General features: G+C 39.5%; 2 protein-coding genes across 2 annotated transcripts; one reads left to right on the top strand and one right to left on the bottom strand.

The window, feature by feature from the left end:
* Positions 1–5,979: 5,979 nt before the first annotated feature.
* nisch (nischarin) lies at positions 5,980–34,378 on the bottom strand. Its single transcript, XM_074669543.1, has 27 exons — positions 34,098–34,378; positions 32,527–32,610; positions 32,232–32,414; positions 29,474–29,522; positions 29,053–29,216; positions 28,851–28,946; positions 27,295–27,390; positions 27,047–27,199; positions 26,658–26,726; positions 24,621–24,806; positions 24,396–24,524; positions 22,397–22,510; positions 21,561–21,741; positions 18,015–18,133; positions 17,752–17,843; positions 17,351–17,647; positions 14,344–14,648; positions 13,599–14,259; positions 13,335–13,519; positions 13,175–13,232; positions 12,936–13,074; positions 10,354–10,504; positions 10,141–10,260; positions 9,898–10,059; positions 9,537–9,709; positions 9,281–9,453; positions 5,980–6,487 (listed from the first exon to the last, which is right to left on the bottom strand). Exons 1-27 carry the CDS (start codon positions 34,176–34,178, stop codon positions 6,160–6,162), a joined length of 4,548 nt encoding a protein of 1,515 aa, XP_074525644.1. The 5' UTR covers positions 34,179–34,378; the 3' UTR covers positions 5,980–6,159.
* A 3,891-nt stretch (positions 34,379–38,269) lies between these two features.
* Positions 38,270–39,597, top strand: LOC141792747 (uncharacterized). The gene has a single exon (XM_074673234.1). It carries the CDS (start codon positions 38,735–38,737, stop codon positions 39,383–39,385), a length of 651 nt encoding a protein of 216 aa, XP_074529335.1. The 5' UTR covers positions 38,270–38,734; the 3' UTR covers positions 39,386–39,597.
* The last annotated feature ends 14,475 nt before the right edge of the window (positions 39,598–54,072 follow it).

Raw genomic sequence — 54,072 nt, 5'->3', positions numbered from 1 at the left:
TTAGCCTTAAAAAAAACGTCCTGACTGCTAAATGCTTTAGTTAAGTTATCTGAAAGACGACTTTATCACAGTTATTAAACCAAAAAACGTCTTCGTCACATTAAGAGGACAATTAGTTTAACTGTCAGACACATTTGGGGCTAACCTGTAAGCTAATGGGTTAAACTACTAAACTGAGTGAACAGTGTTAGCCTTAAAGAAACGTCCTGATTGCTACATTGGTTAGTGAAATAACTGAAACACAGAGTTACTGTAACAGTATGAAAACAGAGTTATTCTACGGTATTTAAATAAAAAACTGAACTTTCAGGTATAAATTTGATGTGTTAGTCAACCTACCTCAAGCTTCCCTGCTTTCAGTGGACTTTTAAACTGCAAAGGAGTGAATTAAAGTCACATTTTGTAATTTTTTTTTTTCAAGCTAGGTTTAACTTTCAAGTGTTAGTGACTTTAAATTGAGGCCATACAAGTCAACACACCTGGAGGGTTTTATACAAGAGTGCATTTGCATAAGGGCATGACTCTTTCAGGAAAGCAGGTGGAGCCAGGTGAGATTAACCCAAAAGATGTATAAAACAAAACTCTGACAGTCCAAACTTTAAAAAAAATCCCAAACTGTAAGAACTCAAAAATATAGACGCTGGTATACATGACAGATAACACAGAGAAGACTAGACAAACTGATAAAAATGTGAAAAAACACAGGGGCTAAAGAGACTGAGGGTGAGTCAACACAGGTGTGTGATGAGACAGGTGAGGACCATGAGGGGCAATCACAACAGGAGGGGAACGCAAGACATTTCATATATTAAACTAATGTTATGATGTTTAAATTCATTTTTATTATACGTGGCTGACATTCTTCAGTCTTACAGACTTCTGGGAGCAAAATAAGAAGACAAAATCAACCCATGGTCCACTGACGATGAGATTTTTTTTTACATAAACCCTTGAAAAGTGCTCTGTCATATCATGTCAGCAAAGTCCGTCTAAATCCTGTTGGATCCAGCTTCTCCTCCTGATGAACCATCAAACAGCTCTACAGGTTTTTTAAGGAGAGCATGAGACCTCATTTCTGTCCCTCTGGTTCGTTGACCTCTTGGATCCCAGAGAGCCACCTGGAGGTCAGTCTTCCAGTACTGCTGACGAGACACTTCCTCGTACAGTATCTCCACGCTCAGTTTGTCAAAGTGTCCCTAAAAAGGAAATCAGCTAAATTTCACCAGGAGGTTCTCCAGCAGACAGGAAATAGAGGAAGTTGAACGAGTTAAAAGGTTGCGGCGTGTTTCGTGCTGCAGAACTGCAAAGTCATCAAAACCGCAGAGCGATGAAAGCATGAAGTGCTGACGGGGACGTTTGGTGAATTCTTTCATGTTTTTACGATGTTATCCAGGAAAAGGGAGACGAGGAGTTTTCAGAAAGAAGCAAAAATCCACCTATCTCAAAGATGTGTCATGATTTTACTTCTTTCCATCACTTTTCACTTTTATTCCTGAAAATTTAAACTTTTGAGCCAACAGCTGTAGCTACATTCTGAATCCTTTTTTCCAACAGCAAAACTGCACAGGTGTTTCTTTAGAAGAAGAAAGGGCCCAAAAAATTAAATATCAAAGCATTTGGGTCTTCTTGAGCAGTTTAAAGGTATTTTAAAGCTCAAGCTCAGAGTTTAAACTTTCTTCAAAGACACAAATTGATGTTAAATTTTCCTCCTCTATGTTTTTTTTGTCTTGCCACAAGTTTAAATGCATACTGACAAAGCAGCTTGTGTTTTTCTTTTCTTTTTTTCCCATAAAGTTCATTTAAGTGCAATATTCTGTTTAATACCTTCACTTAGAGCAATATCTGTTCAGAATAGTTCATCTTGCCCAGGGGTGGCCAACCAGTCAGAGACCAAGAGCCACAAATATGATCGTGGTACAACAGAGAGCCACATCACGCACAGGGTCTTACAAAAACACTTCCTCTCACACATTAACAAAATGACATAAAATTAAAATCAATACATTTCCAATTCTCAAAGCGAGGTTTATTGTGTTTTTAAGTGTAGTTAAACTTGTACTGGAGAAGAGAAACTGAAACTTAAGTATCAATCCCAACTGATCCCAATGTTGGCATTCATATATATATATATATATATATAGTTTAGATTGATCAGCACACCACTACTCCTAACTATATATATATTTTTTATGAATGGATCGAAGAGCCACACACCGAAAGGCTAAGAGCCACATGCGACTCGCGAGCCACAGGTTGGCCACCCCTGATCTTGCCTGTCTACCTCCTTGTGTAAATAGTTCTTATCTGGTTTAGTACTTATTTCTTGGTACTTACTGATACTTAATTGCTTATTTTATTGTATACCTACTTCTTATTTATTGTATGTCCCTCATCTTATTTCCAACTGTTGTACTATGTAAAGAGCAATGGTAATACCAAATATCCCCCTTGGATTAATAAAGTATTCCTGATTCCTGGTTTCTAAAACTAAAATTTATGATAAGTGATGAATCTGATTATCAGAAGATAACTAACAGAACTTTTCATTTCAAAATACTGCTTACAGACTTACAGGCAGAGGCAGATACACTACCCATGAAAACACTGAAATCTTATCAAGTGTTTTTGTCTTATTATCAAAAAAGATTGTCTTATTAGACTTGATATGAGCCACATTCAACTGGTCAGTCCAGAACATTTCTTGTTTTAGGTTATTTAAAGACAAAAATGAGGTCTGAATTGCTTGTAGTACATAAATTAAATCTGCCAATGCAAGAAGAAAAAATTGCTTAAAACTAGAATAATGTCTGAATACAAGTAACTTTTCTCTTGTTCCTTTGGCAGATTTTTTTTCTTGTTACAAACAATTTAGACCACATTTTGTCTTTAAATAACTTGAAACAAGATATTTTTCTGGACTGGTCAGGTGAGTGTGGCTCATATTTAGCTTAAAAAGACATTCTCTACTGAAAATAAGACAAAAACACTTGATAAGATTTCAGTTTTTGTCTTGTGCGTCCTTCACAGCTTTTTTTCAAAGTGAGGGTACAAGTACTGTGTGAGTTTGTCCGTCACATCCTCATTTTTTAAAGTCGCCTGAGCAGATAATGTTAAGGTAGTTAGGAATCAGCAGCATCTCTAACAATAAGGAGGCTTCATAGGAAAGGATGGATGTTGAGTGGCTAAATAAAAACAACTTCATTTATCCATTTTTAGTTAAATTTCCAGCACGTGAAGAAAAATCTAATAATAGAAAAAAAATGTAAATGTGCACTTGAAACTTAATATCCTTAACATTTTGTTCCCCTACACTTCCTTAATGCTGACTATGACGCTGTGTTCAGAGGCAAAGTCTTCAAAACCAACACAAACCTTAAGTTTTTCACTGTAGCTTTAAGAACATCGAAGATTTACTGAATCTTTAACTGTCTTTTTGTACTTTCACATCTTTTCTTTTCATAAATAAAATATTTTACTCATCATATTTGAAGCAGAGATCTTGGACCACAGGAAAATCACTAAACAAAGACTCAACTTTGAGACTCTCTGAAGCTACTCTGGAAAAACTGGAATCTTATCAAGTGTTTTTGTCTTATTTTCAGTAAAAAATGTCTTTTTAGACTTAATAAAAGCAAACAAGTAAATTTTTTTCATGTACCATTGGCACATTTTTTTTTTACTTGTTACAAGTAATTCAGACCTCATTTTTGTCTTTAAATAACTTGAAACAAGACATTTTTCTGGACTGACCAGTTGAATGTGGCTCATATCAAGTCTAATAAGACACTTTTTACTTAAAATAAGAGAAAAATAACTGATAGGATTTCAGTTTTATGCAGTGTACGGTTGATTTCAGTTGTCTTTTTATTTCTAAACGTGGAGGTGTTGCAATAAATGACCAGAGGTACATCATCATTTCACCATCACTGTCTGAATAACTCAGTTATTTCTGTAGAGTTTCCCCTTCGCTTGTATTGAAGATAAATTCGAGTTGGTTTGAAATGTATCCAGCACTCTTTTAAAATCCTAAAACCCACTTCTAAGTCATTTTTTATTCCCATGCTCAGATATTTCAAAAAAAGACATCAGTAACAACCTGACGTAACAGTTTTAATCCATTTTTAGTTTGTTTTCCTCAGCTAGGATGATGTTTTGGTTGTTAACTGTCTGTCGTACAGTTCTGAGCTACACTTTTGAAATTTAAAAGACTGAATCTTGACTCTGAGAGTTTTGTTTTGCCGTGTACAGGTGGTAAAAGGACTCACAGAGCCGCCTCGAAACACGAATAAAACAAAACAATCACTCAGACTGTGCAGCTGCTTAAAGACTAACAGTGCTACGTGACTGTGTCCATCATTAAGAGTCTGATCTGACCCTTCCTCAGAAAGATGAAGTGGTTTTCAGTTTGCTGCATCAGCTGAAAAGCGCAGACTGAGGTTAACCTGCTGAGGAATAAACCGCCATCGCCGTCGCTGAACGGGAAACACTGCTTCACGCTCATCTTTCATTTTCACTTTAATTAAGTGGCATTCCCCTTTAACAAGACAACATGTAAATGTAAACAACACATGAAGAACGGGAGGCTCCGACATCAGCCGGAGTCCCGTTTGTCCGTATTACTGTACAAAAAACACAACGTATCATAAAATAAAACAAAGAAAATATAAAAAATAATACTCATGATAATACTAAATATGTTGTTTAAGAGCTCATCGTGGAAATATTAACAGGATCTTCATGTTTAGTACAAAGTCTGCGTCATGATAGAAAACATCCGTCGTTCCCCAGGCAACCATTTATATTAATATCATATTTATACAATAAACACTTCAGTAATACTGCCCCGTCCGTCCGTTAGCGTGTGCAAGGGGTAAAATGTTCAGAGAGCAGATTGTGCCGAGCAGCAGTGTGTATGTGTGTTCTGTGTGTGTGTGTGTGTGTGCTCTTTAAAACAACACTCCACCTCCCGGCGTCCTCCTCCCGTCGCCTCACTCAGAGTCAGAACATAAAAAATGAAAACGTATAAAAAAGTGACTTTTTTTGGTTTGACGAGCGACTTCACATAAATAACAACGTGAGCTTTGGAGTTCATGAGTGTGTGTGTGTGTGTGTCTTTACAAAGCTAGGCTAGCAGTTTCCCCTGGTTTACAGTCTTTGTGCTAAGCTAGGCTAACGTAACTGAAGAGAAGAGAGTTTGTTGATATTCTTTAAGGTAGCATGAAGTGAAATCTAATAAAACTCCTGTGGACTGTCTGCAGCGCCCCTGCTGTGCAACATCAGTCAGTCTGTCTGAACAAGGAAAAAAGGAAGGTTTCTGTCAAGGTTTCTGCTCCATGTCCCCAGCTCCTCCGTCTGTTTTTCTGAAATAGATATTAATTTGTCCGTAGGTAGTGTCACATCCCTTCAAATTTCCACTAAAGTACGAATAAAGACCTCAGTGTGCTTCAAAATAAGAACTTCTTGATCCAAAAGTTTTCTTCTGACTATTTTTGTTGATTTTTTATCTCTAGAGTTGGGAAATTTAGCCAAAGCAGAAGTGTGAAACTGCAGTTCCTCATGTGTCCACTAGAGGCTGGCTGTAAAACCCCCAGATGGCACATACACACACATTCAAAAACCCGATTTTACAGTAAGTTTGCAGCCTGGTTTAAAAGCTGGTTTAAGCCTGAAAGCTAATTTTTCCACTTCTTTAAGATGTTAACGTTTTGGGTTTTGCAAAGTTAGCGGCACAGCTGACTGGACGGGCAGGTGAGCACACTGGATTTTAATCTTTGACCAGGTCATCTTAATCAGTTACTCTGCATCTGAAGACTCAGACTTTAACGATCAAACCTCAAACCAACGAGAAGTTTAACCTTACTTCGCTTACAGCGACCCCTGAAGGCGAAGGATGAAATCACTGAAATATGGTGCTCTGATGTGGTGTCAAGTAAACTAAGCTCTGTTCCTTCTCAAGCATAACTTCTTGTACCTTTATGAAAAGTCTAAAATGTGCTCTGTTTTCCCCGTTTCATCTATTCATCACACTTTGTTTTTCTAACCTTCCACCACACGTCTTGGTTTGAAGCACACTGAGGTCTCTGAAGCGCTAACTCCACCCCTGAATCTGTGTGTTATAAATTATCCCTGCTGTACTCCAACTCCGACTCCAACCACTGATCACCCAGTGAGCTCCACAGGAAGCTCTCGACTGCACAGCGCCTCCCACTGGCGAGCCAGGAGCGAGATCAGCCTCTCCCTGCTGTCCGCTCCGGGTACGAAGACGCACCACTGGACCTCGCCCTCTGCGCCTCCGCTGGCTCCTCCCCCTCTGGACAAGGTATCCTCTGCTCCGGCTGCGAAGTGGTCCATGGTGAGGTGGCAGAGCAGGTCTGGGCCCGGCAGGTCGTCGAACACCAGGGTGAGAGCCTGAGGGTAGGTCTGGTAGCCCAGCAGGACCCGGTCCAGGTCGCGGATCCTTCGGGCTTCACGCAGCTGGTAGCGCTCCCTGCAGGAGGAAACGAGGAGGAGGAAGAGGATGAAGGTTTGGAGCAGGATTAGATTTTTTAAAGGGGGTTTACTCTCAGAGAAAAGCAGCTCTGGTGGATCAGAGTCCAGTTTTGAACCTGTTTCTAACAGCGTGTTGTGACTGTGCCGCAGAGAGCCCAGAGGAGCCATTGAACAGACTCTAAAATGTGCTGCAGGAAGAACAGATTGAGCTTTTTCACCGAGCTGCAGCTCAGAGACAGAGAACATCTGCAAAGACGAAATGTTTTTAACTCTGTGTACCTGTGAAGTCATTAAATTTGGCTAAACTTCCTTTATAATCTGTTGAACACAGCTCAGGCTTCTCCTTCCTCTCTCCGTCTGCTGCACACCTGAGAGCTGTCAGCGAACAGGTGTGCTCCCAGCACTCAGGAGTGTTTGTTTTTCTCCTCACATCTTCTTTTCAAGCCTCAAGCACCTCTGTTTTGTTTCCCTATCCTGTTTCAGTTTTTTGTTTTGTTGCTTTTGTTTGGTCAACGCTTCAAGGTGTTGTATTTATTTGTTGTTTAAAAGGTGAAAACGATAAAATTTGTAAACTCAGTTTGTAGTTTTGTGTCTTGAAGGTGAGCAGACTGTTCAGTGTTCCTCACAGCCCGGTGCTCTAAGACATGTCTGTAATGTGTGACGTTAGTGAATCCTGGTTATGTCCTACCAGTCATCTACCAATCAGAGCTGACGTAACCTCACTCTTCATTTTATTGATAGACTCTCAAGTTTGAACAGACCACTGCAGAATAACTGCTGACTGTGGGTTGGAATAAACAAGAGCACAAACAGATTAGCCTGTGGTTTAGCCTTTAGCATGTAGCTTATGATTTAGCTTTTTACACATGTTTTAGTTTTTTAATCATGTGTAAGCCCTAAGCTCATGTTTTACTCTTCAGCTTGTGTCTTAGCTTTTTACTGATGTGTAAGCTCTAAAATTGTTTTTTAGCCGTTAAGCTTATGATTTATCATGTTTCCTGTGTTTTAGCCTTCTAGCTTATAATTTAGCTTTAAACCATTATTTTAGCCTTTAGCCTGTGTTTTAGCTTTCCAGCTTATGATTTAGTTTTTTACATGTGTTTTAGCCTTGAGCTCACGTTTAAGCCTTTAACTTGTGATTTAGCCTTAAGCTTGTGTTTTAGCCTTTTAGCTTGTGTAGTCTTTGAGCTTATGATTTAGCTTGCTACTTGTGTTTTAGCCTTTTAGCTTATAATTTAGCCTTTGAGGTTGTGTTTTATTCTTCTAGTTTATGATTAAGCCTTTAGGTTGTGTTTTAGCCTTTAGCTTGTGTTTTAGTCTTCTATCTTATGATTAAGCCTTTTAGGTTGTGTTTTAGCTTTTTACCTGTTTGTTTAGGCCTTAAACTTGTGTTTTAGCCTCAGGCTAGTGTTTTGTCTTTTAAATTATTATTCAGCCTTTTACCTGTGTTTTAGCCTCTGAGCTTATGAATTAGCCTGTTACTTGTATTTTAGCCTTTAGCTTGTTTAAGTCTGTAATTTCTTTTTTAGCCTTTTACTTGTGTTGTAGCCTTAACTCATGTTTTGGCTTTTTACCCATGTGTTAGCCCTAAGCTTGTGTTTTAGCCTTTTAGCTTGTGTTTTAGCCTTTTAGCTTGTGTTTCAGCCTGCAACTTGTGTTTTAGCTTTTAGCCCTTGTGTTTAGCCTTTAACTCATGCTCTATCTCTCTCCTGTTTCTCTTTCTTCTGCTCTTCTGTCCTTTTTCTGTCTGACAGTTAGGCTCCTGTGTCCACCATCACTACAAAATTAATCACAGAAATCATTTTCAGCAGAGGAAAACACAGATCTCTCTTCACTACTAAACCCCCTCAGCCTGCGTGGTAGTCCTGCTTGACTGGTTGGGCAGCTGAGGAAAAGCCTAAAAAAATAACCTTTAATTTTACTGATAATCTCATTTTAAAGTGTGGATTACGATCAGGCACTTATCTAGAAGGGAGACTTTTTTAATCTTAACATCCCCTTTTAAATCATACTGAGGAAATGTTCCCAAAACGTGATAAATCAAGACAAACTGCTGCAGAAAACAACAGCAGGACGGACGGTTCAGTTATTTCTTGCACAACTCTCAACAATCTGCCTCCTGAAATGTTCAAAGAGCAACAACAACATGCTGCAACAACAGGACACAAGGATGACATAAACTAAACTAAAGATCACTGCATGTTTAAATCAGATTATTAAAGGAAACATACGCCATTTTTCAGCTGTTATTTTCACGCTAAGCCTTGATGTTCGTCTGCACAAACTGCTGCTGCATCCTGCATATAAACATGAAAACTGAACAGTTTAAACAGTAAACAGCCAGTGTTTTAAATATTTAGACTCCCCTCTGAAGTATAACACCCACACTAAGCCTTGACCAAAACTTTAGCAGGAGTGAGTCACTGATGAAGTTACTTGGTGATGGTTTTGATCTTTGTTTTAAGGCTTCAATGAAAACAGCGGTTTGTTTCCCTGGGTGCATCATGTTCCCTCTGCATGAACTTTCGACACGTCACACGGTCAGCTGCGTCTCTTTTTCTTCCTCTTTTTCTGCTGCAGACGACGAACAAACACAAGGACAATTTTTTTTCTTAACTGCTCCCCAAAAATAAACTCTGCTGCAATCAGGGGAGAGGGCATGTTGCTCTGATTCTTATTGTTTAATCAGACGAGCATCCTGACCCACATCAGGGTTATTAGCTCCGCTCTTCCTGAACGAAAAGGAGGTGGATGTTTGGAAAAGATGAGCCACAGGAGAGCGTGTGTTCACCTGGAGGGAGGTTCTTTGGCGAAGTCGGGCAGAGGGTAGCTGACGTAGTCTTCATCCAGCAGGAAGACGTCGGTGCTAGTCAGGATCAGAGTCCTGGGCTGGAGGACGGGAGATGGAGGGATCTGACCCGGCAGAGAGGAGCTTTGGCTGGGCAGGCTGCTGGAGACCTGGACCTGGAGAGGAGACTGACATAAATCAGTATTTCTTATCTCAGACTAGAATAAATAAAAAGAAAACACAAAGATTTAAGTCTCACCTGAAAGACGAGCAGGTAGAGCAGGACGTTACAGGAGCGTGAGGAAGAGGATGCTGCGCTGGCTGCAGTCTTCCTCTCTGCCACGATGAAGGTCAGATCTCCCATCTCCTCCTCGCTGGGGTAAATAAACTTCACCCTGCTGCTGTGGACCAGCTCGTAGTTCTGCATCTTTCCTGCAGGGGGAGACAAAGTCCCAGTCACCACACGTCAGGATTTATCTTCCCAACTCAAACAGGCTCCAAATTCTTTGTTCAAATTCAAGCTTAAAAATTGTTTATGGGTGAAATGTTGTTTTTTTTGTGTCCCTAACTTCAGCAGGTTTTACATCTCTGACTGTGGGCGTCTCGGCGTGGCGTCTGACCTGTGTTTGTGCTGGTGAACTGGGAGTAGAAGTCCTGATCTGACGGCTCAGGAGGAGGAAGCTGCTGCTGCAGACTGAGAGCCGACATCAGCTCCTGGAGGAAGACGCTCGTCCCGTAACTGTCCCTGCTGAGACAGCACACGATGTGGTCGGCTGAACGACCTGGAGAAACAAACAGAGAAGGGTTTTATTAATACGTATGACGCCTGTAAGTGCAGATAAGGTGTGTGTTTAAACACTGACCTACAACCCTGAAGTACTGGTCGAAGAGCCCCACGTTGACAGAGAGCAGGTCAGACAGTCTGATGGACAGACAGCAGCACAGACAGACATCAGGGTCCCCAGAGTCCATCGAGTCCAACACTGACAGAGACAAAGAGGCAGAATGAACAAAACTCAGTCTGTGGAAACTCCTGAGTGATGTCTGACTCCTCTTCCTCCTCCTCTTCCTCCTACCTGAGTGATGCCCGAGCGAGGAGGCGGAGTCTTCCAACAGGAAGTAGATGGCGTCGGTGGAGAGCAGCAGGCAGCAGGTGAGTTCAGACTCTGGAGACTTGTATAAAACCACAGAAAGCCACAAGACCTGTCGCACCTCCTCCTCCTCAGACTGACGTCAGGAGGAAAAAAGAAAGAAAAACATGGAGCAGGATTTTTAAACGGGATAAGGAAATGTCAAGTGAAAAGAGGAAAAAAAACACAACACAGTTTTTACATTATCTTAGACAAATTCAAGAAGTTAGACCATATTTAACAAAGTAAACGATGAAGAAGGAGCGCATTTAATCATTTTTTTAAGGTAACTTTTTGGTCTTCAGCTGTGGCTGTTCTCTATCTTGGTGAGGACACAGTTAAATTAGACATTTTTTCCAGGTTACATAGAGTTTATACAGAAATAATAAATAACTTTTACCAGCTGCCATTTTAGGATGGAAAACTCTCTGAACTTGTTTTTTCATACTATTTAAAAGATGAAATCTTCAAAGGAAATCTTCGTACGTGAATATAAATTGAATAAATGAAACTAAAAGTTACTTTAAAACAAGCTAATAACTGCCCCAAAAAGGGAAATATTTTGGGACTTAGACAAAACACAGAATTGGCTGATCAAGTCAAAGAAAACTGCTCAACATCGTTTAATTTTCATACACAAGTTAAGGAAAAGGGAATAAACACTGAAGAGAATAAAAATATCAGGTAAATAAATCATTTAAATGTGTGATAAAATAGGAGAAATGTACAATCAAGGACGATATATGGTAATATAACATATAATTTTAACATAATAACAAATTCCTTGAATTTCCCTCAGGATAAATAATCTATCTAATACATTATATTAGTGGGTCAGGGCTAGTGTTTATTGATCTGGCAGATAGGGAGATAGCTGCTCCTGTCTCCAGCTTGTGTCTGTGAGGTCTCTCTGACCGTGTGACCTTGTGTAAACTTTAACCTAGCCTCCTAGCCTAGCCTGCAATTCAACACACACACACTTGGAAAGCACATCTAACTGAAACCTGACCCCAGCTTTGGGTTGAGACAGAGGTGTCAATCATATTCGATGACCACTTACTCTGAGGCCTTGACCACACATAGCTGGGTATTTAAAAAACGAATAACCCCCTCATTTGTTTTTAAAAATGCTTTCGTCCAAACGCAGCAAGCAAACATGAAACCTGTGCCATCCGTAGCCCCCTAAGACTTAAAATGATTCTCCGGGATGGAACAAGTTGGGTCCTATCACAAGGTTTAGGGCAGAAATTACCCCTACAGCAGTGTTTTTGTGCAGCAGAAGCCCAGAGCGCTCGCACCAAACACCCCCTCCCTGCTCCTCTGCTGGTTTCCTCTGCACTCAGACAGGGCCATATTTTACTTGACCAAAAACACAAATAAACGGACTCCCACTGAAAAAATCTGATATGGGTCTGCATTCACGCATTATTTAGAGAATTTTCAGCGCGTTACTTTCACACAAAAACACCGCTAAATAAGGCTCTAGTTCTCATCGTGTCTCTTCATCATGGCAGACTACCTGAGTTTGTTTATATCTTGCACGCCGTGCGTGCGGACTGATACATTAAGCGGCGAGCGCCTCGTAGCCAGCTGTGGCTCTGCAGCGGAGGTAGCGCCGTTTTACGACATGATGTGAACTAGAGCCTTATTTTCCTTTTGTGTGAAAGTAACGCGCTGAAAATTCTCTAAATAAAGCGTGAATGCAGACTGATATCAGATTTTTTCGGTGGGAGTCCGTTTATTTGTGCTTTTGGTCAAGTAAAATATGGCCCCGTCTGAGTGCAGAGGAAACCGGCAGAGGAGCAGGGAGGGGGTGTTACTACACCTCTAAACAACATAAATGGGTTTAGTAACCATATGTTCCATATGGGTTACATATCCAATCAGGATGTACCCGTAGTATTAAGCTGTCATGTTGGAAAACCAAAAACTCTGTTTCCCGGTGTCTACACGAAACCAGAGTTTCCAAAATCTTGACTTGGGCTGGAGTTTTCAGTGACATGAAACTGCAGTCTCGTGTGAATGACAGGCCTACACTTATAAGAATATTTGCAGTTTCCCAGATACCCAGCTACATGTGGGCATGACCTCAGATTGTTAAGGTAAACTCAACCTCTGTATCGACGTAACAATGACTGTTATTAAATTGTTTTGCTCCTGGATATCCGGGTTCATTCTTTTGGGACCAGTGCTGTGAACTTTACCTGTGACCTGAACAAATGCTGAGCTGAGACATGATTCCTCTTTATGTGATCTTTGGGAGATGTTCGATATAAGAACTGGGTAGTTTTTATCTCGTAACTGACTCTGCAAGCTTTTAATCCTCAGGCTAGCTGTTCCAACATAGAGGGGCCCTGATTGAAAACCGGGAGCTGGCTCACAGGGGGGTTCACAGTTCAGGTCTGTAACCTGGAGCCAGAAGGAGGTGTGCTTTAGACGTTGTCAGACGAAGATCTTAAAAGTTACTCTAAAACCAACGAGGAGCAAATTAAAGGAGGATGATGCAGGGGTTGTGACGTGTGTCCTACCATTGCGATGTGTTTGTGGAAGTAAGCCAGCAGTTTCTGCCCTTGGAGCCCAGACAGGAGCTTCAGCCCTGGAGAGAGACCCGGCAGGAGGTGGGAGGACGGTTGGTTCTCCTCCAGCTGAGGCTGTGAGGAGTCCCAGCTGAGGAGGAGGAGGAGGAGATGGAGGGAAAACCAGTGTCTGAGTTAACATTCAGCTGGAGAGAGAAGGTAACCCATGATGGACCTGATGTGAGCCTCACCTGTTGGTGCTGTTGGATTTACTCTTACAGCAGCACTGATCTCTGGATCTGCAGCAGCCTGAGGAAAAAAAAAAAAGAAAAAATGTTCAGCAAACTTTTTAAAAAGTTGAAGAGGTTTGATTAACAGTGATTAAAGAATGAGCGGTTATTTAGTCTTCACCTTGTGGGTTTGGTCCTCGGTGGCAGCAGGACCAGCAGGACTGAGGCAGAGCCACCATCTTCAGCCCCTCCAGAGAGGCTCTCCGCTGGCTCAGCTCCCCCAGGAAGGAGCTCCTGTCCTGGGCCAGAGGAAAGAGCAGGAGCAGCCTCTGACCCCCGAGGAGCAGCTGGACGCTGTGTCTGCTCCTGAACGCAACATGAGAGTCATAAACCTGACCAACGGATCCTGATGACAGAGGAACACGTTAAGGTATCATAACCTCACCTGTGCCTATGTTTTGGGTCCTGGCAGCTGGAGCTCCTGGTTCTGTCCTGAGACGGTCTCTCTCTGGGGTGAAGAACCACAGACCCCAGGGGGACACGGAGCAGCCTGCACCAGGAGGAGGAGCTGGAGGAGTTTGAGGACGAGGTGGGTTGGTGAAGGTTAGCTCCCCCTTGCTTTCTTTCCTCCAGCTCTCTGAAGTCCATCTTCAGCACCCAGAGGTGTCTATGGGTGAGAAAGAGGAGGAGGGGGAGGCGGGGCTCCTCCTTCTGGGGTAAAACCTCAGAGAGGAGAAGGTGGGAGTCTGTGGCAGAGGAGGAGAGGATGAGGAGGTGGGCAGGGTAGCCTCCTTTGGCTCCCTGACTCTCCTCCAGCTCCCAGGAGTTGATGAGTGAGCGTGGGAGGAGCTGAGGGGTGATGGAGGGCCTGAGGTCGGTCTGAGAGTCCGCCGCCTGGAGGAGTCGCGTGAGCTCCTCCCGCGTCTGCTGCAGCTCCTCATACTCAGAGAAGATGAACCACTGCGTCGGGTTGTCTTGGCAAGCGAGGGCGAGGCAGGAATCAGGGAGCTCCGCCTGGGAGGAGAGCAGGAGGTGGGAGTGAGGCAGCAGGAGGTCCACCTGCAGGCTGGACAGGACCTCCTCCACAGGTGTGCTCTGCTCCTGGTCTGAGGAGACAGGAAGACTCTCTGTAAACACTCAGAATAATCACGCTAACTCCTCAGGGCTAACTGACTCTGACGTATCCTCACCTGCGGATACGTCCTGATTGGTCCAGGTGAAATCATCTCTGAGGAACAGCAGACCAAGGAGTCGCTCTGTCAGCACCACACACGCCCTCCTCTGCTTCACCTCCTCCTGCTTCACCTGGACACAGTAGCACCACAGAACCCTGGACACCTTCACCTCCTCTTCCTCCTCCTCATCTTCACACAGCTCCCCCTGGTGGCCAACAGGCTCCTCTGCAGGAGGACCAGAGAGTGAGGTGGACGAGCAGACAGACTCCTCCACAGAGTCATCCAGACCCATCTCGAAGTATCCGTCCCTGGAGCCTGGACTGGGATCACAAACATGAAACCAGGATCTCATGAGGAGATATATTTTTTTAAAGGGTAAAAATATGTTGCAAAATTTTATTTTGAAAAGCAAATAGCCGGCTTCCTGCTGGAAATAGGTGAGGGGTGTCAGTGTATGATTTTTGCGTCTCAGTGAGACGAACATTTTGATGATGGTTTGATCTCTCTACGACATTCCTACTGACTGCTAGGGCTGTTTTAGTGTGCCAAGTTGGCGCTTGAGAGCATATTATGGGATGTTGGGGGGCCAAATTTGGTATCATATCGAATTTTTTGGCAATTTAGGGTTGTGTGCCAATTTTGGTGAGTTTTTGAGCATGTTTAGGGGGTCTAATAAGCTCTGCTGAATGTACAGAGCTTTAACTTTAGACCAACAAACTATGAACACTTCAGGCTGAGTTCAGTGAGACCTTGCAGATAGACTGTTGTTTGTTTTGCAACCTTGACAGAAAAAATACATTTTCGCATAGTTTGTTTTAGTGACATGAAAAACAAAAGCTGAGGGCCTTATGAGAAAAAACTGACTTTGGACATGCCTGGACTAGAGGAACTGCTGGGAAGCCATGAACGATGAGAACCTTAAAAGGGCTTTGATAGCTGTAATAAGAGACTTTTGAATATGTCTGAACTTGTTAAGTGGATCTCAGAAACTACCTACCAATATGTATGGTATGCAAAGAGGGGCACCAATTGTTGAACAACACAAGCTAAACTGTCCTTATTCCACCTTAAACAGATGCTACAGTGCCCTCCTGGTTGGCATAACATACCTAATTGCCATCTTTGGTGGTTAAAATATGTTAAACTGTGCTCTTTAGTGGTCAAAATATGATAAACTTCACTTTTTTGTTGGTTAAAATATAATATACTACCCTGTTTAGTGGTTAAAATATGATGTACTGCACTCTTTGGTGGTAAGAATATGATAAACTGCCCTCCTTGAAGGTTAAAATATGAAAAACTGTCCTCTTTAGTGGTTCAAGTATAAAAAACTGTCCTCTTTCGTGGTCAAAATATGATAACTGTCCTCTTTGGGGGTTACAATATGAAAAACTGCCCTCTATAGTGGTCAAAATAGGATAAACTGGCCTCTATAGTGGTCAAAATATGATAAACTGCACTTTTTGTTGGTTAAAATATATTAAAATACCCTATTTAGTGGTTAAAATATGATGAACTGCACTTTTTGGCGGTTAAAATATAATAAACTACCCTCTTTGGTGGTAAAAATATGATAAACTGCCCTCCCTGATGGTTAAAAAATGAAAAACTGTCCTCTTCAATGGTAAAAGTATAAAAAACTATCCTCTTAAGTGGTCAAAATATTAAAAACTGTCCTCTTTATTAGTTGAAATATGATAAACTGTCCTCGTTAGTGGTCAAATTATGATTAACTGGCCTCTCTTGTGGTCAAAATATAACAAACTGTCCTCTTTCATGGTGAAAATATGATAACTGTCCTCTTTGGGGGTAACAATATGAAAAACTGTGTGTGGTCACAATGTGATAAACTGCCATTTTTAGAGGTCAAAATTATGATCAACAGCCTCCTTTTGTGGTCATAATATGATAAATTGCCCTCTTTAGTGGTCAAAGTATGATAAACTGCCCTCTATAGTGGTCAAAGTATGATAAACTGCCCTTTATAGTGGTCAAAATATGATAAACTGCCCTTTATAGTGGTCAAAATATGATAACTTCCTATTTATAGAGGTTACAATATGATAAACTGCCTTTTCGGTGGTTAAATTATGATAAACTGCCCACTTTAGTGGTCAAAGTATGTTAAACTGCCCACTTCAGTGATCAAACTATGACAAACTGTCCTCTTTAGTGGTCAAAACATGATAAACTGCCCTCTTTGGTGGTCAAAATATGATAAATTACTCTTTCTAGTGGTTACAATATGATATACTGCCTTTTTTGGAGGTTAAATTATGATAAACTGCCTGCTTTAGTGGTCAAAGTATGTTACACTGCCCATTTTAGAGGTCGAAATATGATAAACTGCCCTCTTTAGTGGTCAAAATATGATAAACTGCCCTCTTGAGTGGTCAAAATATGATAAACTGCCCTCTTTAGTGGTCAAAGTATGTTAAACTGCCCATTTTAGAGGTCAAAATATGATAAACTGCCCTCTTTAGTGGTCAAAGTATGTTAAACTGCCCATTTTAGAGGTCAAAATATGATAAACTGCCCTCTTTAGTGGTCAAAATATGATAAACTGCCCTCTTTAGTGGTCAAAATATGATAAACTGCCCTCTTTAGTGGTCAAAGTATGTTAAACTGCCCATTTTAGAGGTCAAAATATGATAAACTGCCCTCTTTGGCGATTAAAATATGGTAAGTTCCCCTTTTGGGGGTTTTAATGCGATAAACTGCCCTCTTAAATGGTTACAATATGATAAACTGCCCTCTTGGGTGGTTAAAATGTGTGCTGAATGTCCCTTTTGGGTTTTTTTTTGTCTATTCCTTCAAAAAGTCTGTGCACCTTCTCGAAACTTAATTCCAAAACTGTCAGAAACATCAGTGAGACGTCAAATGCAATCAAAGACTCCCTTGTATCACTGCAGACTTTTAGGAGAGCTCAGAACCTGTCGCTGATATTTTTGCTGAGTCACTCAGAGAACACAAACAGAGAAACTTCGACTCAGAGTTCAGAGAAAGTCTCTGCTCAGGTTACCTGGGAATTTCCACCTCAGTGCCTTCAACGTGTGACTGAACCTCTCTGGATTCAGACCTCTTCTCCTCTTCCCCCTCCCTCTCCTCCTCCACCTCTTCCTCCCCCTCCTCTTTCTTCTTCGTCCTCCTCTCCTTCAGGTTGGAGCTCAGTAAGACGGAGAGCTGGGAGATGAAGTCGTTGTTGGAGGAGGAGAAGGAGAGCAGGTGGGTGGGAAGGAGAGGACATGAGGCTGAGGCGCACATGGAGCAGGATGTGTCAGCGGGCCTGGAGGAGGAGGAGGAGGAGGAGCAGGCAGAGCTGGAGAAGAGAAAGATGTGTCCTCCTCATTATTTGTTTTATTATAGATTATATTCTTTAATGAAGCCTCCATCTTTAGGAGGAGTGTTTAGTGTAAAACTTACCAAACAGAAACAGAAGAAGTTAGAGCAGAGGAACCATCATTAGGAGCTTCATAGTGTGTGTGTTCAGACAGACTAACAGCAGGTTGTTGTACCTGAAGGAGAAACACAAAACGCTGCTTTAGAGACGAAGAAGTCAAACTGTAAGATCTCCAGACTCTATCTGAGCCTGGAGAGAGTCAGGGACTGAATTTAGAGGTTAGTCTGGATCAAACAGAGGTCAAATCCCCCTCCCCTGTCTCTGATGTCCCAGGTGTGTTTCTGACCTGCACGGGGTCAACAGACAGGAGGTGTGTGTTTGTGTTAAAGCTTTCAGGGGGAGCTGCGGCGTCCACAGGAGGGAGGACGCTGGGGGGAACGGGGGCTTCTTCTCTGCTCGTCATTTCTGAAACAGGAAACAGAAGAGATCAGTGACACACTCTAGCATTTTCTAACAGACACACCAAACTATGGACAAAGTATCTAAAAACATCTTACATCCCCAGTTAAGATCATTTAAGCAGTGATTAACATCTTCTCTTTCTTGGCTGTGTCATAAAAAGTTGTTAAAACCATCAAACTTTGACTGAGACATATTCAAAATTTCATTAAAAAACAATGAAACACTGATGCCACACATTTAGTAAACAGACGTCACAACGCCACATGCATCGAGTTAAATCTGTTAAATTCAGCCTGTGTTACTCAGAGCAGACGTTAAATGATGCAGAGCAGGTTAGAGCGCTTCAGCAGGGAGTCACATGACCTCATCTGTTTGTTAGTGTTGGTTAGTGTTGTTAATTAATGATCATTAGTTGGTGTTAGCAGCTCATTGTTAAGTTGTTTCTCAGCCTGAAAGCTGAGGTTGGACTTCCCTGACATACACCTGTCTCTTTCAGCAGGTGACTCATAGGATGACGTCATCTAATGCCAAACAGGTTGATGGATGGGTGTGTGTGTGTGTGGGTGTGTAAACTGCCTAATTTAAAGCATGAGCTGCACCACCCTAAAGAAAATCTAACAAAGGAATATTAACTCATCCAAAAAATTAACAAAGCCTGTTGAAAAACTGTTGTGTTACTGGGCATCATGATGCACTTTCAGCTAGGTCACGGTATGTTTTGGTGATTGGATTATCCGTCTAGAAAACTTGTCAAAAAAACAAAAAAAACAAGTGTTTTTTTGATTTTTATTTTCAAAATTAGAAATGAAAATTGAAAGATCTGTTTTAAAACACAAAAAAATGAGTGGTTATTTAATTTTTGTTTTTGAATTAAAAAATGAAAATAAAGAATAAAAAAAGAGTGGTTATTTGAATATTTTCAAACTGAGAAATTAAAATTGAAAAATCTGTATAAAAACAAAAACAACAAAAAATGAGTGGTTATTTGATTTTTATTTTTAAATTTAAAAATGAAAACTGAAAAATCTGTAAAAAAAAAAAAAAAAAAACACAAAAAATGAGTGGTTATCTAGTTTTTGTTTTGAAATTTAGAAATGAAAATTAAAAAATCTATCTAAAAAAAACAAGCGTTTTTTTGATTTTTATTTTCAAAATTAGAAATAAAAATTGAAAAATCTGTTTAAAAAAAATGACAGTGGTTGTTAGAATAATTTTTTCAAATGACAAAAACCAAGACCTTTATTTGACTTTATTTTGATTTTATAGTTTGTCTTGTCTGTTTCCATGTTGGGGGCGGGGTTTGTGACATTACAGCCAATCAAAAGTGGAAGCTTCAGATGACCTGGGTTGCGTCTTAAAGCTCCAAATTTCCATCCTTCCTTCTTCCACATGCATCGTTCACTTGCGTCTTAGTCCCTCCCACCAGAGATGCATGGGAGAGACGCAAGGAAATAAAGAGAGGAGAGAGGATGGAGGAGATTCGTTTTTAGAGCAATGGGACGTCCTCTCCTTCGGAGCGTCACATGAAGCGACGTGTTTCAGTGATGACGACATCAGCTGATCACCTCTGGATCATCTGTCAGTCAGCTCTAACAGCTGTTTGTGCGTCTGCACATGTGCGCTGTAATAACTCTGATCAAACAGAAACAGTAACAGAGATTTGTCTGTTCCTTTAACCTGTTTAACAAACACGTTACCATGAAGAAAACCTGCTCTCTGTTTATTCTGTGTGCTGTTTAGAAGCTCATGGATCACTTTTCCGGTAAAATGCGTAATTGTTAGATTGTTTATGAATTATATTTATCCTTTATCTAGAGCCCATCTGATCGTGAACTCTGAAGCTTATTAATTTAACCCAGTTTACTGTGTTTCAGGAAAGTATTATTTAGTAAATTTCAGTATTAATCCTCTGTTATATTGATTTGATGATGGTTGTGTTCAGTGTTTTGTGCTTTAAACTCACAGCGAACACTTTATTACCAGGTTTATGATCAGTTTCTGAACGATCCTCTGTGCCTGTCCTCAGCTCGTCTTTTCTCTCATTAAACTCTGTTGGGTTTGTGAAGTTTCATTTAAAATCTGAGCCGCTGCAGCGTCCAATCAGAGAGTGATATTCCATATGGGGGCGTGTCTGTCAGTGAAAAGACTTCCGCAGACTCCTCGATTATTGCTCCTGCGATCAGTCTCCTCCATCCTCTCTCCTCTCTCCTCTGAGCACAATTATCGCTTTGGGCCTTTTTCAAACCGCCCCCTACACACTCTCCGTACCCACTACCCCTCCGTTTGCGTGTTCTCGCGGAGGGTCCGCCACATTAAGGGCCATCCCAAACCGATCCGCGGGGAGGGGGAGTGGGCTATAAAACCCTCCATGAGCGAGTCTGCACCGATGCCGACTCGCTGAACACATGCAGCGCTAAATTGTGTCCGGTGTCAGCCATGGAGGAAGCAACAGACCAATGTAAGTTCCACGCATATCTGCCCGCACAAACACTGTCAAACTAACACAAATATTTAGTGATTGTCATGCAGATGTTCACAACTTTAGATGTGCAAGTGATTGATTATGGTCTGCCTTGCATTTGTTCAGACAGTTCGTGTTTATTTGAGCGTTTAATATTTACAAAAAACAAAATAATTTATTCAAGCAAGAATGAAATATGAAAAAATCTTGAATAAAAAAATAGAAATGCAGCCAAAGAAGCGTGGAAGTAAGTTTCTTTAGTATTTTCTACGTTATATTTTCTTTTTTTACTTTGTTTATTTGTTTCCGCCTGAGATCTAGTGAAGTTTCTGTCCCAAAGCTGTATTTATTCCCTACACCCTGATGAAGTGAACTTCATTCAGCTGCAAGTGTGACTCGGTGACGGAGTGCACTACGTCATGGAGGGGGAGTGTGTAGGGGGCGGTTTGAAAAAGGCCCTTTGGGACAGTCTTCAAAATGGAGACTGGGAAAGTACTTCCAGTGTCGTGGAGGAGATAGGACGGAGGAAGCACGAAGTTAACGCATTGAGACGCATCCCTGGTGACATCTTTGGAAGCTGTTATGTCGTCCACGTTTTCATACGGTCTGTGGTCATGGCCTGTTTCTGCAGCATTAAAAACATTAACAAACAGTTAAAGAGACTTTTACAGACGTTTCGTTGTGGGAATTAAACCTGAAGTCGTTTAGGAAAGACGTTAGAGTTCAGTGAGTTTGAGACAGGAGGATCAGCTCCGTCATCTTTCTGACTTTGGCAGATTAGCTGGTTATGAAAGTAATAAAAGTTGGAGGCTAAGCAAGCACAGCCAGTTTGTCTGATGTTTGTTATCGTGTGTTTCTCAGGAGGAGCAGAGGAGCAGAGGAGCAGAGTCCTCCGCCTGAGACAAAAACCCTGACCCCCTCCCTCCCCGCCTCCCTCAGCCCTGCACAGCCTGATACATACATGATTACCTTGGCTGGGGCAGGCAGCCTGCTGGGCCGGGCAGGTAGAGGAGGAAGAGGAGGAAGAAGAGGAGGAGGTAACAGCAGGAGGAGCAACAGCAGAGGAGCAGCGGGAGGAGGAGGTGGGAGGAGAGGAGGAAGAGGAGAGGTGAGGAGGTGCAGGTGCAGACAGCCTGGTCTCCTCACTGATCTGACGAGAGGACAGAGAGGAGGAAGCCTTCAGAGAGCAGCAGTCACCGTCATCATGGAGCAGATCCTCAAACCTGCAGCTCCAGCAGCTCCAGGTGGAGGTTTTAAAAACGTTTCTGACGGTGTTTGAAAATATTTCAACCAAGTTGTTAAATAAACATCCCATTTGAGATGGTTTCGAGCTGAAGCTGCTGATCTGCAGGTTTTGATCCCAACAAACACGACAGCAGCTCGAGTCTCAGGTGGACAGAGATCAAGCTGCTGGAGTGGCTGACAGAAAATGTTTTAAGAAACTTCAGACTTCAGAAATCTGTTAGTGATTCACCTCTAAATGTTCTAAAAATCAGGTTAGAATCAAAAAACTACAAGTTTCTAGGTTATTCTATCATTAACTACGAGCATTAAATACAAAGAAAATCAGAAGTATCTATGAGCAAACAAACTTTAACACAGGTAATGTTTGAATATGATACTCAGCCAGGTAAAATCCTCTTATCTGAAGCACAGAAAATACAGAAACTGTCCTAAAAGTCCTAAAAAACATTCAGAAATTACTTATTTACACCAGTTATATAAGTGACAAACAATTATTTACGCTTAAAAGAAAACATCCTTATCAATGATACCCACATGTGTCTCTACGTGTCTGAGCGTACCTTCTTGTCTCCGCTGCTCTTCCTGTCTTTGACTTCTTTGGCTTTCTGAATGGCTTTCAACACTTCCACTGTGTCCAACTCTTTCTCTGTCGTCACGTTACTGTCCAGACAAACCTAAGGACGCACAGACAAACGGTTAAAAACACATCCGTCCTCCCACATCAGTGTTGATCAGTGCTGATTTTATGACACTGACAGAAGTTAAACTTGGTGATCTCAGGAAAAAGAAGAAACGACAGTTAAAGCCAGTGATTTTCAACTGTCATGACCCATAAGTGAGCAAAAAAAAAAAAAAAATCCTGTGCTTTTATTTTGAAGGGGATTTTTATGCAGCAGGGAGTCGTCTATTCACACTCCCAAACAGCAGGGTGCGACAGTGCCGTGCTTTTCTAAGGCCCCGTTTACACAGAGGCTGTTTCCCAAAGCCAAGGTACCTTGCCTTGCCTTGGTCTGATGTGGGCGTGGGGTGGGCGTGGGCAGGCATCCACATCATCAGTCGCTGCTCAAGTGCTGTTCCAATGTTCATGTCCTCCGGAGGCATATGTCCTCCGTTTGGTTAGCATGTGGCTAATTGACCGAGGATACACAGGTGTATCCTTCGCTGCCTTGCCATGGCTATAAATACCCAACATCGGAGGCTGTTTCCCAAAGCCCAGGTACCTTGCCTTGCCTTGCCTTTGAAGGCAGTGCCTCCGAAGCCACTTCCTTCCAATCCAAGGCAAGTTTCCTGCCTCTGCTCAAAAGGAGATGCTAATGGAACAGCCTACAAAGGCACATTTTGGGAGGAGCTCAGACGGCTACAAATATTGTCATGGCTTGCCACTTTTCTACACTTTCTGCTTTTTTATTGTCACATCATTGACACTCTGCAGGTGCAGCTTCTCAACAATTATAGTTACATGAGTGACACACAAAAGAGTTAAGTGTTGGACATGGTATAAGTTGTTATTTTCAGAGTTGTATTTTGTTACTTACATTTAATTTGGAATTTACCATGCGTCTCCGCTGGTGCGTCTTTTCCTTCTATTTTTTTTCCCTTTTTTGTAGATTCACGCGTTGCATGTTGGGTATTTATAGCCATGGCAAGGCAGCGAAGGATACACATGTGTATCCTTGGTCAATTAGCCACATGCTAACCAAACGGAGGACATATGCCTCCGGAGGACATGAACATTGGAACAGCACTTGGGCAGCGACTGATGATGTGGATGCCTGTCCACACCCACCCCACGCTCACATCAGACCAAGGCAAGGCGCCTGGGCTTTGGGAAACACCCAGAGACTCCCGCAAAGATTCTTCCTTTGTGTTTCGGCCGTTTTGTTGTGTGAGACGGTCGGCAATCCAACCATGACGCGCATTACCGCCACCTACTGGACCGGAATGGCTCAACAGGAAATGTGGCTGCGAGCGCAGCCTTCACCTGAAACTACGAGTGCGCACGCGGTGACGTCAGCGTTTCACCCTGAAACGCTCCGCTCTGTGTTTACACAAGGCTGGATGGAGGAGCGGATTCAGATCTTTCCACTCATTTTCAAAACATTGCGGTTTCACTGAAAACGCAACGTGGTCTCATCTAAACGGAAGGCCAAAACGCAACGAAATGTTTGCGGAATAGACCGTTTTCGGCGTCATGTAAACGTGGCCTAATTGGCAGCCACAATTTCAGGGCATAGAAGAAGATCGACGATGTTTTATGTTTTATGTGTGAAGTGGATGATTTATATGATGATTTTTTTGTGTTGTTTGTGTATTTATCTGTCTCCAGCTGCAGACAAATTTCCCCTTGGGGACCATAAAGAAATATTTGACCCTTGAAGTTCGACGTAGGAGCAGCTTTAGGAAACCACACACCTTCCTCTAAAAGTTAAACTGGTTAAAGATGACCAGGAGACGACTTAAAGACCTGAGGACATCACAAAGTGTCTTCACAGCTCTTTGTTCATAATTCTGCTTTAGTACAGGAAACACAGTTGTTAAGTTTTTGTTTTCCTGGTGTACCTCTGCTGCTCGGTCTCCAAACTGGGCCAGGACTTTGGTTCTGTAGTCTGGGATGATGCACATGGGGTTACTGGACAGGTTGAGTTTCTCCAAACAGGGCAAAGAGCCGATGTTCCTGATCTCCTCCAGCTGGAACAAAAACAGCTGGGTTAAACTTTTGATGGTCTAACATGGCTTGAAGATGATTTCTACTTTAAACCGTCAGCGTGTCCATAGGGTGCCTACCTGGGCCAGTTTGTTGTGGCTCAGGTCCAGGTTGACCAGGGAGTAGAGCTTGGTGAGGCCGGTCAGCTGGTCCAGCTGGTTTCCGGCCAGGTTGAGGGTTTTGATGTTCCCCAGACGTGTGTGAGCAGCTTCGAGGACCCGCAGGCTGTTGTAGGACAGATCCACGTGGACCAGGTTGTACAAGTGCTGCAACATCAGGAAAAGTTCATCAGGAGCCCAGCCCCACCTCAAAGAAGTCCTCAACTAGCCAAACCCTGTCCCAGAATTCAAGACCAGCACATCAAAACCTCTAAACACCCAGAACTAAGCTCCGGACCATGGGGGACAGAGACTTTTACACTTGCTGGAATAACAGTAACTTTTCTCTTGTTCCATCGGCAGATTTTTTTTTGTTACAAGCAACTCAGACCCCATTTTGCCTTTGAATATCTTGAAACAAGACATTTTTCTAGACTGGTCAGGTGAATGTAGCTCAGATTTAAGGTCCTATATTATGCAAAAATCACTTTATTAAGTCTTTTAGTGATATTTGTGGGTCTTTGTCTTTCCTCCCAGCCCACAAAATGTGATATTTAATGACAAAACCTGTAATTAGTAGAGCTTGTTAATGTAAAATCCTGACCTAAAACGAGCTGTTTGGATTTTGGGGATTTGCCGACGTCAGCAATTCCCTTTTTTGACCAATCAGGAGCAAGTCTGACCTGATTGGTCCACCGGAGCTGGTACTCCCCGCGTCTCCTCCCCGCCCACTCCTCTCCCTGCTGCTGGAGAGAAATCTCTCCAGCAGCAGGGAGGAGAATGGCAAAGTTGTAGAGCCATCACTGCTCTGTTTTTGGCTGTAAACAGCAACATAGTCCTATGCTCAAGCTTCCCATCTCAGAAGAAGACAGACTAAGTGTCTAGAGTTCATTTATCAGGAAATGTTCCAGCTACACTCAGTAAAACTGTGCATGTGTGTGCTAGTCACTTCATGGCCGACTGCTTTTCCAACTTTGGTCAGTCCAACAGAGGGCTAGCCAATAGACTGGTCCTGAATCCAGGCGCATTACCAACCAACAAACCTGGGACCCTGGAAATGTGAGTATTTTAAATGCTGTGTGCTGTGGAGCAGATGTTTGAGCTTTTCCTCAGTGTCCCCCCTGTCTTCGTGTTAACTTCAGGATGCTAACTTTAGCTGCAGTTAGCCTGTTGTTTTAGCCTGTAATGTTACGGTAAACGAGCTTCTCTGTTTTCTAAACATTGTGCACTCGGAGCTCGTGGCGCCGCTCTCAGTGACGTGGAAGAGCGGGGCGGTATCAGCGGTGGCTCATTTACATATGAAGGCCACGCCCACTAAATCAGAGCGTTCTGAACAGAGGGGCTATGAGAGCCTGGAAACAATGCTGCTGTGCTTGATTTATTGGCTTTTTGGACCAAAACATGTTACTACCATTTCATGAAGACATCAATGATCCAGATTAAACTGCAGAAAAGGAGCAGAATATGGGACCTTTAAGTCAAGAAAGACATTTTCTTCTGAAAATAAGACAAAAACACTTAATACGATTTCAGTTTTTTCCAGTGTAATCAGTTAGTTTTCCACCTTTCTGAGCTTTCTACCACTGGTGTTCTAAAAGTGGATGACTACAACATGCTCGCGAAGGTTTTGAAATTTAAAACCTGTTGTGTGTATCTTATTTCTAACTTTATGATGCAACCTGTGTTTACTTATTTTAGAGGAAGTGAGTTATTTAAAATCTGGTTGTGAATGAACCCCCGAACTTCACCTCTGTGTCTAAAATGTAAAAATCTCAGAGGGAATCTATACGCACTGCGTTGCCCTTGCCTTTTCACTTCGCTTTTCACTTATTTAAGGGATTCAAAAGTGTTAAAGTAAAGAGATCTCATTTTGCTTTGGGAAATTTGAAACATTCAACACTTTCTGTAAATTTATAGACTAATAAACGAATCGAGTTGCATCCCTTGAAATAACTCCAGCTCTGACATGAGGCAGACCATCCAATCAGAGCTGATAATCTTCATCACTCAGTAACATACCTGCAGGTTTTCCACTGTGGACAGCTGGTTGTAGCTAAGGTCCAGAAACTCCACCTTAGGGATCAGTTTCTGCAGAAAAGACAATTTGGTCACTTTTTATGATCATAGGAGTTAAATAGAACAAAGAAGTGAAAGACAATTGATTCAAGAAGAAGTCATCAAATAAGTCAGAATGTGTCTTCACTCTGTCTTTGATCGGAAATCTTCAAATTCTGCTTTTTTTCTTCAAGGATGCAAAAAAATCTTGGAATTTTGCTACAAAACTGGCAAAATAAAAACTTTGCAATAATAAATAAAATCTTTCTCCAACATCTGGGACACTGTGTGAAGGACGAGTCGCTCTGTCTGAGTCTGGATCGCTCTGGTTGAATCTCAGGGAGTGTGTTTACCACTGAGCTGTCGATGGTGCTGATGCAGTTGTGGCTCATGTCCAGCGTGGTCAGGTTTTTCCACACGGGGATGACGGCCGTGACGGGACAGCCAGACTCCGAGCCCTCAGCCTCCCACTGTGAGAACTCGCTGGCTTCAGGAACCAGGATGGACTGGAGACCAGGAGGGAGACAGAACACAGATCAGGGAACCAGGACTCTGCATCAGGGTAAAAACTGCAGAGAGAAGAGTCCAGTCCAAACCGTACCATCATGGTTTCTGTGGAGCGGTGGATGCTCAGAGTCGCCAGACTGGACCTCAGAGACGACAGACCGCGGATCTGCTGAGAGCTGCAGTCACTGATCTGTGGACAGACAGGCAGACAGGCAGAGAGTAAGACAGACAGAGCAGAATCCTTTTAATCCTTAACATTTCTTCAGCCTCAGTTTTAAAAACCTAAAATTAAAACAAAACAAAAGAAAAAAACTCCCCTCCTTTCTTCCCCTTTTTTTTCCGCTTTCACTCCTTCCTTTCTTCTTTCCTTTCCTCCTTTCTCTCCTCACCTTTCTGTCTCAATTTCTAACTTCCTTTCTACCTCACTAACTCATAACATGTCTTTTACATTACTTCACGTCTTTCAGACTTTTACCTCTCCTTTCTCACTTCCTGTCTTTTTCCTTCCTTCTTCCTTCCTATTTTCCTTTCGTCCTTCTAACTTCCCTTTTTTCTTTGTTGTTTCACCTCCTTTCCTTTGTTTTTCTTTCTTTCTTCCTTCCTTTCTTTCGTTCTTCCTCTCTTACCTCCTTCCTATCTTCCTTTCTTCCCTCTTTTCTTTCTTTCTTCCCTTCTTCCTCCCCTCCTTTCTTTCTTTCTTTCTCTGCTCCTGCTTCCTTCCTTCCACCCTTTCTTTCTTGCTTTCTTCCTCTCTCATCTCCTTCTTTCTTTATTTCTTTCTTACATCCTTTCTTTCCTTCTTCCTTCCTACGTTCCTTTCTTTCTTCCTCTCTCACCTTCTTCTTTCTTTTCCTTTCTTTCTTTCATACATCCTCCCTTCCCTTCGTTCTCTCTCACTCCCTAACTTTCTTCCTTTCTTTCTTCAATCGCTCTTTCCCTTCTTCCTTCTCACCTAACTTTCTTCCTTTCTTTTTTCTTTCTTCCATCCTTCCTTTCCCTCTTCCTTCCTGCCTAACTTTCTTTCTTCCATCCTTCCTTTCTTTCTTTTTCTTTACCTTCTTTCTTCCTCTCTCACCTCCTTTTTTCCTTCCTTTCTTTTTTCCTTCCTTCCTTTCTTTCTTTCTCTCTCACCTTTTTCCTTCCTTTCCTCGTTCCTTTTTTAAAATTTCCTTCTCTTTACCTTCTTTCCTTTTTCTTTCTCTCTCACCTTATTTCTTTGTTTTTCTTTCTTTCTTTTCTCCCTTTTCGCATTCTTTCTCATTTTCTTTCTCTCATTCTTTTCCCTACCTACCTTCCTTTTTCTTTCCCCACTCCTTTTTTCCCTGTTCTTGTCCTCTTTCCTTCTTACTTTTCAGCCCTTTTCTTTCCTTTCCTTCCTTCCTCTATCCTTTTTTTATCCTTTCTTCTTTCCATCTCCTTGTTCCCTTCCTTTTTGTCTCAAAGTGCTATTCACTGATGATCTCTGTTGTATATAATTAAAAAGTTAAAAAGTGTAAAACTTTTTTTTCTATAGAAATGTGTTTAAGTTCCTCTGACAAACTCTACAATCAGAGAGATGTTTTATCCACGTTTATGTTCCTGTTTTACTGTGTGTGAGGCAGGAACTGAACACAGTAAAGGTGTGTGTGTCAGGGAGAGACAGACAGGTACCTCTATCTGCAGCAGAGACTTGAACACAGACAGGTCAAAGGGCAAACTGCTCTCCTCGATGTTACTGGTCCCCACTGGACCTCTGGTCCCCGACACCTGAGCCAGGACAAAACCAGAGACCAACATCAAACCTCTGCTCCCTCAGTGAACTCATGACCACATCAAACTGAGCTGATGTAGGAGACATGAAGAGGTGTGGGACCTTCAGGTATCTCAGCCTGCAGGTGAAGTCCAGGATGTGTCCCAGGTCTGTTTTGGCATCTCCGTTGAAGCAGGTGGGTTTAGCCAGACGAAGCTGCTGAGTGACGGAGTAGAGCTGAAGAGGGTGGAGGGAAAACACCTCGCCGGCCTGCAGCAGCTGCTCACCTGCAACAAAAACACACACACACACAAAAGTTTGATCCCACTCAGATTAGGGAAGCCCAGAGATGAGTTTTTTTGGCAGAAACAGAAAACACCACTTCCCATGTACAGGACAAAATCAGCAAACACATAATGCTTTGTTCACAGGGGACTAAAAAACAACAAAAACTAAATATTTGTCACTAGAGCCTGAAGTGTTAACACGGCTATAGGAACATAAATAAAATAACAGGGGTCAAAGGTCAGAGGGGAGGTGTTACCTTTATGAAACAGCTCCTCAGCGAGTGCTGCTGTGATCCCGTTGATCTCCTTGAGGAGAAAAAACAAAGTGTTTCAAATGTTGTGTTACAACAGAATACCAAACTTTGACTTGAAACACAAAGTTTTATTGTTTAGTTGCACAAAGAAAAGTATGTTTCTTGGTGAGTTTTTATTTGTAGTTATTTTTGTCAGGGTTCCAGCTGTGTTTTGGAAAAAGAGAAACACGCTCACAGAGTCTGGACAAAGTGACTTTAGCTCGGATTAGTTACACAACAGTTTGAAGAGCAGGGCAAAGAGCAGCCTCTCCATCAGGCAGTCAACACCGTCCAGTTACACGTTTTCATCACGGTGACATTTGCTGAGTGATATAAACAACTGATTCCTGTGGTCACTCAAACTGATCCGTGCATCATGTCGTGTCACATGAGCGGCGAGCGTCTCCTCAGAGTCTTGTGGACCTTGTGGACAACACTGCTCTGTTGTTGTTGTTGTTGTGACTCTGTCATATGATCACAGTCTGAGACGTCACAAAGCCTTAAATTGTGTTTGAATGAAACGCATTAGTTGTGTCAGTGTTGGTGTCAGTTTGCACGATGTCTTCAGTTCTTAAAGTCTCCTCTGGATGTTTTCTTTCAGGAGGATTTCTCTTCCTCACCTCTACGATCAGATGGAAAAATGTGAATTTAGTTTTTATATATTTCTTCAAACTTTCTACCTTTTACTTAGACTGCCCTTTTTATTGTCTCAGCCTGTTTGTTTATTATTCTGTGTTAATTCACACTGAGAGAAATCACAAACAGCAAATATCGTTTCTATTTTTGAGGCACTTTTCCCTCTTTAACTCTTTTTTCTTGTTGAAAAAGTTAAAAATGCCTCACATTGCTGGAATTGCTTGAGGTTAACTTTTTTCCTCACCAGCCACTGTGGCTAATGTTTTCCCAGAGTTACCAGCCTCTCAGCATTTTCACTAGCCACAATTTTGTTGTTGGATAATAATGTTTAATATGATTAAAGCCGACATTACATGCTAAAAGTTTACTTGAACTAAAATTACAACCTTTTTAAATGTAAATGACCTCTGTTTACACTCAAACCAAGATCACATAAATGTTTAACGACATTATAAGGTATTCAGTTCTAAAACGGTTGTGCTCCTTTAATATGAAAATACAATTAGGCCAAAATTATAAAAGGAGGAGTTTATTATTGCATTGAATGAAATTGTTATGCTTGAAGGTAAGTTGAAAAGATAAAAACTTAAACGAAAATCTAGCAAGAAACACTGTCTGCTTAGATATTTATTTACAACAGTAATTTTTCAGTAATAAACTAAGTACCATACTTTCTGGACTCTAAGTCACTTCTTAGTAAAATTATGCATTTTTTTCAAGTCCTATCAGTCAAAAAATGCATCATGAAGACAAAAACAACATAAGTCACACTGGACCACAAGTTTCATTTATTTAGAATGATTTGGTTTGTTTACAGTATTTATAGAGTGAACTTTTTTGTCATATAACTTTGATAAATATTTGTATATTAAGAGGTTTAAATATTAGTCCTTCAGCTCCTCATATCTGTGACCAGTTTCTCTGTGTGTGCTCCTCTCCCCTTCCCCTGCGCTAGGTGAGTGTTGCCAATGAGATCGGTGCTTAAATGAGCTCCATCCGATAAATGTCCTCACTCCTAAAAACTTAGGAGACTTTTGATGCTATTTTATGACTTAAATCCCGGGATCTGTTTACATTGGAGAGCAAAATAGACGCAAGTGACCTTTCAAAATCACGTTATCAGGCGCTAAACACCAGGAGCTGTCAAGCTAGAGAGGCTGGAGATGTCTGGGTGCGTGTAGGCAGTTACGTCAGCAAAAGACTTCGCGAGTGGACCAATGAGCAAACACAGTGTGCAGGTAGTGCTCATGGGAGTTGTAGTATATTAGTGTGTGAATATATATATATAAATATATATATATAAATATATATATATATATATATATATATATATATATATATATATATATAAAATACTTTTTTTTCCAGCTGTGCTAATACAAATGTCTGCTGGTAATGTATCGTTGGTGCATATATGCATGTTTATGAATACATGTTAATATTTTTTTTACAATCATATATCAGTTGAATGTAAATGCATTTATGTATATAATATTAGTATGTGTAAGAGAGTACATATACTATGATTATTGTCACTTAAATTTTCCTTTTTGCTGAGACTGCTGGGGATTCATTTTGGAAAAAAACTCATAAAAAAAGAGAATTCGGATAGAATGCATTTAAGAGACAACTTAGGTTAAGTATTTATTTAAAGCTTGTTTCAAAAGAAGCTTAAGCTGGCGCCTTACGTTTTTATGCGTCTAATTGTTTTTTTTCTTTTACTAAGAAAAAAAAGAAGGACATGATACATTGTAACGACAGTAGCACAATAGGTTACAGGCACTTTTCTTTAACAGTCCCTCAAAGATAAACTCCCCCACAAATGGAGACATTCCCCTCCCTTTAATCTCAACATGATGCTCTTTATTTTTAGTTTAGAGTGTTAACATTAATACCCGATCTCTTCTGTGGTCAGTCGGTCAAGGTAAAGAAAATGAATTATAATAATAATGAAATAAATAAAAAACATCTGGGACCTGTCTCACTGCACTACTGACTTAAAGAAAGCAGCCCTGGTTTGAAGGCTCATAACAGTGGTTCAGGAAAGGAAAAACTTTGTGCAGAACACTGAGGAACGTCTACTCACATAGAGGTGAAAGTGCAGGAAGAAGGCGAGCGGCGTGGGCGTGGCTTGTGGGAACTGCTGAAGCAGCGTCTGTAGGTAGAGCTCCAGCTCCTTCTGTCTCCTCTCCACCAGACTCTTTGAGTTCTTCCCGATCATCTTCTTTGGAGGGAGCAACCGCCGGTCCACCTTCTTCTCCGCTGTGAGCTGAGGAAGAGGAGGAAACAGTCATTTGCTGATCAAAACGACTTAAATCCTCAAAGCAAAGCTGCTTGTTCTATTTCAGTGACATGTTAAACGATGATCTCTCTACACTTACCTTCTCATGGAGGTCATGGAAATCACTGTAGCGATGCTTTACGGTCCACTTGTGCTCTCCGTCTGTGACATGAATGATGTAGACCTAAAAAAAGCAGCAGATCACTCGTGAATACAATAAGAGTGAAAACCTTCAGGGCAGAAAAACCTGAACTTCATTTTTCAATACCCTATAAAAAACTGTTATACCAGGTGAACTTAGGTCGTTTAATAAAGGCTGATCATAAGATGAAGTTGAAGTCAAATTGAAAGTCACGTCCAGCAAATTAAAATTCCTTGCATGGCTATTATAACTTATGAAAATGATGAGATAACCAAAACTAGACTTGTGACAGAAAATCTGATGAGTGAACAATATTCTGGTTCATCAAAATGAAAATTATTATTTTTTATCAATTCATTTCATCCAAGAAAGCCTTGAAATTCCCGCCCTACATCTCACCAAAGAGGCAGAATCACACATTTTTCACTCAGGGCTGCATCTGCTCAACAGTTTACATGAGAAAAAATAGATGATACACTTCTAAACCCCAGACAGAGAATTCAATAGATATTTATGCCCCAAACATGTGAATTAGACATAACACATATAACTATATTATATAAAACTATTTAACACATATCCCTTGTATATTTTAGTTCAAGAATGTGGTTGTTCATCTTTTGTCAACTATCAAACACTGATCTGAAACTGAAGCAGGTTAAAACGAAACAGAAACAGAAATTAGAAACCTTCACAACCTTTGTCCTTAACAATTTCTTTGCCGGGAAGACAAGTTCCTCCTTTGACGGTACTTTCCATTAGAAGAAGAGAAGATGTGGGACTTGTGGTTTTCTTTAAGGCCATTAAAATCATTAATACCTTAACTGTCTATTCCCTGGCAGAGAAAGACCGAGCTGTCAGTTGTGTCACCTTTACTGAAGACGCTGCAAACACTCTGGAGCTGGATGACAGCTACACAGCAGTTAGCCACTAAATTATCATCAAAACCCCGCCATTTTTTAAATTCATGTATCTTAAAGACATAAAAACTTACGTTTAATAAGTGTAACACATTTATAGATCATATAAGTACAGTTGGAATCGTTTACTTTGAGAAACTGGAGCTGAGAAAGCTAAGAGCTAAGCTAACTGGTGCTAGGTTAAATGAACCGTGGTGTTCCATTAATAACTGCTTCACTTTGAGATGTGCTACTAAGCAGCTCTGCGCATGCTCACATTACAACGTAACGTACTTTTTGAGCATTTCTTGACAGATACTAGCTTTTTTCGCTTGAAATATTAGTTCAACAATATATGAGTGGGTTTGAGTTGGAGTAGATTTTTTTTTCTTCGTATTCCGACAATGCAGTGTTATCTCAAAATCGAGATAATATGTGTTAAGAAGAAACGTAAAAGAGTTTTAAAATACATACCATTACAAGTTAAAGTTTTCTAACGTTATTCTCACTCCGGATTGAAATCGAAAACAAAAACTATTCTACTGCTGTAACTGATAGGCTCTGACATCGATCTGCATATTTCAGCAAGGTAGCAGAATTCACCATAACACCGGACGTGAATTAGCTTACTGTGTAGTTTTCCACCAGCTCCGACCCGACGACACACACTTTCCTCTCGGAAACCTCCTCTGGAAACGGAGCCGACTCCATGATGAGATGAAGACAAAACGATGCGATAAGTTATATATTAAACCGAAACATTAATAAACTCTTTGAAGGGATTTCCAGAGCTTCTTCTCCGCTAACCGCCTCCTGACGCCATGTTTGTTGTGGTACTGCCGAGCGAAGCAGCTGACTGATTTAAAACACTCAAACTTTATTTACAACCGGCCGGTAGCAACACAAAGACTGTGATTTAACTTCATCTAAAACTAATTTATTTACATTAAAATGTTTCCTCAATCACAGTGAGACGAGACAACTTCTGCACAGCGAGCTCCAAATCAAAGCGAAAGAAAAACCACAACGACCTTTAACTGGTAATAAAAATAATCGGACAAATCTTTATCGCGAGAGTTATGAAACGCTTATTGAAACCAGCGCTATTGTGTTATTTAAAGTACACAATGTTCCTGAATGCGTGTCTTATACAGAATCTTTTATTTACACATTTTTTCTGAAGTTTTTTTTCAACATAAAGTGTAATTTTACAGGGCAGAAAAAAATGGTGTTGCCGTCTTATATTAAAATAGTGCAAGTATTCATTCAGTACATAGTATACTGACTGTGTAATCAGATAGGATAACAGTGAACCATTAGGGAAATGTGATTATCCTCTTCTCCTTGTTTCTTCTGCACATTATTGAAAAATTCATAACAGTTACTCAAATTAACTTTTTAATTTTTACAACACATGCTCATCAAACTCCCAAGCTCTGAAAATTTTATAACTTTGTGTAAAATGTTATTGTAGGAGCTATTTAGTGTTTTTCTTTGTTTTGTTTAGAATTTAGTTTAGTGTTTAGATTTTCACTATTTTTGAATCAATTAATTTTGATTTAATTATGATTACGTTTTTGTTAGTATTTCAGTAGTTTATCATTCCTTTAGTTTGGGTGTTTTGTTAATTATTTGTTTAAATTGGGCACGGTGGCACTTTAGGTTATATAGGTAAGCTTACGGTAGGGACCAGCATGCACCTGGGTGGGCAGATGGTTTTTTACCGGAGTGGGAGCCACATGGGGAGTTTTCCTTTGTTCTTCGTTTGTTTGATTTTTGGATTAATAAACCACATTTTTGTGAAAGTTTGACATCAGTTTGGACCTTATGTTTATTTTCCCATCCGCGTAAACCATAACCCACAGTGCAAGAGTGGCCTTTTGAGTTTTTTTGTGAAAGTTTGTTTGAAACTTTTTGTTGTCTTTTTTTTGGTGGATAAACGGCCACTACAGTTGTATAAGCAAATAAAGATATAAGTTTGTTTACTATTGCACCTTTCGCAGAGCAAACATCAATCTGTAGACCAAATACCAAACAATCAGATAAGTCAATATGAAAAATGATAAACAACAATAGAATGGGAATGCATAAAATGTGTGGCCGGTGTAAGCAAATGTGTCTGAAGTTGCTTTGAGAATACTTCAGCAAAGTCACCTTACATGGAGATGAAGACTATTCCAAATCAGGTGTCAGGTCATAAGTTGTTTTATGGGTTAAAACAAGTATTTTAAACTGAATCCTTAATTTGATTGGATACCACTGTAAAGAGAATAAAATAGGTGTGAAATTGTTTTTCTTACTGGACCTGATTAACAGTCTTACTGCAACATTTAGGCTCAATTGTAGATGGATTTATTAAGATTGGTGATATAAAAATAACATTTTAAGTATCAAAAGTAGATGCAATCAATGTCTCCTTTAAATTCGACACTATTACACCCTGCATGGATGGATTATGGATTAAATAAAATCAGGATTAAAGAGTTTTATTAGTTGAAATAGAGCTAATTTTGACCCATTTGACACAGGATTGAATCTTGTGAGTGTTTCCATGATGGATTAATCTGCTGGTTATTTTCCATTAGAGGATTTAGTGTTTCCTATTAAATGTGAAAAAAGAGGGGATTAAGTTTCTCTCGTTCTTTTAGGAAACCCTGTACTTGTAGATTATAAATAGAAAACCCTTAAAATAATGTCTTTTAAATGTTGCTTTTGTTTAAATCTTAAAATATTTAGTTTACAGTTAATTAGGAAGGTATAAATCAAAGTATCAGAGCATTTCAACCTGAGATGTAGTTCAGAAGAAATAAGAAGTGAATTGATTGATAAGATTTTATCGTCACAGAGATTAAAGGCTTGTCAACAAACTTTTGACTTGAGATTAAAGTCCGTGTTTCATTTTAGGATTGATTGGTGAAGAAATAAGTGCTTCAGTCTGATCTTATTACAACACAGAGCCATTTGTCTCATGTTAGATTATAGATTACACCACCACTGGTTGTCTTTAAATGAAAATACTGAACAGTTCATGGTTTATTCACACTTCCAAAAACATTAAGGTCAGAAATAATGTTTTTAACATGCTTTAATCTTAAAATGTTTGATACAGTCTCTGGAGAAGCTGTCCAACAAAGTTTGAGCAGCCTTAAGTTAACGACACCTCAAATTTCTGCTCAAATGTCTTCCGATTAACCCACTTACTTATTTTAATCTTTAACTGTGAGCTGGAATAACACACACCTGTGAATCCATCAATTCTCAGGACAAGTGTCACATTGCCTCCAACACTGGTGTTAACGCTGTCATAATCTAATAATAGAAAATCCGTCAACAGTAAGGACTGTGCCCTCTCCCTTTAAACTGATGGGTGTAATACTCACAACAGCCACAGGGGGTCACTAGTGGAGCTGCACACTGTGAGATTGCATTATGTCATTCTTTTGTCTGTGTTTTGGTGAATAAACTGACCTAAATACATACAGATTTTTAATAACAGTGACAGTTGTGGCGATGAGGGACGGTTAGGGAGAGGAGGAAATGCTCTGTTGTGAGATTTGGGAGGGAGTGTGTGATGAATTAATCTCTTTGTGCTGATTTGGAGGCTCGGTTCATGTCCTAAATTGGGAAAAACATCCTTTATTTGGGTGATTATGGACAAAAATGACATGAAGAGGATGATAGCAGCAGGATGAAGCTTAAGTTAAGCACAGAAACATTCAGAGTGTACTAGTAAACAATGTCAAGATGCTTTTTTGAAAGCAGGGAAACAAGGATCCACATTTTGGTTGGATTCTGGCTTCAAGTGCAGCTGAAGAAGATGGCGATGTCATTATATTTGCTTCTACAGTTTTAAAGATGTGAATTTCCCCACCACATGATGGCGCTACATGCAAACTCAGAGGATCCAAAAGCTGAACCGAAGGGGACGTGAGTGTCTGACCCAAATTTAATGGCAGACCTTCAAGGAGTTGTTTACATTTTCCACTGAAATCCCAAATGTCAACCTGATGGAGGCGCTAGATGGGAATGAGAGGGTGGGAGAGGTCTGTGTGGGGTATTGTTTGGAGATTCAGAGAGTGTGAAAGGAGAAGTGTGAAGATTTTTTTACTCAAACTGTGACATATTTCTTGGACCTGGTAGGCCTGGTGGACTTGGTAGAGTTTGCATGATGGTGTGACAGCTGAAAGTTTGAGTGACAGGAAGTTTTGGAAACTTTCTCTGTAAAGTTAGAGAAATATTTTTTCAGTCTTTAAAGTTTAAAGTGTTGAAAGTGTTGAAAAAGTGTCTGTGGTGTCTCAGGGGCCTGTGTGGGCTGGGTTCCTGAGCACGTGCATGACACAATAACCAACTGCTGTTATTATAATAACAGTCCTCCTGCCCCAGTGCTGCTGGTTGTTGATACTGTACTGTGTGTGTGTGTCAGAGGAGGGTGTGTGTGTGTGAGTGTGTGTGTGTTAGAGGAGGGTGTGTGTACGTGTGCATGAATGTGCATGTCTGTGTCAAAGGGGCGGGAAGTAAGAGCAGCAGCTGTAGATCAGATTTCAGCTTCTAAAACTGAAGCGGAGTGAACCATCTGTCTGCGGGCAGGGTTTGTTTCCTCTCCGCTACCAAAACAAATAATATCAACAACATACAGGCAGGAATCTGGGTAATTTGGCTTTTTCAAACATAAAGATGTAATTTCTGATAGAAATCTGTCAAATAATGTGGATAATAACAGATAGAAAATAAATGTGAAAGCCCCAGTCTCCCCCTTCCCTTAAACCCCGGAATGGAACCTTCCGTCTCTTTATCGAAGCTTCGAGGAGGAGGCAGAGCCACAGTCAGAGCTGGCCACAGCTGAGTTCACTACAGTGCCCAGCCTGAAACAGAGAAATAAGAGCTTAAAATCAGCAAGAAGACGCTTTAAACCCCTCCACAGCTCACCTCAGGTCACTAAACAGAGCTGTAAGGAGCTGGTTTGACTTTCAGAGAGGTGAAGAAGAGAGATTAGATAGACAGAGGAGGGCGTGACAGGGAGCAAGCCGAGCAGGCAAGCTGCTGCTGCAGGGGGAGGAAGAGCAGGCAATGCACCAGCCAAAGCCAGAGGTCAAGAAAAAAAGCGAAAGAGTAGTGAAAAGGTAGACTCTGAGTCAAAGGAGGGTCATTTGTGATCTGAGCCAGAAAATCAGCAACCAGCCTCTCTTTGTTGTTGCCACTGAGCGACGAGGAGGATGTGAAGGAGGGCAGCAGAGAGGAAGGGGAGGCCACAGCGAGAAAGACAAGAAATGCTTTCAGAGATGATGTGCAGGAGGAGCTGTCAGCAGAAGCAGCAGCAGGAGGATGGAAAAGGGGGTCCGCAGAGGGACCCCAGCAGCCGCAGGAGGCAGAGCTGGTCCAAGAGCTGCAGGGGGCGCCTGCAGGGGAGGAGGACAGGAGGGGGAGGGTGGCCGAGAGGGCGCAATCATCACCAGCACCAACAGCACCCTCAGCGTCATCACCCCTTTAACAGCCAGCCGCGGCACCTCCACGGGCAGGTGATGTCACTCCGGCCCGTCAACGTCAAAGGAAACCGAGCCAGGGGGATGAGGGCGCCGAAGAACACCAACCAGTTTCTGATGCACGAGAAGTACCAGATGCTGCACATGCGCTCTGACTCCGTGGGCAGCGACAGCGGCAGCAGCTCCGACAGCGACGTGGAGCTCACAGACATGGACTCGTACCTGGGCGTCCTGGAGAATGCCAGAGGAGCCCTTTTGGACAGTCCCAACCCACACAGGTCAACGACCCCACCGAGGCAGATCGTGGTACTGCACGAAGACAGTCTGCGTCTGCAGGAGGACAGCATGCAGTACTTCCCCTCTGAGGACGACCTGCTCCAGAGCCAGAACTTCATGCAGAGGGACTTTGTTGAGTTCTGTGACATCCTGACGTCCTGAAGGGACAAACCTCGGACTGAACGGGGTCAGGTTTGTTCTGCTTCATGTTCACAGACTTTAATCTTCATGTTTCGAGTCGTTCAGCCTTAAAGTCTTACGAAGCTGCAGGGTGAGATGATTCCTCCTGTTTCCTGCTGAAAATACTTCCAGACATTTCAGAGACACTTTTCATCATGTGTGCAGCGACGTTTTTCTCTTTGTCATTCCTGATGTGACTTTGCACTGACGCTCAGAGCGGGGGATCGTCTCACCCTGTCTGTGTTTTTTAAGGTTGAAGTTCAAACTGAATGTGAAGTCAAATGTTTTATTACCAGAAATGTTTTTTTACACCATGTTTGCTCACGTACAGTGTGTCTGGATGCTGTAAAGTGCTGCCTTTCTGTTGTTGTTGTTGTTGTTGTTGCACACAAAGAGAGATTGGCTGGGTGGTGGGAGTGAGCGCGAGCAGCCAATCAGCATCGAGCTGGTTGTGTTGGGCTGAACATGATTGGCTGATACAGTCTGTCATTTTGGAGAAAAGCCTTTAAGTGTACAGAATAAAACGACAAAAAAAAAAAAAAAACACAAATAAATATCTGATTGTTGTAACGTTGGTGAGTGATTTTCTTTGTGGATAAAAACGAGTTTGAGACAGTTTCTGTTTTTTTATGAAGAGTCATAATTTTAAGGGTCAGTGTGTCACTGAGCCCATGACTGCTACAAGCAAATGAAGAGTGAGAGTTTATCACATGCATCAGAACAAAAGGTCACATGACAGCATGAGAGGAGGAGCGAGAAAGAGTGAGAGTCAGGAAATCTCCTCCAAGAGAGAAATAACAGGAGTTACAACCTGCAGGAGCAGGAAGATAAGCTTTTTTGCTGGATATAAATAATAATTTGATAAATAAATCAAAGAATGTGGATGTTATTCTTTATTTTATCATCAGAAAACAGAGCAAAACAAACCCTCTGTTCAAAAACTTGACAAGTAAACATCAATATGTTAAAAATAACAGATGGAAATGAAATAAACAATAAAAATAATGATTTATGATGACAGCTTCAACAAATATTGCAGATGTCCACTGGATTCCATCTATAATATAAACTTATTTTAACCAAAAAAATAAGATAAGTTCACTTTTTTAATAACAAAGGAAATTCAGGTAGCCTATTAGTTAAAAACTACAGTAGAAGGAGAAAAATAAGTATATAATCTTTGATTGTAAAACAAAGGCTGCAGAAAAAAAAGTGATCCACAGGTACATACATGAGAATTTAAGAAAAACAGTGAGAGAATACTGCAGGAAATCAAATCACAGTGTTTTAAAAGCTGTGAAAAGATCAACTAAATTTCTGTTGGAGCTCTAATAAAGAGTAAATTAAGTGTTTTGGTGTCAAATGCAAAGAAATAATGCCAAAAACTACTTATATGATCAGACGTAGTTGAAAACATGGTTGACATTTGCATTGATGGAAATTTTTGGACTTAAATAAATTTAAAAAGGAGAATTAATATTGGGAAAAGCTGTCAAAGAAATTTTAAAAAGTCACGAGACAGCGATAAGTAACAATTCTCATCCATGAGTTCAGATTCCAGTGGACAGTTTGGAAAAATTGACCATAAGAGAAAAAATATAGGAGTTACAGCATGCAGGAACATGAAGATGAGCTTTGTATTTATTAATTCAATTTAATTTAATTTAATTTAATTTAATTTAATTTAATTTAATTTAATTTAATTTAATTTAATTTAATTCAATTTGATTTAATTTGATTAAATTGTATTTTATTTTATTCTATTTTATTCTATTTTACTACATCTTTATTTGAATTGAACTGAACTTTATTTATCCCTAAGGGGCAATTAATGCACATAAGAACAGACAGCATAAAACAGATAGACCATATGGCATGTTTAATTCAAAGTCTACTGTATAAAATGTTAAAATCCTAACGCAAAAAGATTTTTTTTTTTTTAAATGCTCAGATAAAAAAAAATAAAATAAAATCAATATACTAACATATAAAAGTGCAGATAAAAAATATAAAATAACAAAACAAAAACCTGAGTACTAGCGAACAACAATAAGGTGTAAAGTTGTGTGAAGTAAAGGAAAGTAAATGCCAACAGAGGTGAGTATGACCAGAGCTTGTGACATGAGTAAAGGGACAGAGAGGAGAGGATTATGGATGTTAAATGAGTTCATGTCACAAAAAATCACTGTTCACAAACATAGCAATGAGGCGACTTTACAATAAGACCGACATTAAAAAAAAATAAAAAAATGATGCAACAAAAAAAACACGTTTCATGATTTATGGTGATAGCTTTAACTAAGACTGTAGATGCTGGAGCACTTTGCAAATCCAGTTTTTTTTTCTCATTCAAATAAATTATAGAAACATTTCCCAACTAAGACAATGAGATAAGTTAAGATTTTATTAATAACAAAGGAAATGTGAGAGCCTCATTGCTTCAAAACCACAGAATAAAACATGATGCGTAAACTTTAGCTATAAAACAAAGCAAACAAAGCAGCATAAGCTTTGTAGCAAGAAATTCAGTGAATTACACATAATTAAACTAACAATGTATTAAATGTTGTCGATTAAGAGAATGTGTGTATGAGCATTAATAATAAGTTAAATTTATACATCAAGTGTTTTTAAGTGAGTTTAAAACACGATTGTATTTAAAATAACAGAAGTTTTTAAATTTATTTTCATAAAAAGAGAACATGAAGCAGAAAAATGACAGAGTAATTTTAAACAATCCAAAAAGATATAAAATAGATTTATATATAATACATTAAAAATGACTCATGGTGCTTTAAAAGTTGCTAAACAATAAACAGAATGGCTGTTAGGGCAGGACTGATCAGTAAAACTGGAAATTTAGAGTATTTTAGCAATAAATGCAAAGAAACTATGAGGGGAAATAAATAAATATCAGAAATCACATAAAAAGTATGATGGCATGTGAAAGTACAGACATTTTTTGAAATTTAAGTTGGAAAAAAAAGCAGAAAAAGACGTAAAAGAAATCCTAAAAAGTCACGTGATGAGAGGGAGAAACTCATTCAAATTGTCTTTTTGAGCTTCATTTTCCAGATTAAGATTAAATCAGTGTCAGAAACAGGATTACTGTGGGCCGAGTCGTGAATAAAGGTGTTAAAACGTGAATTTACTCTGTACAAAGTTTTAAACCTTCGCTCAAACTCCTGCTAATCATCTGCTGCTTTGTCGTACATCTGTAATAATCTGAACATTAACCCTGTAACTGACAGTTATCCACTTTACTGATGTTAACTCTGCAGAGTTATTGGATAATCTTATGAATTATTACATGTGGTGTGTGTATTCAGTGTGTATTCAGTGTGTAACGGCTCCAGTCAGTGTGAGCAGCAGTTACGTCACAGCAGACTCTCCATAGCATCAGGCTCACATACAGTATAAGTAGCATGAAGGAATGTTTCAGGCAGGATTTAAAGGCGCAGAGCGGGGAGGGGGAGACACTATGTTCCAGCAGAGCGGTTGAAGTGGATTACATAAAGTGGAGTGGGCTGGTCACACCCACTCAGGATAGACAGTGAGGTATAAGCCTCTTTGTGTTTGTGTGTCATAAACTAATAATGGTAACAGGTCAAAGTGTGAGAAACAGGGCTGGGAGTTGGTCAGTCTGACTGATGTGACCTGTTACTCTGCCCTCCAAGCACAGGGGTACACAGAGAGTCACTGGGTCACTTTCACTGCTCTGCCTGTGGAGAGCAGGAAACTTTCAGGAGGGAGAAGAACAAAATGTCCCTTTACTCTCAACTTTTTGGTCAATTAAAAGAAACCAAACATAAGTATACTGTTTAAAACCCCTTTAACAGTTAAAACACATGATCTAACTTGACAACTTGGTGCTTTAGAGTAATATGAACCAAAGAAAAGAGACTGAAAAGAATTCACTGAGTCAGAGGCACAGATGGCATTTAGCTCACTGCTCCAAGCTAAAGGCTCAGTAGCCTTAAGGTGGACTGGTTCGACGAGTTTTTCCTCCATGATGACTGAACTCAGCTACCTGCTCATTCAGTTTTCTTAGAGAATAAACTCAGATAAGAAGAGTTTGAAATCAGGAGTGTGATAAGTTAATTTAACTTCAAGCACAAGATTTTCCCACATACAACAACCGTCAATATAAAAAATTTAATTTTAATTGCTGCTACCTACGTCAGTGCAATAATCTATGTAAATATTTTGTCAGCAGTTAAAGGTCGGTTTATAGCTGATAGCTCAATCACACTTATCCATTTAAAGCCCTTTGTGTTTGTATTTCTATCAATAACACATATATCTTTAATATCCATACCCTGTTTAGGTATTGTTACTGTTAATATAAGGAAACAAATAAATCGGAATCACTTTCCCCAAATGCACTGCTGTGTAATTTGTGAAATGACAAGAAAGAAAAACAAGTCTCTATGTAAGGTGCATTGGAAAGTAATTCTTACATTAACTGAGTTTTATTTATTTATTTTTTTAATTTTATTTGTAATATTGAGAATCTTCAAGCTTTGGTAATCTCTTAGAATTAGAGAGCTTAATAGCAGCTCTCTAATTGTCAAGCAATAAATAATATAAATTTAAATAAATAAATAAAACATAATAAATAGAAATAGAAATAATAAATAATGAATAATAAATAAATAATTGATAAAAGTAAAATTGAGTCAAATCATCTCCCAGAAATCTGAAGAATCAGAGGTAAAGTTGACAGTTAGCCTACTGCTACTTCCTTCCTGCTTTCTAAGCTAGGCTTGTTACCCTATAGCAGAAAGAATTTGGCTTTATTCTTCTCTCTTGTGTTTGAATTTAATTATCACTCCTCAAATGTATTTATGTGAATAAATTTGATTGAGATTTTTAAATATGTTCTTAAGAAAAGCCAGAGTGTTAGCTTAAGCCCGCTAGTTGACGTAATCTTCGAAGTTAGCTAGAAAATTGATTTGATGAGTATTAGCAACTACAGCTTGTTCCTCAGCTGTTGATGATTTTAAAGCATTTGTTTGAATCAGTTATAAAAGTTATTTGACATAATTATTTGAAGTCAACGAGCCAAAAACAAGAGGGACTGAGTAAGCAGTTAGCTCATTGCTATTCTGTAATTCTGGGCTAGTTAGCCTGAATCAGGACTATTCAGGTTATTTTTTGCCCTTAATAATGTAATTTACATTTTTCCTTCTCATCTTATGAAGCAAAATTCATTAAAGTATGATATTTGATTAAATCTTAGCTTTAACTTTAGCTTGCTAGTTGACCCCTGATAGCTTTATCATGTTTGATGCTAACTCTCCATCTTTGACGCTTTAGCTGACAAACTAGTAATTTCCTTACAGATAGCTTTTTCTTTCTTGTAAAGAAATAACATGAAAATAGCCTGAAAGTGTTTATAGTTGATGCTAACTCCTGATCTTTAACGCTTTAGCTGTCAGATTAGTCATTTCCTTACACATAGATTTTTCTTACTCGTATTGAAATTACATGAAAAAAGCCTGAAAGTGTTAATAGGGTTACAAAAGGCGGGAAATATTGGTAAGCTGGCTGCCTCTCTTAAAAACTTGAGTAGCTAGCAAATAGCTAGGCCTGAATCATTAATTTTCAAGCAATTTTTTTTACATAATGATTTTATTTATGTTCACTCCTCAAGGTATGATAATTGTTTTTAAGGCCTGTTGAGTGAATCGAGCCCTGGCAGTTAGTTTAGCTTGCTAGTTGACCCCTAATAGCTTTATCATGATGTGATGCTAACTCCGGATCTTTAACACTTTAGCTGTCAAACTAGTCATTTCCTGACACAGAGATTTTTCTTATCTTTATCAAAATAACATGAAAATAGCCTGAAAGTGTTTATAGGGTCAAAAAAGGCGGGAAATGTTGGTTAGCCGGCTGCTACTCTTAAAAAATTGGGTAGCTAGCCTTTAGCTAGGCCTGAACAAGGACTATTCCAGCTATTTTTTTCTACATAATGATTTTATTTACATTTACCCTTAAAGGATGATATTTGCTTTAAAGGTCAGTGGAGTGAATTTAGCTCTAGCAGTAAGTTTAGCTTGCTAGTTTACCCCTAATAGCTTTATCATGATTTGATGCTAACTCACCATCTTGAAGGCATTAGCTGTCAAACTAGCCATTACCTTGCAGAGATATTTTTGGTATCTTCATTGAAATAACAGGAAAAAAAGCCTTAACATGTTGATGGGGTTAAAAAAAAAAGGCGGGAAATGTTGGTTAGCTGGCTACTACTCCTAAAAACTTGGGTAGCTAGCATTTAGCTGGGCCTGAATCATGAATTTTCAAGCAATTTTTTTTACATAATGATTTTTTTTATGTTCACTCCTTAAGGTGTGATATTTGTTTTGAGGCCCTGAGGAGTGAATTTAGTCCTAGCAGTAATTTTAGCTTGCTAGTTGACCCCTAAAAGCTTTATCATGATTTGATGCTAACTCACCATCTTGAAGGCATTAGTTGTCAAACTAGCCATAACCTTGCAGAGATATTTTTCCTATCTTTATCAAAATAACACGAAAATAGCCTGAAAGTGTTTATTGGATTAAAAGGGCGGGGAATGTAGGTTAGCTGGCTGCTACTCTTAAAAAATCGGGTAGCTAGCCTTTAGCTAGGCCTGAACCAGGACTATTCAAGCTATTTTTTTTTACATAATGATTTTATTTATGTTCACTCCTTAAGGTATATTATTTGTTTTTAAGGCCTGTGGAGTGAATTTAGCTCTAGCAGTAAGTTTAGCTTGCTAGTTGACCCCTAATAGCTTTATCATGATTTGATGCTAACTCACCATCTTGAAGGCATTAGTTGTCAAATTAGTCATTTCCTTGCAGAGATATTTTTCGTATCTTTATTAAAATATCATGAAAATAGCCTGAAAGTGTTTATAGGGTTAAAAATGGCGGGAAATGTTGATTAGCCGGCTGCTATTCTTAAAAACTTGAGTAGCTAGCCTTTAGCTGGGCCTGAATCAGGACTATTCAAGTTACTTTTTTTCTACATAACGATTTCATTTATGTCCATTCATTGAGGTATGATATATGTTTTCAGGGCCTGTGGAGTGAATTTAGCCCTAGCAGTAACTTTAGCTTGCTAGTTGACTGCTTTATCATGATTTGATGCTAACTCTACATCTTTAACGCTTTAGCTGTCAAATTAGTCATCTCCTTACACAAAGATTTTACTTAGCCATTTTCTTGACACAGAGAATTTTCTTATATTTATTAAAATAACATGAAAATGCTCTGAAAGTGTTAAGAAGGTAAAAAATAAAGGCGGGAAATGTTTGTTAGTCGGCTGCTACTATGCAAAGCTCAGGTAGCTAGCCTTTAGCTAGGAAAATGGAGATTTTTTTCCTAATAAATAATGTATTTAGCTACTGTTTTTTTCCAAATAAGGATGTTTTACTGTATTTTTATCAGGCTTTTTGCTTTCTTTTTTTGTTACTAAGGAATTCACACAGTTAGCTTTAGCTGTCTAGTTGCTAGTCTCTGAAAAGGGGTTAATTTATTTTAGCCAAACTTTTTTAGTTTGGTTGGTTTTTCTTTACCTAAAATAGTTCTGCTCATGTGATGTTATGGGTCTTCATCAAACTTTGACCAAACTTTATCCCAATACTCCCATGTGTGGTTGTTTAGGCTGAAATCATCATTATTACTGTTCTATTATAGGTGTACACACAAGCAGGTGTCATCTTGGATTTCCTGAGTATTTAGGGGGGATCATTATCCTTCATTAGAGCTATTTAAGGTTTGGAAACAGGTCCAGGGATTTATCTGAAATAATCAGCTTATGGCACAAAAACAGATCAAAACAATGATTAGAGCTAAGACGAGGCAAATTCACACTGAAATTCAACTATTTTGGAGTTTCACTGCATAATGTTTATTCATGGAGAAGCTGACAGTTAAGTTCCTGACAACACAGGTCTCTGAGTGAAACACGTCATTGTCTGTAATCTTCTCTGAATGATCTAATCACAAAAACCCCAAATGTCACCCACTGAAGGCAGGCTTAGAGGTTTAAAATCCTCGGTCTGACCTTTGACCTGTCGCTTATCTTATCAAGCACCAAACACCAGCGCAGAGCTCGGGGACCCTGCAGGTCACAGCTGTTTCATGTCTGTAACTCTATAGCTGCTGTTTCTACTTTCTGCTGTTGTCATCAGCTCCTACTTTAAAGTCTGAGTCCTTGTTGCGCAATGCTGCCTCTGATTGGTCGGCTCACGCTGCCAAACGGGAAGAGAATGAGCTGGCACACACACTAACACACACACACACACAAGCTACAGACGTAAACTAGAGTGTGTTTCTGTGTGGTAGATTAAGGGAAAGTAGATCACCCTACAAATACTTCCTCCGCCAGAAATGCTAATCTACTGATTTACTACGCTTGTTGGGACCTTTGGTAACACCTTAAAGTGTCGCTATTCCATATTATCACTTTAAAAAATGCTGGTATTCCCTTGGTAAGAGCACACAAGTGATCACAAACACCCTCATTGTGATGTGCCGATTGTTGGTGCAAAGGCAGACGTCCAAAAACAAGCAGAGACAGTTACAGCGTGAATGTCAGTTACTAAGATCAACATCACACCCACAAACACGCACGTGCTGATGCCATTTTCTGGTTGAAGAGACGTCTGAGGCTGAATGGTTGGAGTTTAAAGTTTTACACATCAGATGTTAACGATTACCGTCCACTTTTATAGGGCTGAAACAAGACGCTGTGTCTTAACAATGAACTGTTTTCCAGAGATTTGGGGGGAAGCTGTCGTGCACAACTGACTTTGTTTTGATCAGATAAACAGCTCTGCATTTCTTCTATATTCCTACCCAGCTGATTTTTTGACTAATGCATGCAAACTTCAAAGCATCATCAAATAAATCTGCAGTAAACATCTTAATCTATTTTGGAAATGTGCAAAATTTCTGCTGCTTACATCCTCCAGTCTTCTGAGAAGTATTCTAATTTGATTTCAACGTGAATACTTCATGAAATTATTCTTCAAGGAAGCAATTTTCATGCTTCCATCAAATTATGGCTCAAACAAAGTTAAGCAGCAGTGGATTCAGGTCAAACCTGAAAGGAGATGATACAGTCTTTCACTTTCTCCAAATTTATCGAGAGCCCTTATGTTTTTTTCAGGTCAAAGTCTAAACACTCGGCTGAAAAGTGGAAGCATTAGTCTGGACATGTCAGAGATAACAACAAAACAAAGCAACACTTCCTCTATTGAGAAATGCTGATGACAGAAGTATTGAATGAGAAACTGCAGCTTTTTTCCCAGTCCGTCTCTGCACGAGCTGTTAGATGAAAAATGTACACAGACTGCCAAAATAAATAAATCTGCTGGGATGATGATGACGCGCCAAAGTATCGGAGCTAATAGTGGGTCAAACTGGATCGTCTGCCGTATTAGAGCTGTAAACAGATGACACCATGACCTGGGATCAGTTTTAATCTAATTTAGACTCAGTGTGCTTCACTAGAAAGCTGTGAAAGGATGGACGATGCAACAGCTCCCCAAAAGTGAAGCCAAACATTTAAAGCTCCTCCTTCTCCTGAAAACAGTAAAGGTCACAAAGCTCAAATCTGAGAAGGTTAGGTGTAAACGGGGTATGATGCCATCGTTGGCGGCTCTGTTGACAAACGAGGCTCTTGTGGTTCTGTGTACAGGAAATACATGAAAAAACTTATCAGATATTCAATTTAACCACACGTTTGCTTCAAACCAGCACAGGAAACACTTCTGCTGTTAAGAGAGCTGAGCCAGCCTGAAACTTTGATGTTTTATCAGCAAATTAAACGTTTGATAAGCAGAAGGGGCGGGGCGTCAATACATTGATGAGCCTTAAAACAGACATACAGTTGGAGCTGAGGCAAGCTTTTACCTTCTTGCTAACAAAATAAAAAAATATCTAAGATGTAAGATCCACCACTCTTTACTTTGGCAAAAGATAAATAAAATAGTCACATCACCCAAATATTTTTAACAAGGCTGTAAAGTGTCATGTATTGCCCTTTTTGTTGTGTTTTGTGTCTTTTGTGGATTTATCTTTCGCTCCTTTGTGTAAAGATTTCGTCTGTTCTCAGTAAACCATGTCTCATGTTGGTTTCTGTCCTCACCTGTTTCCTGTTTCGTTTTGTGGATCTAAGCACTGAGTTTTAAGTTTAGTTTTACCTCCTGACCTCCTCTGACTCTGACCTGATTAAACATATTAGCTTCTGTCCTGTTCAAATCTTAACTTGTTCAGTTGATGTAAGTAAATGAAACCAGTGTTTTGTAATTTTTGGTGGGATTTTTGATTTTATTTTATTCATTTATTATTATTATTATTATATTTATCATTTGAAAAATAATTTTGTGAGTGATGTGTATATTTTTATTTTTTAAGTTTGTGGGGTTTTAATTTTTTAGTTATATTGATTAGATTTTATTTTTTACCTGTAAGTGTTTTAGTATTTTCCATTTTTGTAAGTTTTTATTTCTCAAGTTTTTTATTTCCAATTAGAGAGATTTTATTTTTCTTCATTTCACATTTGTTGTTTTTGGTTTAGTATATCAGTGATTTTGCGCTTTTTTTTATTAGACTCTGACCTGATTACAAATATGAGCTTCTGTCTTGTCCGAGTTTCTTCTTTACTTGTTCTGTTCATGACGGTTAATGACACCAGCATTTTCCCCATGCTTTGTGATTTTTGAAAGAGTTTTTTATTTTATATTATTTCATTTTATTTTATTTTTTATCTATTATATTATTTTTTATATAATTAAAAAAATAATTTTGTAAGTGATGTGGATTTTTTCTTATTTTTTAAGTTTGTGAGGTTTTAATTATTTTGTTATATTTATTAGGGTTTTTTTTAACTGTTAGTGTTTTAGTATTTTCAACTTTTGTTCGTTTTTATTTCCAAAGTGTATTTTATTTCCAATTTGTGAGTTTTTATTTTTCTTTATTTCACGTTGTTTTTGTTTTAATCATATTAGTGATTTGGGCCTTTTTATTCTTATTCAATTTTTTGTTTATTTTACATATTTTTATTTTATTTTAAATTGTTGGTTGCTTGATTTTACTTTTTCTTTAAATGTTTTGTGTGTGTCTTTTTTTTTTTTTTTTGGGGGGGGGGGGGGGGGGGGGGGTCCCTCAAGATTTTTTATTAGTAAACTTAAAGGATATATATTTTATGATGTTTTTTGTTTTTTTTTAGAACTTGGGGTTGTTTTTAGTTTAACATATCTTTAGATTTCAGCAACTGGCTCCTCCATCATTTTTCAAATCACAGCTGTGACAGTAAATGCAGGAAATCTTGCTGTAATAATGTTCATTTTGACATGGGACCTTATTGGTATTCTTGGTATTGTAGTCGGCCTCAAGTGGACACTTGAGGAACTGCAGGTTAACACAAACATATTGGCCTCATTATTCACTAAAGAAGGCAGCCATTTGTAACTACACAGACTTTGAATCAACAGTACGCCAAGGCCTATCTGAGGTGGGTTTTGGCTTCACTTTTGTACAATGGAAGGAGGTGGAAACCTGACGTTCATCTTTATGTTCAGTCAAAAGGTCTTTACACATCATGGATCCGCAACAGTGACATAATGTCGCTCTGCCGTCATCACTTCTTGGTACTTTCCCATCAAATCTCCCAGTGGTGAAATATCAGAGTTCCAAGGTGTGATAATACACTGAGTTACACAGAATTTAAAGATATGGATAAAACAGGAAGTTTCTGTGACAATGTTTCAGAGGTGGTCTGAATGATTCAATAAAAACCCAAATGGACAAAAGTGAAGAGTAAACATGTCCAAAAATGTCATTCTGAGGTAGATGATGAAGTTCTCTTAAACTTTTCAAAACATCTGAAATCAAACCCCCACGCTGAAACAGAGCGCCCTGTTTGTTTTCCCACCAGAGCTCTGGACCAATCAGAGACAGACCTCAGCTGATTCTGAATACAACCAAAAAACTCTGGAGGAAATCTCTGTTGCTTTAGTGCCTGTGTGTGTGTGTGTGTGTGTGTGTGTGTGTGTGTGTGTGTCTGTGTGTGTGTGTGTGTGTGTGTGTTATGAATAGATGAAGTGATGGAGGGAGGAGGCAGAGGAGGAGGCGGAGGAGGAGTGGATGGAGTTGGATGCTATCTCAGTTTGGAGTGGAAAAGTACAGCCGCTCTGCTCTCAGGGGGCGGAGACTTCTCTGTTGAGTACACAAGCCGGCCAATCAGGAGGCAGAAAAACACATTGATTGACAGCAGAGCAGAGCGGTGTGACAAACCAGCAGAGAGGCTCCAACTCTGAAATCTGTTTTCATATGAGCTCCAGTTTCCTTGAGTTTAGATGAAAAGCTTCAGATTCAAAGACTCTGACACTGTTTTTACTCTGACACAGTGTTTGTGTGAGAAGTTTTATATCTCTGTTGGAGAATAAACTCTACTGTAAAAATGAAAAAAATCTTTAAGAGAAAAGTTTTAAAGTGAATAATAACTTAGAGTGGGATGCATTTTGATGTATGTGAAGCAGTAATTTGTTAAAAACCCATATTTTTAGGAATCCTATGCATGAACAAGGCAGTGCTGTCAATCATTCACTAATCCCACCCCCTAAAGGTAGCCATCCAATCACAAGTTGGCATCAATACTGCTGTAAGAATGACAGGTATGTAGGTAAACTTCTTCACGTGCATGGTGGTGTTTTCAAAGAAACTCTGATCAGAGATAATCAGATCAGAGATGTTAAAGTTTGTCAGGCGTCTCTTTGAAATCTGATTTCACCAACCAAGAATGAGGAAGACAGAGAGGGCAGTGTTGTCAACGCTGTAGGACAAGTGAAAATCCACAACTTCTTAATATTCAAAGTTAAAGCGTCTGCAGCCCTTTATGTTTGTGTTTATGTCGACCAGAAATCTGCTTACACATCGACTGTGGGTCCTAAAAGAGTGTGTTTAAATCACAGCACCACTAAACCCATTAAACCCACTAAACCATAAACCATGTCTGAGTCTGCTTCTGGTCATGTGACTCTGTGAGGATGAGGCTGTGTTGTCTTTGTGATCTCAGGTCTGTTTGTTGCTGTGTTCAGAGCAGGTTATCATTTTGTTATTGGTGAAAACACACAGCCTCACAGGTTGTTATTATGTAATTACTGTGTGTCTGCTGGGGATGGTTTACACAGCTTTACTCTGTGGTTAGTTTTATTCTCTGGACACCAACAAGTACAGGAGCTGTTACAGGAAACAGAATTTACTTTTTTAAGTTTTGAGTCTCAATTCTTACTTTTCCCACTAGGAGTTCTGAGTTGAAAGTCCAAATTCTTGATTGTGATTCATAATATAATATAATATAATATAATATAATATAATATAATATAATATAATATAATATAATATAATATAATATAATAAAATATAATATAATACAAAAATGATAATAATAATATTATGGTTATTGTTTTCTGTGTTGTTATTTCATTTATTTGTGTGAAGCACTTTGAGATTTATTTTAATATGTTGGAAAAGTGCTATATAAATAAAGTTTGATTTTATTTGATTTGAAAATAAAATAATAATAATAATAAAATAATAATAGTAATGAAAGTAATAATAATAATAATAATAATAATAATAATAATAATAATAATAATATTAATATATTGTAAAAATAATAAATCAATTTATAAAATGCTGTCTTAAGACACTCAAAGACCCTTTCCTAGACAGATTTGAGTGCATAACACAGATAGCATAAAATAGAATAAAATAAAATAAATAAATATATAAGAGAAAAGAGATACTATAATGGTAGGGGTCAAGTCCTAAAAGCTGTTTATGAAATAAAAGTTAAAAATCTGACCATGATATTGGAATTTATATATATATATATATATATATATATATATATATATATATATATATATATATATATATATATATATATGGATTTATGGGACGAGTTGATTGATATTGTACAGGATAAGCACAGTCTTGAGAGGTTGTCATTTTCTTTGAAGGGTCAAAGGGAGTCCTTGATATGTGTCTTATTCCAGATAAGTCAAAAATTGGAACCTGACCCCTGACCCCTCCTTCCTCTTACTTGTTCCCTTATTTCTTAAATCCATTAAAATTAAGGATTGGCAATGATCATTTTCATAACCACATTAAAAGTGTGGAATGTAAATTGTACAATGCACCCTTCCTCAAATGTGGGCCTATGTAACACATGACTTCCCAAATAAACAAAGACTTACAAAAAAATCTTGATTTAAATCCAAAAGCGAAGGAAAAAGTTGAAAAAGAATGGCTTTTGACTATTTTTTAAATTCTGATTTAAAAGAGAATTCAAAGTTAAAATTCTTAAGTTTTCTACAAATGCTGCCGTTAATCTCAGAATTCCGAGCTCAAAGTCAGAGCGCGATGAGTTCTAGAATTCTGAGATTAATCTCAGAATTCCAAGCTCAAAGTCAGAGCGCGATGAGTTCTAGAATTCTGAGATTAATCTCAGAATTCCGAGCTCAAAGTCAGAGCTTTGAAAAAAAAGAAAAAAAAAACAGGAATCAGACTTTTAAGCTTCCAAATTCTTAGCTTGCAGTCAGAACTTGTCACAATTTTATGAAAGTACAAAAAAGTCTCTTAGTCTCTTTTAAGTCAGAATTTAAATAA

The sequence above is a fragment of the Halichoeres trimaculatus genome, unplaced genomic scaffold (genome assembly GCF_033239565.1).
Source record: "Halichoeres trimaculatus isolate MK-OKI-2021-1 unplaced genomic scaffold, fHalTri1.1 fHalTri1_scaffold_1, whole genome shotgun sequence".
In the NCBI taxonomy this organism is placed as follows: Eukaryota; Metazoa; Chordata; class Actinopteri; order Labriformes; family Labridae; genus Halichoeres; species Halichoeres trimaculatus.
Note: the sequence above shows the minus strand (reverse complement) of the source record. Positions and strands in the feature narration are given on the sequence as shown.

Excerpts from the sequence above, each read along its gene's own strand:
- LOC141792747 (XM_074673234.1), top strand. The coding sequence starts at position 38,735 with ATGCTTTCAGAGATGATGTGCAGGAGGAGCTGTCAGCAGAAGCAGCAG.
- nisch (XM_074669543.1), bottom strand. The coding sequence starts at position 34,178 with ATGGAGTCGGCTCCGTTTCCAGAGGAGGTTTCCGAGAGGAAAGTGTGT. Across the intron at positions 10,505-12,935 it reads TCCACAAACACATCGCAATG|TCTGAGGAGGAGGAGGTGCG; the intron begins GTAGGACACACG and ends TCCTGACGTCAG. Across the intron at positions 6,488-9,280 it reads GCCAAAGAACCTCCCTCCAG|GGAGCGCTACCAGCTGCGTG; the intron begins GTGAACACACGC and ends TTCCTCCTGCAG.